General features: G+C 35.9%; 1 protein-coding gene across 7 annotated transcripts; it reads right to left on the bottom strand.

Moving 5' to 3' along the window:
• Positions 1-12,314: 12,314 nt before the first annotated feature.
• LOC145674396 (uncharacterized) lies at positions 12,315-45,727 on the bottom strand. Of its 7 annotated transcripts, none has more exons than XM_081744392.1 (8): positions 42,069-42,218; positions 28,777-28,861; positions 24,969-25,120; positions 22,024-22,257; positions 20,692-21,106; positions 18,279-18,463; positions 15,557-15,722; positions 12,315-13,968 (listed from the first exon to the last, which is right to left on the bottom strand). In XM_081744392.1, the coding sequence occupies exons 1-8, from the start codon at positions 42,135-42,137 to the stop codon at positions 13,478-13,480; spliced, it is 1,797 nt and encodes a 598-aa protein (XP_081600518.1). In that variant the 5' UTR covers positions 42,138-42,218; the 3' UTR covers positions 12,315-13,477. The 7 variants fall into 7 exon arrangements, with proteins under 7 accessions (XP_081600518.1, XP_081600517.1, XP_081600519.1 ...); XM_081744391.1 differs by having other exon boundaries at positions 28,777-28,915; positions 42,069-42,217; XM_081744393.1 differs by lacking the exon at positions 42,069-42,218 and adding an exon at positions 41,942-41,962.
• Positions 45,728-72,089: the final 26,362 nt, after the last annotated feature.

Consider the following 72,089-nt stretch of genomic DNA (forward strand, 5'->3'; position numbering starts at 1 on the left):
CTTTTTCTTTTCTAATAGAAGTTTCAAAGTATACTGAAATGTTTCGAGTTTTACATTAAAAGCTGCAAAGGTATAACTATAAATTGTTATAATCAAAAGTTTATTTGATACTTTCAAACATATCCGAACCAACACATATTTTTAATGTGTGTGCTTATATGTTGGGTGATTGTGCTTGTGTGTGTGCTAATAGGTGGAAAGTAGTAGTGGGCCGGCGAGGGGTTATCCAAAATTATCTTTTATTACTATGATTTGGCATGAAATCGTTACTTTTCAATATAATGTTTAGAAGATAACATGGGCGTCTCTGGCGGGGGGGACGAGGGGGACGCATTCCCCCAATATTTTGAAGTACAAAATATTCAATATTTTATTCTAATTTAATTTATTTACTAACGACAGAATATCATATAAATAATAATAATTATAATTATTTAAAATATAATATTCAGGCTGTGAAACGATTGTAATCGAGTTCTTGATATATCTTAACCTTTATTTTACGGCTTGTCAGTACACTGCCAGAATAGTAAACCCGTTCTTTCCCGCGTGGCACTGTACTGACACAGGCGAAAGGTCTACTTTGACCCGCGAGCACACCGGTTGAGAACCAACGTTTTTGGTTCCTTTCACTATGGACTATCTCTTCATACAATAAGGCACATCAGTTAAAAAAAATATATGTGTGCTCGCGGGTCAAAGTAAACATTTCGCCTGTGTCAGTACAGTGCCACGCGGGAAAGAACGGATTTACTATACTGGCAGTGTACTGACAGCCGTAAAATAAAGGTTAAAGGGTCCGTGATGGTAAGCAGAAAGTAACAGATGGAATCGAAGTCAATAAACAGATTGGGCTTGGTAGTGCCATTTAAATCACTTTCTTTGATGTCTCCTACAAATTTTATATGCCAGAGACGACAGTGGAAGATAATGTTTTAATACTTAAATAAGAAAACTAGCGTAAGCTTACAATATAACCGACTATTCAAAATGATCATAGTTTTAATGAAAGAAACATAGTTTTCTACGTCTGCGTAAAAAAACTGGTTTTCTACATGACGTAAATTACTAGTAAATTACGCGTAATTTATGTAAAATACGTAACATGTAAGTTACTTTGCCAACCCTGATTATACAGTTTATACACTGGGTAAGAAATATACTAATTCTATTTCACTACAATTATGAATAATAACTGTGCAGTCAGAAATAATCCCTGTCATCTGACGAATCCGTAGTAATTTTAACCAAACCGAGTGAGTAGCAGTGCCATCTGTTAAACCGGAAATTGCTAGGATTTTCTTAGTCCTCAATATTTGTTTCTATTTAAATGGCTTAAATTTCAGTTTCGAGAATTAGCTCCCAGAAGTAATTTCTTATTCTGTATTATACAGACTATACTATGCGGAAGAAATATACTAATTCTAATTCCCTACAATAGTGTTTAATAACTGTGCAATCAAAAAATTAATCCCTGAAATCCATTAAACCTCTAGTAATTTTATCCAAACCGAGTCAGTAGCACTGCAATCTCTTAAACCGGAAATTGTTAGGATTTTCTCAGTCCTCAATATTTTTTCTAGTTAAATGGGTTAACCTTCAGTTTTATAATTAGCTCCAAGCAGCAATTTCTGATTCTGTATTATACAGTCTATGCTATGCTGCAGAAATATACTAATTCTATCTCCCTACAATTATGAATAATAACTGTGCCGTCAGAAATAATCTATGTCATCTGGTGAATCCCTAGTAATTTTATAAAAAAACGAGTGTGTAGCACTTCCATGTGTTAAAGCGGAGATTGCTAGGATTTTCTTAGTCCTCAATATTTGTTTCTAGTTAAATGGCTTAACTTTCAGTTTTCAGAATAAGCTCCCAGAAGTGATTTCTTATTCTGTATTATACAAACTATACTATGTGGCAAAAATATAGAAATTCTAATTCCCTACAATACTAATTAATAACTCTGCACTCAGAAATAATCTATGTCATCTGGTAAATCCCTAGTAATTTTATCCAAACCGAGTGAGTACCATTGCTATCTGTTAAACGAGAAATTGCTAGGATTTTCTTAGTCCACAATATTTGTTTCTATTTAAATGGCTTAACATTCAGTCTTGAGAATTAGCTACCACAAGTGATTTGTTATTCTGTATTATACAATCTATAATATGCGGCCGAAATATACTACTTTTAATTCCCTACAATAGTGATCAATAACTGCGCAGTCAAATAAATAAATAAATAAATAAATAAATAATCGCTGTCATCTGGTGAATCCATAGTAATTTTTATCCGAACCGAGTCAGTAGCTCTGACATCTGTCAAACCGGAAATTGCTAGGGTTTTCTTAGTCCTCAATATTTCTTTCCAGTTTAATGGCATAACTTTCAATTTTGAGAAATAGCTCCCAGAAGTGATTTCTTATTCTGTATTGTACAGTCTATACTATGCGGCACAAATATACGAATTAAATTTAACTGCAATTGTGAATAATAACTGTGCAGTAAGAAATAATCCCTCTCATCTTGTGAACTCCTAGTAATTTTATCCAAACCGAGTGAGTAACAGTGCCATCTGTTAAACCAGAAATTGCAAAGATTTTGTTAGTTCTCAATATTTGATTCTAGTTAAATGGCTTAACTTTCAGTTTTGAGAATTAACTCCCAGAATTGATTTCATATTCTGTATTCTAGAGTCTATACTAAGCGGCAGAAATATACTAGTTCTATTTCACTACAATTATGAAGAATAACTGTGCAGTCAGAAATAATCCATGTCTTCTGCTGAATCCGCAATAATTTCATACAAACCGAGTGAGTAGCTCTGCCATCTGTTAAACAAGAAATTGCTAGGATTTTCTTAGTCCTCAATATTTGTTTCTAGTTAAATGGCTTAACTTTCAGTTTTGAGAATTAGCTCCCATAAGTGATTACTTATTCTGTATTATACCGGGTGAGGCATTTAAAACTGTTTTTTTGAATATCTGGAAAACTACAAATCGGATTTTAAAAAAGTTGTTATAAAAGTTGTTCGTCTCGAAGGGGGACATCCAATGATACCACACTAGACCCCCTGCCCCCACCCCTTGGGCGGGAGGGGGGCAGGATTGAAATCTTGAATAGAAACCCCTATTTTTTATTCCATATTCTGATTCTCCGTGAAAAAATACGTAACTTTTGTATTGAAAATTTTTTTCGTTGCGTGATAGATGGCGCTGTAATCGACAGAAATCAAAATGGCTCACAAACACTTGAAAAATGAGGCATTTAAAACTGTTTTTTTTTTAATATCTTGAAAACTACAAATCGGATTTTAAAAAAGTTGTAATAAAAGTTGTTCGCCTCAAAGGGGGACATCCAATGATACCACACTCGACCCCCTGCCCCCACCCTTCGGGGGCGGGAGGGGGGCAACTTTGAAATCTTAAATAGGAACCCCCTTTTTTTATTCCATATTCTGATTCTCCGTGAAAAAATACGTAACTTTTGTATTGAACATTTTTTTTGTTGCGTGATAGATGGCGCTGTAATCGACAAAAATCAAAATGGCTCACAAACATTTGAAAAATGAGGCATTTAAAACTGTTTTTTGAATATCTGGAAAACTACAAATCGGATTTTGAAAAAGTTGTAATAAAAGTTGTTCGCCTCAAAGGCGGACATCCAATGATACCACACTCGACACCCTTCCCCCACCCCTTGGGCGGGAGGGGGCAACTTTGAAATCTTAAATAGGAATCCCCATTTTTTATTGCATATTCTGATTCTATGTGAAAAAATACGTAACTTTTGTATTGAACACTTTTTTCGTTGCGTGATAGATGGCGCTGTAATCGACAAAAATCAAAATGGTTTACAAACATTTGAAAAATGAGGCATTTAAAACTGTTTTTTAAAATATCTGGAAAGCTAAAAATCGGATTTAAAAAAAAACGTAAAAAAATTCACTCATCTCGAAGGGGAACATTCAACAATATCACACTCGACCCCTGCCCAACCTCCCGGGGGCGGGAGGGGGTCAACTTTGAAATATTATACGAGAACCTCCATTTTTTAATAAAGGTTTGGATTCTCTGGGAACAAATACTTAACTTTTGTATTGAACATTTTTTTCGTTTCGTGATAGGTGGCGCTGTAATCGACGAAAATTTGTTACGAACAATTGAAAAATATCCAAGAAATACGCATCAGAAAATTAAAGTAGATAGTTTTGATATCTTTGTAAATGCTATCAAATGACACCATAGTTGACTACCGTAACGCTATCTCAGTTATTCTGAAAGGTGGTTATTCTAAAATCTTTAATGAGAAACTGTAATGTTTTAAGCAAAACACTTGATTCTCCAGAACATAATTCATTACTTTGCCCAAATTTTTGGTGTAATTTCTCTTATGGATGTAGGTGAAATTTACTTCAATTGGACTACGTGGACGTAGTATCTATTAGTTGTTGCCTTTGGTTTGCTGATTCAATGTGAGTCCCCTTGCCTCTCACTAAGGAGGTGCTTGTTTCAGGTAAGTCCCCTTGAGTCTCATAATCGAGGTGTTTGTTTTAGTTGAGCCTCTTGCATCCTACCATTCGGGTGTTTGTTTTAGGGTTGTCTCTTTGCCTCTCACACATCTTCATTGTTTACTGAACAAACGAGCAAACGTTCGGAATGGTCCCCCTTTTCTGCAATAGACTACACATTGCAAGTAGGGATAGGCGCGAGTCGAGCTTAAACTCGACTCGAGTTGAATTCGAGTCGAGTCAAAGGTAATTTTCTCGAGTCGAGTTCCAAGCCGAGTCACTGTTTTGAGCTCGAGTTTCGAGTCGAGTCGAGTTTGATAAATGGCTCGCACATTCAGCTCTTTTTAACTCGTTTTTAAATTATGACCTGTTTAGACTGGAAAGCGAAAGCCATGAGAAATGTAAGCAGTAATGTCGAATACTTTTAATATTTCTCACGACAGAGGTACATCTGGTGGGGGTACGTTTAGTATATGTCATCTCGTCTCGGAAACGAGACAACAATAGATTTTTATAACGAGACAGCTTCAAATTTCGTGAGCACCAATATAAGTATATACTGTAGTTCTTTTACTGTCTATACTGTAGTGCACGGTCGACTTTTTGAGCCCCAGAAGAAGCCCAGTCCGTGCAGTGATGTCAATAGGCTCGGCTGGTTCAACTGAGCGAACAGCTCAAGCCGGCTCGGTTGGGATGGAAAGCCATCGGCTCGGTTCAATTGAGCCGGCTTGGTTGGGACGCGCCAGCGACTCGGCACAATTGAACCGATGGCTCGAGCCGGTTCCATTCGGATCAGCCACCAACTCGACTCATGTGAGCCATCGGCTCGAGCCAGCTCCATTAAAAGCAGCCCATCGACTCGGTTCGACTCAGCTTAACTGAGCCGATGGCTGAGCCGGCTCGCTTGGGTGAGCTGTTGGCTCACTTTTCTGTTTGGCTTGATAGTGAATAAGCTGTGAGCCGACCGCTTGAGCCGATGACAACCCTAAACCCGGACCAAGCAGTTTTGAACATGTTTGACCGACGCCCTATAACTTTTATCAATTTTTGGCTTGCTCCTCCGGAACTCAAACCCAGAACCTTATGACCGATGTCCTTGCCTCCTAAAGACTTGTCGACTACGCAGATAGACAGTCAACTAGTTTTTAGTATTCAGATACAAACCGCCTATCTTTCGTATAGTAATAATAATAATAATAATAATAATAATAATAATAATAATAATAATAATAATAATAATAATAATAATAATAATAAGTTGTAGTAGTGGTAGTATATTACTAGTAATATCATTGATAATTATATTATCTACGTAGGATATTTGAAAAGAGTATTTGGAACTACACACAGGATTTAGCTCGAATTGGCTCGACTCGACTCGAAACTTAACCCGAATTCGAGTAGAATTTCGAGTAGAGTTGGAGGAAGTTTTTCGAGTCGAGTCGAGTTTCAAAGAAAACTTACTCGAACTCGCTCGTGCCCATCCCTAATTGCAAGTGTTACACCTACAGGAAATCTAACCATGGACTGCTACGCGTGATAGCAGTTCTTGCTTCGTAGACGGTAGTTTGAATAATGCAAAATATATCGCAAAAAATAGTCACAATTTCGAACATTTTCTTATCACTTGTCAGCGGTGTTTACTCATTTTGATTGTTGTCTATTAGAGCGCCATCTATTAGACAGCGCCAAGAAAGACAATGTTACATAACGTACTCACAAAGTACGTTCACATGTCATTCAGGGTTATGTCGTTGTTTGTATTGGCGAGAATAACTTGTAGTTTCAAGGATTAGTTTCTTGATGTAATTCTATTGAGTGGAGTTCGATTGTGGATTTCACTTTTAATGGAATGTTAACTGAAAGAAAAGAATATGGGCAACAAGACAATAGTCGGTATCGTATGATGAAGTTGGACGTTGCTATGTAGTTAGAGTTTGTGATCAATAATGATGAAAATAGTTGTTCATTAGTTACAGAAAAATTCTTATTATGGATCAATTGAACATATCAGTAACATTAGGTGACAAAGTTAAGGAGTACTTTGAGTCAAATAGACAGTAGAAGAAGCACGTTTAAGGTATGCTAACCTGTTCCCTGATAGGAATGTTCCTTCTGCAACGACTTTTCGCAGTATTATTCAATTATTTATTGAAACTGGAAGTATTCAACCCAGACAACGAGTCCGATCACGGCCTGTGACGAACGAAAATGCCGCAGTGAATGTTTTAGCTGCAGTTGCTGCAAATCCTCACATCAGTTCTCGGCAAATCGCACGAAGTTCAGGAATGTCGCAAAGAAGTGTTCTGCGCATACTGCATGAACACAGATTCCATCCATATCACGTTTCGTTGCATCAGGAACTACATGGGGACGACTTTCAACACCGCTTGAACTTTTGCAATTGGAAACAACAGCAATTAGCAGTTAATGATGATTTTATTTCACAGATACTTTTCTCTGATGAGGCAACTTTCACGAATACTGGTCAAGTGAATCGGCATAATATGCATTATTGGTCAGTAGATAATCCTCATTGGTTAAGGCAAGCCGAGCCTCAACGTCCATGGAGTGTGAACGTTTGGTGCGGTGTTTTAGGTACTCGAATAATTGGCCTATACTTCATAGACGGGAATTTGAATGGTCAAATGTATGCCGATTTTTTAGATAATATTTTGCCAACACTACTGGAAGATGTCCCACTTCAAACAAGAATGAATATTTGGTTTCAACAAGACGGATGTCCAGCGCATTATTCACGGATATCTCGTGAGGTTTTGAATAGAAAATATCCTGATCGATGGGTTGGACAAGGTGGTCCTCAAAATTGGCCTGCACGATCCCCTGATTTAACTTCTTCCGACTTTTTCCTGTGGGGAATGCTAAAAGCAAAATGTTACACGGAAGAACCAACAACCCTAGAAAATATCAATGCATGTGCAAACATTAGCGAAGAGACACTTAGAGCAGTAGAATTGTCCTTCAGAAACAGAGTTGTAATGTGTATTGCAGAAAACGGACACCATTTTGAACATTTGCTTCGGTAAAATATGGAGCTTCCGATGGTGAGAGGCAAGGGGACTCACCTTAAACAAGCACCCCGATGCACTGAGAAAAAAAATGTAGGTGGCATACTTAAAAACGTAGGTTACATTCGTAATTCCTGTAGTTTCTGGACTTAACGTACAACCGTATATAACATCCTGCAACAAACGTATAGCTGAAAAAGTATGTATTATACGTACTGTCTGCATAAGTGCAATGACGTCATTCGTGTGACGTCATCTACAGTAACAAGTATATACGGAGGTGATATCTAGCTTTGTGACGTCAGGACCATATACAGCATATTAGTTAACAATGATGACACACACTGACTCTCAGGACGAAGCATAATTTCAAGAAGTATGTATTATACGCTGTGTACCTATGTTTCTTGCGTTCAACCCCGAGACAGCATCTATATTGTACTTATGCCCCATACGTACGACTAGATACAGTATACGTATTGTACGTATGTATTATACAGATTTTCCTTATGTCGCACACAGCTTGTTCAGATACAGCATACAGAATATCCGTATGCACCATACAGAGTGCACATATGTAGCTTACAGACTGTCTGCATGCAGCATATAAATGATACGTACGTCGCGTACAGGTTGGCCGTATGTAATGTATGGATTGGGTGTATGTAGCTTATAGGTTGTTTGTATGAAGTATATGGATTTTACGTATGTCGCATACGTATTGCCTTTTTGTAATATACGGATTGGACGTATGCAGTATATAGATTATACGTATGTTTCTTGCGTTCAACCCCGAGACAGCATCTATATTATACTTATGCCCCGTACGCATGACTAGATACAGTATACGTATTGTACGTATGTATTATACAGATTTTCCTTATGTCGCACACAGCTTATCCGTATGCACCATACAGAGTGCACATATGTAGCTTACAGACTGTTTGCATGCAGCATATAGATTATACTTATGTCGCGTACAGGTTGGCCATATGTTATGTATGGATTGGATGTATGTAGCTAATTGGTTGTCTATATGAAATATACGGATTTTACCTGTATCGCATACGTATTGCCTTCTTGTAATATATGGATTGGACATTTTTAGGATCTAGATTGTGCGTATAGTGCACCATTATTAAAGAGCTGCAACATACTGCATGATACATTCTTACTGTAATGTTGTCAAATATTGTTTTACACTGCATGAAAACAAAAATAGCTTAAAATATGGTTGATCTCCTTTGTGCCAATAATAATAAAATTAACAATACTACACTTTTCAAATTTTAGTTTGGAGCAGTGAAACTGTCCAAGGAAATGTATTTGCCTGCAGGGTGTCCTATAAGTATGGACTTCCTGCTAATTCGTTGGAAAGCTACTGCGAAGCCAAGTGTTGAAAAGTGACGAGCGTTAATTTTAGAAATATTCGCAGAAAGGCGGTTAACCATGTTAAACTATTTTAGTTTTCATACAGAGTAAATCAATATGTGACAATATTAGACCTACTGTAAAAATTTATCATACGTTTTGCAGTAAGTTAGTTGCACCACTTCAATAATAATGCAAAATTCACAACAATGTATAATTCTATATTCAAACTCAAACAAGATTTACGTACAATCATTAAGCTGCTGTTATCCATTGCTTATACTATATAGAGACGACTTCCATATCTTCTTTTCCATAATAGTATCTTCCAAAATACAGAAGTTATTGCCACAAGAAGCCTGAATAGAATTTTTCAGAAAACTTCTCTGTACATTTTAACAGATAAGTTATTTTTTTTAAATATAGATATAATTAAAAATATGAGAGCCACATAACGACATCCCACACCTTAACACTGTGCACCTGTTCAACGTGGCGAAGCAAAATACAGGCGTCATCCAGCTTAGTGCCACGGGCGAGAGAAGTGAATGCGGGCATTGTGATACTGCATACAGAAGCAGGATTCTTTTGGAAAGAAAATATCCAATCTCTTCATAATCAACTCCATTCTAGTATCCCATACCTACGCTCTGTAATCACTCACGCCACACCACCTTTCGCTTACCATTTAAATATGACTGACTGGTTTTCACTTGCTGTCACTATATGACATAACTGGTACTTCTTCGTGGCACTTATACTAATGAACTGTAACCTTCCATGCTCCACGCACTGTAAATTTGGACTTCCAACGATGTCGTCTTAGTGTTGCACTTTTAATGGAGAACCGTAACTTTCTCATACATCCTTAAAGAGTGATGATTCTTAAAGTTACGTGTAAGATACAAGTGTACAGCATATATACGCAAGAATTTAAAACTTACATCAAACTGCATCTTCAAAGTACGAAATAAAGTACAGATTTCAGCAGTAAATGCAACATTGAATTCAGCCAAATGATAAATAGAAAACTCATGCACACTCAGCATTGTTCGTTGTGGATACTGCCTATGACTCAGACAATTGTATCTCATTTCGTGTCGTTTTTCTCACTTGTTTAATACCAAGTACCATGCATAACAGAACGCACGTTAGTCATCAGGCTGCATGAGTGAAATCCTTAAACGCTCCTACTGACCTGCGATGATGGCAGCACTAGAAAAGTTACAAAGTTATGAAACGAACATGGAACACCTGATACAAAGTATAGCGATGTGCAAAGTACCCCATTCTCATGACTTGGATAAAGGATAATTCTGGATGTTGATTTGTTCAGAAAGTAAACGATAATTCTTTATTATTTATTTATATTGTATTATACATTTTGTTACAAATCTTTCCAGTTTACACAACTTTACCGTTAAGATTATTACCAATTTTACAAAGAATCTAACAAAATCTCGTTTCCTTGGGACATTTACATTACTTCAAAAATTAGATCTGAACACATTGCCCCTACCTGGAATTCGAAAATAATTCACATCTGGTGCCAACAAAACAAAAATAACTTAGACATTGACAAACTACACAAGCCAAAATACATTTTCAAATATCCTTGTCCTAAAATTCAAGTATTATACCTGCAAAAGAGTTTCCAAAAAAGATAACCAGGTAAAGAACAAATTAAAGAAATTGTTTATTTCCACAATAATCAGTACTGTGAACAAAGTTTTTTTTTTTAATAGGCAGCAAATACAGGGACAATGATTAAAAGGAATCAAAAAACTAAATTAAATCACTGAATAATTTCCAGCAATTGTTCTCTAAATAATGCAAAACTTAATAGATGTTAAAGTAAGAATTCGGTAACCGTAATAAAAATGGTGCTGACTACATATCTAGAGGAAGAATATATTTAACTAAAGTAATATGCAGACACAAGGTAAGCCACTTTTCTTACATATGTGCCCTATAACTTCTACAAGTAGATATGTTTCACTACCTTGTTATTTCTTTTTTCAATAGTTTACCTAATATCGTTGTTTTGGATTCCATCTTAAGTGCGGTCTATTCCAAGTACCATCGTTCCTATTAGTTACTTAAAAATGAACGGTAACTTTATTCGTTTTGTTCATTATGGTATGTAAACTAGTTTATAGGCGATCTAACAGTTACATAGAGACTATGATCGGACATAACTGTAAATGTGTTTGGTATGTACGTCATCAGATCACTATAACGAAGCCAAACAGATTCATTCTTTTTTGAAACTTTATATGCAAAGAAGTGTAGGTCAAAATCATTAGTTTCGAACAAAGAACATAATAAAAATATTCTTTCATCGTCAGTAACCCATATATCCGTTATTTGGGCAAATATAGGTAAACAGTTTTCAGTGCACAGATCAACAGTAACAACAGAAGAAACATCTAATTTAACACCTTTAATTCTTACCCAGGCTACAGAATATATCACAGGATTCGATGTCAGAAAAAAACTTTTGTTTCAGCAAACTAGTGATGATAGTTTCCACTTTTCGCTTTTTTCCACAAATGAAAGAGCACACAGGTTTATTTTTTAAAATCATGTCGTTCAATATTAGTTGGTTTTTCATTGCAATTGTTTTGCATATGTTCACACGGCTCGAAGACGCCCTGGCAGCAATTTTAGAAATTTTATGTTTGGCCTCAAACCTCATTGTCCACACTTGGGTCAAAGGTCCAAACTTAAGAAGCATACTAGGATAGTGTAAAAGAAAATGGAATTTTGGTTTTAGCGAACTTTTAGTAAGGTTGCAATATGTCTCATTAAGATCTGCTATTAAATATGTCAGTTGCTCAGACGTATCATTATAAACCCTCTTATTTAACAATCTATCCAAAATTCTACGTAACGCTGTATACAAATTACACACTTCATTTTTTCTTGGAACATAATAGCCAAAAAGTAAACCAAAATACCTAACTAATGTAACCATTTCAGAAGCAGACGTTCTAAGTTTCAAGTTGGATCCTTCCACTGTTAATGCATTCACAGGTTTGGACGAAGAATCCGGACCGTAATCAAAATTAAACAATCGAGCTTGTACAATATTCAATGGAACTAGTTTCGTCTCTTGAACTAAATAAGTAATAACAAAATTCATTACGTAACGACAACAACCTTCTAAGTAGTCATGTAAAATATCTACTCCTACATTATCAAAAAGTTTAAATCCATTTAAATTAAGGAAAACACATTTCTCCTTGATACCTGTTCTCGACGTATCATTTAAGAGTAAATGTTGCTCATAATTTTCTATGCTCCTCAATGACGTTTTATCTTCATACAACATACTTTGCATCTGCTGTTTGCTACAAGTACAGATTCTACAGTAATAATTTGCCACAAAGTTCTCCACAAAACCCAATATGCCATTTAAGGCTAAATTATCGCCACATAAACACACAACATGAAACTTAATAGCTCCGCTGAAAACATCGGTGGCCACTGATACACCCGTATGGTTTAATTCATTGAGTATTTCAATTATTTTTTGGAAAACTATGTTGTTTCCAAATTTGTTCCTGTCAGATGAATGGAACAATGCGAGAAGGAAAATGTGATTCAAAAGGGAAGCGTAGTGAGTGGGGAGACAGGGCAACGACAAGTAAATTGCACCTAATTTATGAATAGTAGCATGACTACCAAGAGGATTCCCAATCTCAAAATCGTCGAAATACAGTATCATGGGAAGGTGAAGGTAATTTTCTTCACTTGTGTTCAGTACATCTTTCCAAATTTTCGCCTGCACAATGTTTTCTAAACAGATTGCATCATTTTCTAAATACTTTAAATATTGTAAGGTTTCAAATAAGACTTTATTAATTGAAAAAAATTTTTGAAGAACAACATTGATAGGTATAAGCTGCATTGTACAAGGTATAGATACAAAACCGACACCATCTCCTGAACGTTTGGACTCCATACGTTGCCCAATTGTAATTTCTATGGGAGCAATGTACGTTTCCAAACGTTCAAAGAATTGAAGACGTTTATATTCTGAACGAAGATCCGTTACACATGCAGCATGTGATGACAACACTTTTTCGAAGCATTCTTGAATGTATCTTGGAACATTATCTCTACCAACCATATTATAAAATTCGGTTTCAAGAATATTTTTTGAGGCATGTAAAAAATTATTCAAGTTTTCCACAATGAACTGAATTGTAGAACGAGGAATAAGTGGCATTGCATGCAGTGATGATACAAATTGTGCTATAGCGTTTTCTTTGGTTATTTCATGAACAAAATCTTGCGTGGGTGTAGAAGGGGTATCAGAAAGTACAATATTTAGGTTTGATTGGGAATCAATGACTGATGGGGACGAAGTACATGTTGAATGGACTCTAACTAAGTGTCTTTTAAGAGTAACTCCCGATGAAAAGAGGCGAAAGCACCTTCTTTCACCGCAACGGAAATCCCTCGTACCAGTAGTTAACTTCCTGCAGTAAATTCTCATGTGCTTTATTAAGTTAGATACTACAGGGAATTTCTTCGCACATCCGTAACACGTATACCTTTTATGTAATAGTTAAGAGGCAAAGATCCGCTAGTAAGTTCCTCACTGCTTGATTTATACGATCGAATTTTGTTTCTATGTTGTAAAATCCTCTCTGTATGACGAGCCAAATATCTGATGCTTCTTCTGGGTATTGAGCACCAACGGACTGAAAAATTTTGAAAGCAACATCTACAGCTTGGATTACACTGTGCATGGAATAATATGTGTTATCCACTACAACATACACTCCCTTCACTTCCGTAAGATTGTCACCAACAAATAACACAAGGGGCTGGAAAGACCGTCCAAGACGTTGGAGTTTGTTCCTTCGGGATTCAACGCACACCTGTACGTCATCTCCTGATGCAACTTGAGTTATGAATCCATCTCTTATTTCTGAGCGCGATGGTTTCCATGTTGTAAATCCTCTCTTCCGTCTGCAGGGCGGAATTCCAATTATGTAAGGAATTAACAAAAGGACCACTAGACTCCTTGAGTCAGGATCTTGATCTGAAAAGAACAACAGTAGTTATAATCGGGTCGTTCAGTGTGAAAGTAAACTAGAGCTAAATTATAATCGACACTTCTGAGTATTTCAGTTACCGGTAACTGACAAACATTGGTGATAACTAAGAGGGAACTAATTGAAAGAATTAAATAAAATCACTATTGAATGATGCGAAGAATAATTTCAGAAATACGAAGATAAGCGACCAGCCGATATTTACTGATAACACCAGTCATAGTAAAGAAAAATTACACGCTATTATGGTTGGATGTCGAAACATTTTCTCATTCTATTTTTTACCTACTATGACTAATATGGTTTTATTATTCAATGATTTCAAGCCAAGAGTTCCAATGAGTTATCTTAACACTTAATTAACAACTAGCTTCAAAATATATACCAGTGTATTGTTTAGGTCGAACTAAATCCTAGTATTATTTGACAATATTCCTTTGTCTATGAACATGTATGTGAAACTAAGCTATTTTATTGTAAAAGTGAAGGTTCACTAGTTTTCTGTTTAATTTCAGTTCTCAGTCTCTTGATTGCATTACGAATTCAGCACATGCTAAATAGCTCATTATGAACATATGTCATCCCTAGTTTTAGCTTCTAAAATCCATTCAATATCCAAGTTAGTACTTTCTAAATATATATAATTGTCCTTATTTTCTACTCTGCTGATCATGATCGTAAGTTTTCATATATGTTTTATTTACATTTTTGTTTAATGTTACACGGTAATGTTCATTAGGGTAAAAGACAGAACGACGGTAAACTAAAGTGAATGTTAAACTAAACTTTTTTGTGTGCTCTCACTGGGAATTGAACTCGAGACCACGTGCATCAAAGACGCACACACTAGTCACTAGATCAACGGAGAGGCTCTCGCCAAATGGCTTTGTGGTGAACAGTGTGCGTGGGTTTTCTCGACTTCTTAAACAATTTTACCATTTTGTTCACCACCATTAGCACAGTCTCCTTTAGCCTTGGTGCATAACGTCGAAGCCAATATCAACAGTACTGCTTCAATCAACGAAATTTCATCTGGCATCCAAAGCCTTCCTTAGAATAGAAATAATGTGACAACGAATTTAATATAAGTTCCGTAATACAACAGAACGATTAAACAAATGCCATACAAATATGGAGCAGAAACATAAGTGTACATGATAAGGAATAATAACTTTCGCATTTTGTTTTAATTTAAGATGAAACTTCATTCCTTTTCAAAGAATGATAGTTACTGGTCTAGTTGGAAAACTAGTTTATACCGCTGTGGGCCTACCAGTACCTTACCCACTCTGTCTAAGAGAGGAATAATTTTTAAACTCTTGTAAAGTACCCAGAAACAAATATATTTCGTGCTTAGGGAGCCTTTCATGGAAGCCTTTGAACAAAAATAAATAAATAAAAATAAATAAAAATAAAAAATACAAAATATTACCTACTTGTGATATGACCCACTTAAGCTGTATTAGAAATATGTAGTGTTAGGACAGAGTGGGTCCAGGTAACATGATTGTCTATGCTCGAAACGCAACTTTCAGAGATACTTCAAAATTCAAAGTAAAATTGAATTTGCATTACCTCTAATTTGTCCTATGTAATTTGAAATTTGATGCTTTAATTCTGGATCCCTGGAAGTCTTTATGCGTTCTTCAGCGATATTGATTATTCTATCTCGTACTGCCACTATAGTACTGAAGAAACAGTTGTCCTTCTCTGGATAGAGGTACGAAAAATCGTGTAACAGCTGAAAAGAAAATTGTAAACATTAAAACACCAATGGAGCAAAAAAAAAAAAGTACATATGTTCAACCAACAGCGATACATACACGTACCAGTTGGACAGTCTTACGATTAATTTTTGCAGCTATTTCACAAATATTTTTGTTTATTATTGTTAATCAATATGAGATTGAAGGTAATATTTTGCAAGAAATTAATACTGTAAGAAATCCACCCACAGGTGCAATGTTGTAAGCCACAAACTTACCCGGGGATCAAACTAAGAACCCATGCACGAGAGTTAAGTACTACTGAGCCACCTAACCTAGCAACAAAACAAGTTTTAGTCTCAAGACCTGTAAAGTATTACAATCATTGAACATCTTAAAACTATTTTATTTACCTTGATTTGCAATGACTTAATGCACTGACTATGGTTTAATTCACTTATTTCATATGTAATTAGCATAATATTTTCTATCGTTTTATGGTTTTATTGTATTCTATAGGTTTATATTCGTATCATTGAATTACACGACCAAGAGTTGTATTATTGATTTTAGTTCTAAGCACGTTATTAAAGATTATTATTATTATTATTAAAAAAATTGAGTCACACATTTATAAATTATTTATGTCAATTAAAATGTATTAAAATATATTATGGCACAAGTACATGGATTTTAGTTCTGTGTGTATGAAGTTATACTTCAGAACACATAAAATAAATATACTTTTGTTATAATAAGTTAATAAATAATTCTAGTTATACCTCCAATGTGACATTTGTGTTTGTTTCACTGGTTCGTGGAGGAATAGTTGTTAATGCAAGTCATTTCTTCATTGAATGGTTGAAGTCTCCTTTTTTGACGCTTTAATTTCAGGCTACGTCTAAAACTACAACTCTCACAAATACAATGGAATTGGAAATGAACTCTAAGTAATTTCAGTAGAGAAGAATGTTTCAAATTTCACTAATAGCTGAGAGAGGTTATTTTCATAATATCCTTGCAGGAAGCATTAGCAACGTTACGGATATTGTAAATGGGTTCTTGGCCTCTGTGATAATTTGACTACCTTATCACTAAATTCCGGAACACTTTGCGAAAGACATAGTATTACAGTCATGCAAGTTGTTTTAATCCAACAACTTTCGAAAAAAAATTACAGGAAATTAAATACTGTACAAGTATATGAGGAAGCATCAACAAGTTCGTACAATCACCTAGAATGACGAACAACAACCCCCCTTGGACATGCATTTTATAGTTACGTCCACGTATGTGAACCATGAACATGGACTAGTTACAACTTTTTCCAGATAAACCTCTGAATGTGCGATGATTGGCAAGCTTGAAGCATGAAGCGTCATTAAATTCCTCCATCTGCAGGGGAAATCACGAAAGTAGATTCATGAAGAGAAGTCTGAGGATGAAACCCCATCCTATGAAAGGATCCAAGTGGAAACCAATTCCAAACTTACAAATGACCACCGCGGACGTCTGTAGATCTGGAAGAATCTTTCATGAATGATGTCGCCTTGATAGAGAAAGTTGAGATAATGGAAGACAGGAGGATTACCATTGAAAATGTTCTGTGTGCATAGATATGGATATGGGTCTACCTGAAATAATACTCACAACCAGCTGCATTTTCAGGAAGTGTCAATACGATGAGTGCCACGACTGCTCATTCCAGAAGGGATCGCGACGACGCTGCAAAGAAATGTTGCATCGCTGTGAGATGAAGAGGACCTTCTAGGCAGACTAATGACAACTGACGAACGCTAGGTTTATTTTTATGATCCATAAGCAAAGGAAATGAGCAAACAATGGAAACACCCCTCCTTCCAACCCTTAAAAAGACAACACAGAAGTCGGCCGCCAAAGTGATGCTTTTAGTTTTCTGAGACTGAAGGGGTCATCACGAAGATTACCTACGACAGAAACTAACTATTACCTATTATTCCCATCTCCTGACTAAGTCACGAGAGGAATTGAAGAAACGTCGTGGAGTGGCCACACAAGGGGTTCTACTGTTGGCAGACAATGTACGAGCTCGTGTCCATGAAGGCAGTGGAATTAGGATATGAAAGGTTGACCCACCAAAGTGACCTTTCTCTTCTCACAAATGAAGCATCCACTCAGAGAATGTTATTTTGACAGTAGGAAAGACGTTATTTCTGAGGAACTATGGTTTCAAAGCCAAACTGCAGACTTTTACAAAACAGGCTTACGGAAAGTGCAGAACCGCTGGCAAAAATGTGTCGCTAGGCACAGTGACTATGTAGAAAGGTACTAATACCATCCTTGTTGCAGTTCTCCTGAGAACTTTGACACCCCCTCGGCACGCAGAAACAGGGATAAAGAGTTCAATAATGTCTTACAATAGGTAAACGTTTACGTGACAGTTTTCACCTTGACAAGGCACATTGGTGTGCCGCGACACACTAGTTGCTGAACACTGCTCTAGAAGAATTTAGAATCGTACAATCATCGTATTTTGATAAACATCTTAAATGCTGAGAGTTGGGGACACCCAATATTGATTAATTTCTCATATATAAACGTACAACACTTACTAATTGAAATCCTTGAGGTTGTTTTAGAGCAGGATATTTGTTAAAATAGTCCACGACAGTTCCTGCACCATCTTCGACTTCCCGCATGCGATTGAGGACTGTGTCGTTCCAATTTATTTCAACTAGTGCCCATGGATCGATACTGTTCTGAAGCCACTGAACTTTTTCATCCACAATTGGCTCATCTAGAAAAGAAAATACACAGTATAAATGACTAAAATATAAAGATAAGGAACTGTACGGTCTACTGGAGTTGACTTTGGTATTTCAAATATTTCCAGTATTCTGACCGAAAAATGTTTAGAAAACTATGGTGAACCAAAACAACGTGAGTGCCACATACGACTGTATGCTATGGTATTGAATGGCCTGTAAAATGTTACACAAGCAGTCTTCTGTATGCTAATAGAAAAATCAAACTAGTGGACTAAAACAACAACCAGAAGAGTTTTCTGGACCTTTTTTTCCACTCAGAATGCCTTTCAATCCACTTTTTTGGTGTGTTGGTCCTCCACTCCTCACAGCATACTTTTCTCAGCTAGTTCACCGTATTACATATTTTTACAGTCTCATTACATTTGTACAGAAACAGTCAAGACCAACTAATTACAAATATCAGAGTAACGTGTTTAATGTTCACATTTAGGTGTGCTACTGTCTTGATACTGCAAAAATATTACATGAACGTAACTATATATAAAATTTCTATATACTAACTATATACTATTTGCTTTCTCGAACTAGCTAGGTTTCTGATTAGGTTACCAGTTATCTCTATCACTACCTACACCCAGATGAAGGGGCTGCCATCTTGAAGCGTCTCAAAAGGAATTTTCCAATATTACACAATTTTCAATATATTTTCAGTATTTTCGTTATCGATATAAATTTCCAGTTGCTTTCCAGTATTGCAAGTATCAGTTAACACCCTGTATACTGTAGCTCGAAACCTGAAGAGGCCGCAGTGGCTCAGGGGTAGAGCATTCATCTTCTGTGCGTGAGTCCCAAGTTCAACCAAGCTCGCGCCTAGTGGGCTTTGTGTTGAACAAACACTGAAGAGTTCTCCAGCTTCCTGCCACTTTCTTCACTTCATTTCATTCATTCTTATTAGTGCAGTCTCTCTCAGCCTATGACAACTGTGGAACGTAAAAAAAAGATTTCTGTTTTGAAGATTGCAGCCAAAAACTGAGCTGAACAACGAATTCTCTCAACCATCCGAAAAGCCTCATTAAACATCTTAGTACTACTAATTAAGCAGACGTTTATATCAGTTATGTCAAGTTTACAGAAAAGTACTGAAGTTAACATGTTTTCTATCAGGTATGCCGCAAAGCCCAGCGGCATATTATGTTGTACCTCTAAACAATGAACAGGGAAAAACCTATAGCACAAGTGAAGAACTAATCGATACTACTAACTACGTTCTAAATCCTGCCATTTAAATTATAAAAATGATTTTAGTCATTAACACAATGTTTATTGTGTGTGCTGTTATGCTAAAAAACACCATTTCTTACTTTCGAAAAATATTGTTTTTCCTGTAATTGATTAGTAGTGATTAGTTAAAAGTGTAAAGCGAAATCCAGTAACTATTTATTGATCGAGTGATCCATATCTAGTCATATTTTCAGGTAGAGTGACATGCAAAGTTAGATGCCAAATCCGCCTGACATTGCTATTACAAGTTTATCAATCACTGATTAGAGCTGAATTTTAATAAAGCATATTTCCCTACACCTGTAGATAATACGAAGTTTTAAAACTAATTTTATCGCACATCATTAGTTTAGATACGCCAGTAAAAGTAGTTTATGCAATAATTCACCTGAGTAGGCTTCACGGTATAAAAACCAGTAATACTGTACAGTACCCGTGGGTAAGAAGTTTGCGTACGTGCCTCTGGCGTGGGAAATCCGGGTTCGATTTCTGGCGGAAGTTCGGATCCTACTTTAAACTGTAGGTCCAAGTCTCATATAGCCCCGCAGCTTAACGGTACGCTAAACTAAAATAAAACCAAACAGCTCCAACTATACCTGGTTTGCACGTTCTATGATTTATCATAGAAGTCATTTATTCTTTAATATTTTAATGATTGGTGTAATATCATTAAGTACTCACTGCATGCAATTTAATAACATTTAGAATAAGTTCGCGTTTCTAATGTCTTGTTACCATGGGAAGATAATAGCTTAGTCATTTCGTTCAGTATGTATTCGTTGACAGAAAATAAGAGTATGTAAATCTAGTACCCAAAACCCATGCCCTTTTAAACTACAAGCTCTGTATGAGCCCTTTCCAGGACTAATTATTATTTGTCATTATATACTTGCTTTCATGTAACAAATTACTTTACATACTATCTAAACTACATACTAGCATGAAACGAAAGCTAGTAAATGTAAGATCTATATACCTTCATTTTCTTCCTCTACTGTTAGTACTGAAGATAAATTCGAAGACGTAGAACGCCTTGATGGACAACTCTGAGGTGAGGTGGGATCTTTTAACTCCCGAAGTTTCCTTCTCCGTGTAATGTAAGCTTCGTATAATATTCCGCTAGCATTTCTCTTCGTCTGATATCGTGTTGCAGGTAGCGACGCTGTATAATAAAGAGATGCAGCTTCCTTAGGAAATAGGTCTACAATTTGCTTTGCCAAGGTTGTGAAGTCAAACATCTGGATTTTTCTGTATGGGTTTTCAAAAAGGATGTGCTTAATCAAAAGCCGTCCTACTTCTTTTCGTTGACTTCCGCGCAACAATCCATTGTTTTGTGTTGATGAATTTATTATTGCCTTTCCATCAAGTGTTTCGTTCAGAACATTAAAGACCTGAAACAAAAGATCCGAAAACATTTTCAGTGTGCACTCAGTGGATGTGCTTAAGGAAACAAAGTATTTGAGATTAAATAGACAATATGTTCATTTCTTCATATACAGTATGAGAACAGGAAGGTCGTCCTGTTCTTTCCTAATCTCAAGACCACAGACCTTTCTAGCACTTATTATTATTATTATTATTATTATTATTATTATTTTGTTTTTAGCAATGTATCGTCTTTTTCCCTTCAAATGGTGAAGCAACATTTGCACAGAAGGAATGTCTTGACATCCTTCCTCTGTTTTTTCTGTATTTTAAGACGACAGAATGGCAAGATGGTGCACTGCTAAGTTACATGGTTGCTACTCTCAATTTTTCTCCTGATCGTGGTCATATGTGGCACCAATTGAGTGATGCCATTGGGGAGAAGTATGAATGAAATGAACTATGAGTCGTAACATTCACTTGTAAACTCATTACGTTACCTGAAACAAACCCCAGATATCAAGAATATGTATATGAAGGGAGGAAGCAAGTCTCAGAAAATGTCCTAGATACGAAAGCTGTACATTTAAAAAATAAATAAAAGAAGTTAAATGCTCGGCATTGGTAACTGTAATTTATAAGTGTAGAGTGAGGGTAAATAATAGTATACAAAGACAAACCTTTGATAGGATAATGTAACTAAAGTGAACATAATATGAGTGAAGAATGTGGAGGGACACACCATAAACTTACATAATATAAATGAAAAGCATAAAGAATTTAATTACCATTAGTAAAAGTATGAATTAAAATGTGTATCCCAATATCCATTTACTTTTGAAACTTGTAACAGATTTTTTGTTTATCCAATCCTATTTACTATGATAAATATAGCAACAATAAGCAAAATAGTAAGGGAAACATCGATGGTATTGATACTTACATATAAAGGGTCAAAAGGCTTCCAACAATTTCCATATATCTGGGATTGACTTCCATCTAAATTGGAGGGGGCTTTATTTACACCCTCGTTATGTCCTTCTGCTTCGTAAGTATCTTCAATTTGTCGTCTTTCTACAAGGTCGTTGTCTGTTGCACTTTTAGCTCCTGTAGCTCTTAGAACAGCATCAGATATATCCACTAAGCAGTCTCCATCATTATAGGAATGAACAGAAACCTTAAGGAAATTAAACATTTCCATGTTCAATAACAGATCTACGTTAATGAAAAGATTTCATTTATTATTGATTATACTTCAGGTACACACAACTTCAACTCTGATCTTAACATCATACAAGCAACCTAACATTACCTATACAAAACCCTTAGATGTGGGCCTCAGTTCACAATACGCTGCCTGAAGCTGCTGTGACCAGTAACCAGACGAGAAACCTCAGTGTCGTCTGGAATTAAAGTTTCCCTTTATTTCCGAAAATGAACTGAAATCTAAGTTTTACGTCCCACGATTATGCCGGCTAGACTAAAGGAGACTGATGAGAGATGAGTGAAATGGTGGAATGAAGAAGTTGGGAGGAAACTATAGAACCCCGAGAAAACACACGAGCACGATGTTTGTCCACGACAAAGTCCACACGGCGCGAGCTGGGATCGAACCAGGGTCCTCAAGCACCGGAGGTGAACGCTCTACCACTGAGCCACCGCGCCCCCTTTATTTCTGAGATCCGGGAAGCTGCTGTGACTGCCCCAGTTACCTATCGCCTCTGATTACTTATCCATTAATTTGTATGGTTTAGTTTAATTTGATTTTGTTTCCAGTTTAGCGTCTCTTTCAGCAGCGAGGTTATATGAGATGTGGACCTACATCTTAACATGGAATCTGAACCACATACGCTCCTGTCGTTACATCGTCAGTGTGCACAGAAAAACAGAACAAAACTATTTCCTACGGCTTTCATTGATGAAAATAGCAGTCAAATGACTATCTTTATTTTTCTTTTATTGTCTTGCATGGCGGTGTGGACAATCTTACTGATGGTGGATAATAGGGATATTAATAACTGTCCACCCAGAGCGAAGTGTAAATGACGTATATGAAAAATCTAGATTCCGTTTAAGGAAATTATACAAATGTAAGGTATGTTGCAAAATTATGCAGAAGATGCAAACATGTTATGTAACTTTAGAAAACTTATGTCATGGATGGAATACACGATATGTAGAGATGGACAAGGAGAATATATATACAGATAGTTCACTCATTTCACGGCTAGGCAAACTGAAAAAAACAGCCAAAATACGATAATGACTATAGCAAAATGAAACGAACGCAATACAAATGCCAGTTCTATGAGCAATTGCGTAACACCATCTTGAACACCCGATCAAACATGCTGTCTAGCAGCGTTACATCAATTTGATTTCATGCAGCGATGATGGCATCCTGCAATTCGCAAACACTGTTGTACTGGGTACCGTTGGCGTATACTGAGCGACACATTTCCCATAGGTTATCCATCGCTTTTATGTCTGTGGAATTGGAAGGCCAAGCAAGGACAATCACGTCTTTCTCACGAAACCAATCCCTGGTGGTTCCAGCAACGTGGGCAGTAGCATTGTCCTGTTGGAAGATCCACTCGGGACCAGCAATTCGCGCGACAAATGGCAACAAATTGTCTGCAAGTACTGTTTGGTACGTGGTTGATGTCAGAATTTTAGAATATGCGAAGTTTGTAGTACCATAATAACCAAAGTCCTCCCATATTACAGACTCATCCGTACTGTCGCTTAGAGAACATTTGTTCCTCCTTCCGCAGTAGTACAGTCAGCCATCGGAACAACCCAAATTACATTTATTTTTGTCACTGAAGATGACACGACGCCAATTCTGCTTCCAGGTCACATGTGTTTTGGTCCAGACCAGCAGTCGCTCCTTGTGATGCACCGTGGGTCGTGGCTGACGCTTGTGTTTCTTATATCAGAGATGATTGCAGCATTTCACAGCTCTTGATAGGGCAGATTTATGTACATGAATGTTAGGGTCTCTTGCCAACTGTGTAAGAGATATTCCACCACAACTTAGCTTTCAAACAACTTGTCTTTCCTGTTGTGGAGTTAGTGTATGCGGCCTTCCTGATTAGTTCCTTACTCCATACCGCATCCCAAGTTTAAGAAAATTGTTCACGACACAAGCAGTCCGTCCACTTCGACATGCAATTTCATTAACATACCTTCTTTATATGCCACTATTTGCCCCTTTTCGCACTCAGACAATACTTTGTTACGGTCCATTACGCTTCTTACTCGCCACCTCACACAAGCGTCCTCGTCGTAGCACTCACTACCTTAACTTCTATCACTCGTTTGCTAAACATCTCGCATTCTCGTCCAACGCCCTCTATGTTCCGTAGCAGCGACCAAACTACGTGATATGCTAAACATGTCTGCGTTCGTATCATTTTACAACATTTCTCTTGGGCTATTATTCATTTTCGTTTCGCCCTGTCGTCTATACGTATCTATTCCTGCAATACCTGTTTTCGTGTAACAAATACAACAGTGTCACTTATTATACCTCTCATTTTCAGTTTCCTTTATGATCATATAATATGACGATATCTTGTACGGATCGTGTCATTTTGCAACGCACCTTACAATATACAAAATATAAATCTAAAGATGGTATAAGATTTAATCCTAATTACTATTGTTAGTATCATTGAAATTATAATTATATAGTACTAATATTACGTCAACTTAGTATACTGACCATAGATCCGGTTGTTAAACTATTTGAATGGCTCCACTGTGCAAAAGTTTGAGAAAGCTTAAACTAAGTCTAAATGGCTGTTAAGATGTTATTTAAAGTGTTAGGTCCTCTTTTCAAGTAAAATTGCTAACGTTTTTCAATCACTTATTCAAAATACATACACTTCCCACCGAAGAGTTATCAGTAGCATTCGATGGGTTAACCCACGCCTTCCACTTCTCCCGAAACTTAGCTCTCAATCCAACAAGGGGTATCAACTGATTCAAATCACTTTCTGTTAACAGCCGCAAAGCGGGTACATCGACGAGATTTTCTATTTAAAAAAATGAAATTAAATTTACATTTAGTCATACATACAATCAAAACAAACTAAAGTACACACACACACACATCTATTTATCTTTTATATATATATATATATATATATATATATATATATATATATATATATATATATATATATATATATATATATATATCGGGTGTTCTAAAAATAGAGCCCACGGAACACAGAGCATTACTCTACAAGTCAAAGTAAAGCACAAAATATATATATTTGTATACTTTTGGAGTTATCGTCTGGAGTCACACATTGCACTATGTGCCAACGTCGCAAATAAAAAAAAACTAATTAGATCTATCCAGGGGCGGATCCAGGGGGCGATCGCCCCCCCCCCAGAAGAGGAAAATTTCTTATTTTATATATATAAATAAAAATCATCCCAAAGTTTGGAGCCCTTAAAAGTAGCAGTATGACAATCCACCGCCCTCCTCAGAAGTCGGTCCTGGATCCGCCCCTGGATCTATCAATCTATCAAATAGTTATATCGATTCTTTCCAGATGGCAGCTAAAGTCGATATTGACACTAGTATCACTTATTAGTGTAGTAATCGATTCAACTGCTTGTATTCATAGTGTAATGCTAATGGCTCCAAGTTAATCTGCGACGTTGCCACATTGTGAAATTTTGATCCCCATAGCGGCTGAAGGAGGCCCCGCAGGGCATTTCATCATACAACATTTTCGCTTTATTTTGATCTGTAGGAGAGTGATCTGTGGTCCGTTGGCGCCATGTTTAGAACACCCGAGATCTTATATTACATATATATATATATATATATATATATATATATATATATATATATATATATATATATATATATATATATATAACCTTCTTTTTATACTGTTATTGCTATTTCACTTTTTTGAACATTCAGTTTGTTTCCTGCAAGTTCAAAACAATTTGTAATTTATCTTTAGATATTACCTACAAGTTAATAGCGCAGAACATGTTTAGTAATATACTCACAAGCAGCAAAATTAATCCTGTTCATTTAATCACAAAAATAACCAATATAAAGGACGAATAGAAAACTGGAAGCAAGGTACCAGTGAGCAGAAAATTAGTTTTTTTTTTTTTTTTTTTTTTTTTGGTATAACGTTCCAAGATTGTGCTCTTTAGACTAAAGGAGGCGGATGATTAATTGTAAAGTCAAAGTAGTGAATGATCAAGGAGTGAATTATTGTGAAATAAAATTATTTGCTTTCCCAACAAAAATAGATTCTACATTGCCCACGTACACTAAAGGGAAACGCACTGGCCAGTAGACCAGAACGGGGGGTGTGGTTCAGTGAATATTGACATTATTCCTACGAATTCCTCAGTATTTGACATTCCTACGAATACAGCGTTTTGTGCACAACAATTGTCCCGGAACTCATATAAAGCGTATCACTTTTATTAGGGTGTCTGCATGCAACGATTTGATTGTTTAACTTCATTGGCGTAGTCCTTAAAGTAAAATGTATGAACATTTATGTTAATAGGATACAATGATGCATTCTATTTCAGAAAGAAAATAGCCAAATATTAAAAGCGGAAAGGCAAAAAAAGGTTAATCCAAGTCGGAGTAAACGAAACTAACGCTCTATGACGTAACATGGGAATCCTGAAATTCTTCACACCACACTTTCAACAATTTTAAAACAAATATATAAGGTACCATCTCTACTTCTAATTTACATGTTAAAAATTAAACAAAAATCAAAAACTCAGAATACTCTACATAAATCCGGAAAACCCTCATGCTACACATGCGCACTGAAAATGCTCTGAAGCAATGACAAATGAGGTGTACGTGAGTGGTTTATGCTTACGCCACCACCACAGAAAACACGTATCATACATTAATATTACGTCAATCAACTGCAATAAAAAAATCTCATTACACAAGATAGGTTAGTTTGCAGTTTAGCATCCCTTTCAGCACAGACGGCATATGAGACGAACTTAACTGCTTAACGTCAGATCCTAACCATAAGACTTTCCACCGATAATTGAACTCAGGTCTTCTACAGCTAAGGTGCGGGCACTAATAGTATGGTGACGAGGAAGTTATACACAAGCGTGTTAACTCTACAATACCAATCAAAACCAGCCGTACTGTAAGTATGCGCTATCTGAAGAGCAAACGTTTAGTGGAGCAGAAGAAATAATACAAATATATTATGTAAAGCAGGGCAAAGAGTTTTCTGGCCGTTTCTGATTTGTTAGTTGTATATTTCTTCGAGACATCTGGAACAAAGTTATAAAGAAACACCACTCAAAGTAATAGAACACAAAGAACCATTGTGGTTTCAGACTGCTTAAACTATCATTTATTAACACCATAACTAATTAATGTTGAATATCTTCACAAGAGTAAGTTCACAAAAGAGACTAATAAAACGTAAGATTATCAGTTTAACGTCTCACAGTTATACCAGGTAGGCTAAAGAAAACTGACGCTGACAACAAATGAAATAGTGAAAAAGAAAGTGGGAGGAAACTGAGAAAACCTACTCAAATGATGTTTGTCCAACACAAAGCCCACTTGACGTGAGCTGGGATCAAGCCAAGAATCCAAGCGTCAGAGAGCGCTCTACTACAGCTCCGCGGCACCCAAAACTGAAAACACAGGACAGTACATTTACTTAGAGTAACTGCTAGTCTATTTACTAATTATCTACACTAATGAAATTCACACATATCATGGAACTACTTATTTCACATCCCTCCAAAACCATCCCAATTACAAATTAGGCTTGCTTTGTCCACATGTTCGAAGTGTAGGCGGCTGAGCACGAAAGTAGGTAAGCAGCATACAGATCTACGAACTTATTTTATAACTACAGAGAAAATTCATGGAAACAAAAAGAAAATTGTTTTACGTACTGCTATTCTATGTAGGCTGAAGTTCACAAATGATTAATGAAAACCTCGAGGAACTCCACGGACAATATTGTCCACAACAAACTCGTGACGTTGGATAGAACCAGAATCACTCGCAACAGAGGTAAAAGCACTACCACTAAATAGGTAAGATAAGCTAGTGAATTATAAATAAGCCTTTATAGTGATCAAAGAAAGGCTGCGTTGTTTTTCTTGAGGTAACTCCCGTTTCCTCTCCCTTCATTATTCCCCTATTATCCATCTCACCATTCATTCATTAACATCGATCCTAATCGCAGGATATCAAACTCCCTGCAAATAATTAAAAACAATATTCTCGGGCAAATATTCTGGTAAAAGTAGCTATCAGTTTTCTAGAATATACGAAACGAATTTCATACAGAATTTCCCCACTTTCTTAGCTAGGATGGTAAGGAAGTCCTGTACTAAAACTCCGAGGAATGGACTGTCGCATGTACAGTACAATGTTCGAAAGTAATAACATTCGATTTTGTGCGAAGGTGTGTGAACAACTTTTATATTAGTAGCTGTATTATTATTCTGCACCGACTGTCTTACCAGCAGGAAGTTAATTCTACAATGGTATTCCTTACCCAAATGACATAGCTATGTTTCTTAATATTCTGTGCTAATTTTCATAGTGTACAAAATCATGAGATTAGGGATTGATTTTAAACACAATAGTAATAAATAATGATAGTAATTAATAAAACAAAATATCTAATTTGCGTACCTTGAAACGTGGAAAGTAACGATTGTAATCCCCAGCTTTCCAATAGAGCTTTGATTTCTCCACAGGAAGATTTGTCCATCTCTTTCTTCTCAAGCAATAATGGGATTATAATAATCAGTTGCAGTATAATACAAACCCACTAAGTTAATCATGAAGATAAAAGAATTTGTATTAAATATTAAATTGAATAAAATAGAATTCATTAGTTACAGACAAAGTTGTATCGAAAATCCCGTAAGTCAGAATCTGCTTGTATTAAATGGTAAATTTAAACGAACTACATTATACTACAGTAATAGTGACATCAAATATGTCATAAGATAACGAGTTCAGTAAAAGTATATATAGGGGGATAGGGGTATAACTGGAATTAGAGAAATCCATCTGTACATTTTAAAAATATATACAGGGTGTATCAGAAGCCCTCTACCACTCTAACCTACATGGATGAAGGTTTATTGAATGTGAGTTGGGCGATACACTCTAGACCCAGTGAAATACTTGAGAGTACAGGGTGAGGCATAAGTCTTAACACCCCTGTAGCACAGGAACGACTTGGCGTTCACACTTGATTCATGGTATTGTTCGTGTGGGAAATGGACCATAGTGCATGACATGTTGCCCTGGCGGCCATCTTGAAAGCCGCTATCTTGGATCCAACTGGATTTTTAAATGGGAAAGGGGACATGGGTATTGGCACGATCTCAATCTCAGCGAAACAGTGGTGCAGTCCATTTTCACTTACCGTTATTGATTAAGAAGTTATTGCGTCACAAAGGGTGCAAATTTGGCATTACAGCATATTTTTATCTGTTGTTCCAGGTGATGGAAGATGTCGCTAACAATTCCAGAACGAATCGAGACCGTGGAGAAGAGTTGTGGACGATCTGCCAGGGTGAATGTGGCTGAGTTTAATGCATCCCACCGAAAGGGGATAACATCTCATACGTAACAGTATTCAAGTTGTTTAAGTTCCATGAGACGGGCTCTGTGATCGACAAGGATCGTCGTATGGCATCTATAACAGGAATCAGTGATCCGTGCTACGATTGCTGCGTGTGAACAAGTGGCACCCATACAAGCAACAATTCCAGCAGCGGTTAACAGAGGGATCCGAACAGACTGATGCCGTTTGCTGAATGGGCCACAGAAAGGTATGATGAGGACCCCATGTTCCCACAACGTGTTCTTTTCAGTGATGCATTATTTTTCGTTCAAGAAGAGGTCAATGAACAAAAGCATAGATACTAGAGTGACCCAGATTGACACCAAGACAGCAAAGAGATTGGTGGGGAAATGGCTATGGTGTGATGTGGAATCTGGGGGACGCATTATTGGACCGTACTTCATCCACGACACCCTGACTAGTGAGAAATATCGTGATCTGCTCGAGAATGAGGTTTTCCCTGCTCTCTTGAAGGAGGATTGATTTCCCCTCCTTTTCCCAGCAAGACGGGGCTACACCTCGCTATGCGTTATGTTCACGCCAATTGTTCGATAGACATTTTTCGGGACATTGGATAGGGCGACGGGAACCGATAGAGCGGCCACCACGATCTCCAGATCTTGCGCCGCTAGACTTCTTCCTTTGGGACCATCTGAAGAACCTGGTTTACCAAGAACCCATCCGTGATATCCACTATGTGATGCAGCGCCTTCTGTAATGTTGTGAAACCGTCGATCCGGACATGCTGTTGCGAGTCAATAAGGATTGGCAGATGCGTCTTGCAGTGCCTTGCTCAAGAAGGACAGCACATAGAGCACATGTTGTAATGCCAAATTTTCCCCCTTTGTGACGCAATAACTTCAAGAACGATAGGTGAAAATAAACTACACGACTGTTTTCCTGAGATCGAGCTCGTATCAAATGATACCCCACATGCCCCCTTCCCATTTAAAAATCCAAAATTGGATCCAAGATGGCCGCCAGGGCAACAATGTCATGCAATATGGTCAATTACCCACCCGAACAACGTATACCATGAACCAAGTGTGAACGCCAACCGTTCGTGTGCTACAGCGGTGTTACCGCCTTATGTCTCGCCCTGTATATCATGCAGACGATCGCCATCTTGGATTCGCTACTTGAATTCCATAGAACATGAATTGATCAACGTAGGCCAGTTGAATGGCCTGCCCAATTATCAGACCTAACGCCACTTCATTTCTACCTTTGGGGATATGTTAAGTCTATGGTTTGTGCTGTAGACATTTGCAATCTTTGTCATCTGGAACAACGTATCGCAAATTTTACTCGATATTCTGCTTCGTGTCCCAGCAATTGCTCAGCGTGGACATGTGGAACAGGTAAACATATCTTTCAGTTGTCAATAACTTTTCACCAAATTAAGTTATATGAAATTTGATTGCATACTTGAGAATCCATACACAATTCTAACTCATGGTCATGTACAGTATCACATTATCCACCTATTGTTAATAATAACACTTTTGAAATCTGGATAGCGGAACAAGATAGCGGCCGCGGCCGTCCGCATGACATACTTCTAAAAGTGTTCCCCTGGACTTAATGTGTATCGCCCATTCCACATTCAATGAAATTATATCCTTATAGATTTTAAAAAGGATGGTAAACTTTTAATACATCCTGTATATTATACAAAATAGTTCTATCAATAGTAAAGTCAAAAACACGTCATATGATTCGATGTTTCGAAGTAAACCTAATTGGTCCTTCTGAGAAGGACACTTCACTTTTTAAAGTTTAGTATCTTCTTCAGTAGCAAGGGTATATGAGACATGAACCTAGGAATGATAGAACCCGAATCACAATTTTATGTATACTCTACCAGCGAGAATCAAAGCTGTCACCAAGTGTACATACGCGGGCGCAATAGCCGTTAAACCAGTAGATAGTGCTATGTGAGGTACCAAAGCCTCAGATGCATATCCGCAGTGATTTACAGTTCATTTTGAATAACGGAAATGGTCTATTAAACGCCATCTTTACACGAGGCTGGATCGAGCCATAGATGGAGTGGGTCAGTGAGTCGTCGGTCAAGTGGGTGAAGATTTGTGAGTAGATTAGTAGGTCGTGGGTCATCAGGACGTGACCCACTGTGACCCACCACCCACCGTGACCCACCATTATCTTCCTTTTTCATTAGTTTCTATTTATTACCTGAGGTAAGTATATCTAAGTGAAAATGAACTTCAGCCACGTTTGGATATTGATATTTGTAATTGTAATAATAGCAATAGGACTTACTACTTGACATTCGAGACTAGCTGTGCGATTTTAGAAGAGCTGACTATTGGAATAAATATATTTTTAATCACCTGTAATATATGAATTATATACAAATTGAACATCTCAGGAGCCGTTGAACTTACTGAGAGCTGAAATTCAGTATATTAACTATTAAACAGAGCGTGTCCTAGCATCTATTGAAATTCTCTTTTAATGGGGATCGGCTACTATAGGTAGGAAATTCGTAGTGGGTTGATATGTAAAAATAATCGAAAACGATCGATATTAGTTGAGAAATAAATTGAGAAACTATTGAAAAACAAAAACTGCAGCGCTCCGCAATCGATATCCATTGCTTTCTATTATACTAATTGCTGAAGCTTATGTTTATTATATTGAGCGTTCAGAGCACTAGGCAATCGAACCATAAAATTGAGAAAACTAGACAATTTTTTTACTTTAAGCTTAATTACATGGAAATTTTAAATTTGTACGGCATGCTTAATTATATGGAAAATTTTACTCTGTTTCGTATTTTCCTTTACGTTGGTTTACTTTACCTTGATTTAAGATAACTTTCATTCTATTTTTCACTGAAAAGTATCTAATTCAACAAAGAAATAATTGTATATGATAAATTGAAATTCACCGTATGACCAACACTTCACAATTTTATATCATAAAGGTCTGGTCCATCGGTATTGTAACAGAGCGATACTTCAACGATTGACCAAACAAACTCGTAGAAATTCAAACTTCGATTAGTGAATTTCAAAGGCTTATTTTATTACAAGTGTAATCTTAGTAAAGTCTATGGAAACGAGACTGTGGATTATGAGGCAGAGTTGATGACAATGGGTTTTGGTGAGTGGTTGATCAGAGTGGGTCACGATGGGTGGTGGGTCAACTTTTCATTGACGCACACAATCTCTGGATCGAGCCACTCTTACCACGCACCAACGAGTTCTGTCAGTTTTCGAACGCCTTAATACTCGTATAAGAAAATTTCTATTTTCAAACAGGGTATTGGTAAACTTGACAGGCGAATAGCCTGGCTAACTATAAATTAGATAGCTATGTTGGAATGAATTTGAGCGTGAATTAAAACATGTGTATTTTCACTTTAGGGCGCAACAATGGGCAAGTTAAGCAAGAAGCATGGTATTGTATTTTCTTTTTACATACATTTAGCACTGTATTCTAATGCATCTGAAGTGGACAGATCTTTATATATAGGCTAAACATAAAAGTAAAAGAAATAGCAATAATGTAAATTACACACACAAGGTTAAATTTAGTTACATTTTGCATATTATATCTTAAATTTTGTATGATACCGTCATTAAAATAGTTAAGAGTAATTTTTATTACTTTGCAGTGTACGTAGAAACCATTTTATTATATATATATATATATATATATATATATATATATATATATATATATATATATACAGATGGTGATCAGAAAAATGGAAACACCTGTAGTTGGCAACACGTCAGGCGCAGTGGAACAGCAGTGTCCAGTGGCTGCAGCAGACGGAGGTAGTGTAAAATGGGAGACCTCTCAGATTTTCAAAGAAGGCAAATTGTTGGTGCGCGGTTATGTGGAGTGAGAGTGACGGCAGTGGCTACTGTGTTAGGTGTGTCGCGTGGGACAGTGTCGAAGGTGATAACGGCCTACACAACACGGAAAAACCACATCGGGGAAGCGGAACAGTGGGCGGAAGAAAATCATGAGTGACAGGTCACGCCGGGTATTAAAGCGCATTGTCACGCAGAACTGTCTTGTGACTGCGGAGCAAGTGACGGAGGAACTCAATCAGCACCTCCCCCACCCTGTTTCGACAATCCCAGTCCGCGGCGAATTACATGACATGAACTTACGGGGTCGTGTTGCACGGGCCAAACCGCTCATCAGGGACCATAACGCTTTCGCACGCCGCAAATGGTGCAGTGACCATGCAACTTGGACCGTTGAGGACTGCAAACGTGTGATATAGTCGGATGAGTCATCCTTCACCCTATTCCCAACCATGGGCCGTGTTTGTGTGTGGAGAACGCCCAAAGAAGCTTATGATCTGCAGTGTCTCCGCCCAACTGTGAAACATGGCGGCGGCTCGGTGATACTGTGGGCCGCCATATCATGGTTTTCATTGGGCCACTGGTCACACTTAGCGGACGAATCACTGCCAACTATCATGTCGCAATTTTAGGAGACCACTTGCATCCTATGGTCCGGATGTTGTTCCCGGACAATGACGCCATCTTCCAGGATGATAATGCACCCATTCACACAGCTGGCGTTGTTGCAGCGTGGTTTGAGGAACATCGGGATGAAGTTCAACGCCTCCCCTGGCCCGCCCAATCCCCAGATCTCAACATAATTGAACATCTGTGGTCCGTCTTGGAAACACGACTCCGGCGACGATTTCCACCTCCATCTCCTATCACAGAACTGGCCGACGCCCTGCACGAGGAATGGTGTAAAATTCCACTTGCTATCATTCACGACCTCTGCCTCCATCCCACGTCGCATCAAGGCTGTTCTGAAGGTGAAAGGTGGCCCGACACCATTTTAATCTGGTAAGTTGCAATTTCGTTGAGGTGTTTCAATTTTTCTGATCACCATCTGTATATTGTAGTGCTAAAGAAAAGTAATGGCACTGATTTACTGTAGATCATGTACAATCTTAATGTAATTAGCAATTCATATTCCCTTACCGACCCACCAATATTCGCTGTTCATTTGTTTTCCCTGGTTTTCGAAGTCGTGAGCTGATATAGGACTTACAAATAGGTGTATTTCATTTGATTTATAAATATTATAATCAGAAAGGATCGGAATATATGATTAAGTTGTTGAAAAGGGAAACTCAAATAGCAAATAAAGATAAGAGAGAATCTTAGTTACATGAAAAGTGAAACATACACCAACCTATGCTTTATCTAGCGTAGGTATTGTTCGGAACCAAAAATGTGGATTTCATATCCATGCAATTAGGTTGAGAGTGGAAGCGATGAAATTACTTGACGCATCCATTAAGATTTCGGAAAGTGCACACTCCTGCGCCGTAGGCGCAAACTCCACGAGCTAATTTTCTGCCTTCGCTCTCTACAATGACCGAAGAGTAACTAAGCTAATCCTCATCCCAACATACCTACTATTTAGTGAGAGGTTACTAATTAGTAAGATTTAAGACATTAAGTGGTGATTTATGCTGAGAAAATTTTATAGTCATATCTCGCATGCCTTCCCTCAGCTTCATCTACACACATATTGCAAACGGAATACAGTAGACTCAAGAATATCCGGGCTAATGTGGCGGAAGGGCAGGCCGGATAACAAAAAAAGCCGGATAGGCCGGAGTACAGTCTACATGAAGCATACCCCAAGAACAATTGACGTATACAGTACCGTACAGTTATAAGCAGGTATAACTGAAGCGTACTGTATTGAGGTCCGTTACATATTGACGAAACAATGAACAAGGAGCAGAACGCTACTCTTTTCCTGTCACAACTTGTATTTTGCACATGACACGTAGGAGGATCGTAGCAAACGCCTGCTTCCAATGCCTTGGCAATGTTGCCAATGCAACGCCTTGCCTTCCTCAATTACGATACAAGAAAACTAGGCTGGATAGTACGGAAGTCGAATAGTCGTGAGCCGGATACTTATGAGTCTACTGCACATGTGAACTTCCTTAATTGGCATAGTTCGTTAAGTCAGTGGTTTTAACCAGTGTATCCCGAAACTTTAGACATCACGAAGCATTTAGTTAAAATCTATTTGGAGACATTACCAGTTAACGCCTCCAGAAGCATCAACACTTAAGATTTTAGTACTACATAGTCGGTACTTTATAGAAACTTATAGGCTTACACTAATATAGTCTATATTATTAATACAAAATATGCATTTATTCCGTTAACTCCGTGCCGTGTTTCTGACAATGAATTACGGATAGGTTAGGCTAGTTCAAGTTTGGTTTGGTTTAGTTTACTTAGTATGCCTACCTTGGTTTGATGAGACTGGGCTTATCGGAAATTAACCTAAAAACAAATATATCGTGATGTCGTTGGAGTTTAGTCAAGAAGGTTGCGAACCATTACCTTAAGTAAGCAAAACTTGTAATCGGTTGTGGGAATAGGACACGGTGACGAATTAATTAGATTTCGGAACGAAAATAATCAAAATTAAAAACTGAAAGAAAAAAATCTCAAAGTCGCGAAGTAAATAAATACACAAGATTGTTGCATCTTGATGATGTAATCCCTCACATTCAGGGACGTAATGAATCTCACACTCAGGGTGGAGTGTATACCTACTAAAAAATTTTTAGCATTGCGTCACTGATTACGATTTCATTTCAACGATTTCCTACAAAACATACTTTATACTCTATTATCTCAATATTCAAAAAAAATTTTTTAATCTGCCTTTTAAAACTAAAATACGTAAATATTAAAAACTCAATTCTGTAAATATATAAGGTAAGTTGGCGAGGGAGATCGGGGTTCGCTTTCTGGTGGGAACAAATGTGATTCAGATTTCATGTTAAAACTGTAGGTCCATATTTCATATAGCCTCGCTGCTAGAACGGACGCTAAACTAAATAAATTCAGAAAATTCTTCTACTACTTTGTGGCATAAAAAAGAGAAAACTATGCTCGTAACATAACCTTAAATGAAATATAAGGGAATGATTTATACTAGCGTCATCACAGAGAAAACGCAACCTTCCCAGATGACCTAATGGGTAGCACATGTGACGTTGCACGTGATCCCTGTTTCGATCACTTTCACAATCACTCACTTTCATTAATCATCCGTCACCTTTAGTCTAAAGTGCATAATCCTGGGACATTAAGATAAAAATGATTTAACAAAATACATATAGTGTACATTATAATTACATTACATTACCAATCTTTCGCAATTAATAAACCACAAGTCATTACACAAGCGTTGTTAGTAGTAAGTTTAGCGTCCAATTCAGGTCCGAGGCTATCTGAGACTTGGTTCTAGAGCTTTAACGTGGAATACGCATCACATGAGCTTCCACAAGATCCGAATGAACGGAGAGGGATGAGGAAGATTTCCCCTCTCCAAGTAATTTAATATTGTTCACTCTAAAGATAAACCGTATATAACTCTCAATCTTTGCCGTTACAGGGTACTAGTTTGAAGTGAGGTGATCCTGAACAAAAATTGACCTGATAGAGCATTTTCGTATTATGATTTATTACGATATTCGGCAAGGGTAAACACAGCAACAATGTGTTCGTCAGATAACTGCTACTTTTCCTGATGAAACCCCATCTCAGACAATTTACAGGTGGTTTCAGGAATTCACGTGTGGCCAGCTCAGCCTGACTGATCGGGATTGTGCAGGTCATTGTGCCAAAAAACGTTGCTGCTGTTCGTGAAATTATGAACACTGATCGGCATGTGACTTATCGCGAAATTCAGGAAATCTTAGGCATTGTTATGAGCCAAATACAAATAATATTGCACTATTATTTACGTGTGAAAAAACTTTGCACTCGTTGGATTCCACACAATTTAAGTCGCGCACAAAAGACGCCCGTGTGAAGTGGTGCAAAGTTATAACGAAACGGTTCAAGTCTGGATCATCTCGGTGTTTAACATTGGAGCAGGTGATGAAATTTGGATTTATACGTAAGAACCGGAAACAAAGCTGTGTGGGTGTTCCGCGAGAACCTAAACCAATCAAACTTGTTCAAGCACACTGTGCCTCCAAACAAACGATTGCATAAATTTCTGATAAATCAGGGCATATCGCAACTGTCCCACTGGAGAATCGCAGAACAGTCAATGCAGAATGGTACACAACCATATGCCTATCAGAAGTACTGAATGTGAGCAAACAGTTCAACCGCCGTATCATTCTGCATCACAACTATACCAGCTCGCGCACAGCAGCTACCACAAGTGATTTTCTGGACCAGGAAAGCGAAGTCATGACATCCGGCTTATTTCCCTGATTTAGTTCCCAGTGATTTCTTTTTGTTCCCAACAATAAAGAACATGTTGCGTGAGAAGCGCTTTTGCACCTCCAGAAGAAGCCATCGAGGCATACAAACTGCAGGTTTCACAGATACCAACCTCGGAGTGGCATACCTGTTTCAAGATTTGGTTTTATTGCATAAAAATGCACTGCTACTCAGGGGGAATACTTTCATAAAAAAAAAAAAAAATTGCACTTTTATGTTCTTGTGTTCTATCATTTTCCCGAAACTTTCAGTGCAACCCTCGTATTGCATCACAGATATAAATAGCTTTGATTGTATATCTAGAAAAGTCACTCTCGTAAGAAGCTTCATTTGAACCCTTCGAGTTACTGCACCTCCCACCTGGATACAGCAGGGTAAACGTACAGTCTCAAGCAGGCCCGAAACCAGCCAAATATGTTTGGAGGGACCATGAATATATGGGGGGGGGGTAAGTCATCAAAACTTACCTTACAAATATCTAAATTGTGTTTTCCGTATTGAGGTCTGGAGGGGCCACGAAAAGTTTAGGGGGCCAGTTGCCCGCTAGCCCCCCTCTAGTTGCGGGCCTGGTCTAAAAACAAAACACTAGAATGTGCGCAACTGGGGATCAAAACACATTAAACGGAATAGGAGAAATAATTCAAGTGAATCAACGCTTAGCATAGCGAGTTTTTGCATATTAGTTGCTTTGTTAACACCTAATTCCTTCTAGAAATTGTGAAACAAAACTATGAAGAAAAAATAACCGAATGAATCTCAAGGAACCGGAATAATTTTCGACTGATTAAACTAGTTATAAATTCTATAACTTACTGTTCCGTTGAAGTTCTCAACTCCAGCAAGTAGCCCTACACAAAAGCCAAACTAGGGAATTAAAAATTAGTTTTCTTTTTTCATGTCGCACAGCTACGACTTTAGGCCAAAAGAGACTGATGATTGATAGAAGTAAACGCGTTTGTGGAAGTAACTTAATTTGTTTCCACCCTCCCACCGAGAATTGAACGAGGGGCCACGTTCCCCAAGGCCACACGGAAATCACTAGACCAGCGGGGAAGACTACTAAAAATACAATGTAACAATATATTTAATGTAAAGTAGAAATCAAATTAGTGTAAAGAATTGAGAAGGAATATTATTCTAAATGCCAACAGGGTATATAATTAGTATGCTATTTAACGCAGTTCATCTGAAGTGGTGAGCTGTACACACCAATATCACGGAACGATTTTTATGACAGTGCCCTTAAACTATACCAACTAGAGAATTAGACCCAATTATCTTCGTGACATTAGGGAATGCAGGCAGGCGCATTAGCCCAGGTTGGGCATAGCTATAAAGAAAACACATGGAAACAAAGTAAAACATCTTTCAGTTTTACGTCCCGCTTGTAACCAGAGTGTTCTAGAAGGTAAAAACTGGGGGGATGCCCCGGGCTAGATCCGCCACTGCTTGTAACGTAATAAAATGTAATAATACAAGTAGTTGATTGATCAGATCTGGTTATACCGTGAACCACCACTCGTAAAACAACGAAAATACAGTTACCAACTGCAACTATGTGGTCTTCACGTTGCTGTTAGTAACCACATTATATCTTTACTATTACTTATCGATAATAACTGAATGTAACATGCTCTGTCTCATAACATCTATAGCATCTGTCCAAGTTAAAATTCAGTTGTTTTAAGTTTTTACCAGCCACAGAATATGAACCCAGTCCAATCCTACAAATGAAATCTTTAAGTTTTACGTCCCACGGTTATGCCGGTTAGGCTAAAGGAGACGGTGATAATGAGAGATGAGTGAAATGGTGGAATGAAGAAAGTGGGAGGAAACGGGAGAACCCCGAGAAAATCCACGAGCACGGTGTTTGTCCACCACAAGGTTCACTTGGCGGGGGGTGGGATCGAACCCGGGACCCCAAGCACCAGAGGTGAACGCTCTACCACTGAGCCACCGCGCCCCCTCCAATCCTACGAGTCTCACTGTGAAAGGTGAAATTAAAACTGCCTGGCATTCGAACCCACGTCAGGCATTTGTTTTAATGTCCGTTGCAGACTCTCGTGGCGGCTTGCGTGCATACCCATGGCTTTCAACTATGGTTTAATAATCAAATCAAGTGCGAAGACAAATACAAATCGCAAACACGCCAACTCTCCATATCAAGTTAACGCAGATGGGAAGGGAGGAATGTATACCTAAATTCCAAATTTCTGTATCCAAAATGATGAAAACATGTTTTAATTTTGAAAATTACGTTTTCTAGACCAAATATGAACTAACCAGAGATTTCAAGGAACCAGTTCGTCATAAGCTAGAACCATCGCACATCACTAACTATTCAAAATTATATTACTAATTTCTAGTATTTCAAACTACTAAGGCAAGGGAATGAGTTAATTTTTGTGGAAGCTAATTTGAGCTCACTTTACTTTCATATATACATACCAATAAGCTAAAAGTTTCAAGAAGGCCTGAAGATGGTCGAAAAGGGTTCTCAAGCCCTCCCCCCTGGCCTACATCTTAGCTACGGACATGACCGTGTTATACTACTCTATGTGAAGATACGTTCCTCTAACATAGGACATTTTTTTCGATTACTTACGTAAAGAAAAAATATTTTATGCAACCTATATACACCTTTGAGTAATTTCAAAATGCTCCAAGATTTCAAATGACTTAATCCAAGAAGTTATGAAATGAGAGCTCGGACCACGGTGACTCAGTGGTAGAGTGGTCACTTCTGACGTCAGGGATTCCTCCCTGTTCAATCCTTGTTCCAAGGTTAAGTTCCATAAACTACGTCGGTCCAGACCTACTATGTAAGTGAACGGGCAAAAATGCACTTTAAACAGAACATACATTGGAACCAATACTAAACAAAGCCCTGCGGGGTGTGTAACCCCGTTCGCTTGCTGTCACTCGCTTAGTTATATTTTGCTTAGTAACACTGGAGATCTTATATTTGCAGGATTGGGGTAGAAACTAAAAGATACCCAAAATCACTTGTTCTGCTCAAAGTGCACTCTTACCAGTGAACGAAAATTAAGCAAACCTAACCAAAATATATTTATACGTAATTATGCCAGTTTTTTTTTTTTTTTTTCATTTTTAATAGAACCACTGAATCGTAATAAAATAATCACCCTGGCTACTACTAACTAATCTTGACTCGCTATCGCTCACTTGGCATTACTATGTGAATTCGAATATTGAGCTTTGATAAAGAAAGTAACCATCCTGGGTACCAACTCTCGTTACTTATATGTGCGGACCAGCATTCTAGAACCTTCCCCGTAATTACTGTCAAAGTTGAAAAGCTGTTGGGGCTTAACGGAATAAATACACTATCCCCAAGTGCTTTGTGATGAACAAACACCATGCCCCTTTTTTCCTCAGAGTTCTCTCGTTTCCTCCCACTTTCGTTATTCCATCATAATCATTCATTTCATAATCAGTCTCCCTCAGCCCCAGTGCATAATCGTGGGACATTAAACGGATATAGTATACATGAAGCTGCATCAGTTCCCGAAGGAGCAGGACGCTCATACTTTTAGGGATTATTCATTATGTACGAACTCACAAAGGGGGTAACAAAGCGACTTTTATTTACTTATCGACTGATACGAAAATAAAAATGAACGTACCTGTACTTTATATCTGCATGTGTAGTGCCCTTATACTTTATCTATGACTATGTGTGTGGGGGGGAGGGGGGCGTTTAACGCATATCGTATGTCTTGCGCACATGGACACTTCTCACTATTGCACTACGAAGAAAATTTATGATATTTCATGTAGAAGTGGTAATAGAACACAGAAGAAACGCAGATAAGGGGGTTCTCATGTATACTATTACCCATTAAACTTTTTTTTTTTTTTTTAAATGAAAGATTAACATAGTCTACACAAACTGCTACTTCTACAAACATACCTTCATACATTTACGTAAATAAAAAAACAAACGAGCTTACGGAATCTCGCAGCACTGAGGTGAAAGTAAAACAAAACTAATTGAAATGTAAAATAGTAGATCTTCTAGTGCAGGAAAACCAACTTACTTGAAATCCTAGGTGAGTGACCACGATCAAAAACGCTTCCACTCTCCTTCTTATACTAATTTTGCACATCAAATGTCAAGCCAAGACGAAGCTAAGTCACTTCTATGCTACTGAATTCTGGGTAATACAAACATAATGACAACCCGCCCGCTAATGCTACCAATGAAAAAGATCCACCAGTTAGTAACCCCTACGGGCAATTTTACTATTGGGCAATGGAAATAAAAAAAATGCTTTTTACGTCAAGCAACTGATAGCAGACACTGATATATTATTTGTTTTTTCTGTTGTTTTTTTTAAACCTTTCAATACCCACGTATTTTTTCTGTAGTGGGACTGGGTTGTCAGTACACAAGATATACATGGAAAGATACAACACCGAGACTACATTAGACGTAGATCCCTAGCTTTAATTCAAACCACATTAGAGAGCACGGTGGCTTAGTGGTAGATCGCTTGTCTCTGTGGCGTGAGGTCCCTTGTTCGATCCTCGACCAAGTAAGTTTGTGGTGGGCAACATCGTGTGCGTGGGTTTTCTCGGGGTACTCCTTTTCCTCCAACATTCTCATTCCATCAATTCTTCCATCATTCACTTGCTTTGTTCATCGTCTCCCTTACCTTAGCGGACATAAGTACGGGACGTTAAACTGAAAGATTTCATTTCAATTCATTTCATTTCATTTTTCAAACCACAGTACCTACCATCGAGAATCAAACCTGGTCCTCTGCATAGGCAGCGAAGTTCTAACTACTTGGCCACGAGGAATCCCATCGATGTATGTTTGGTTTGGTCAACAACATATTTTCCTCTTTTACTTCTTTCTTTAGTGGTTGAATAATAATAATAATAATAATAATAATAATAATAATAATAATAATAATAATAATAATAATAATAATAATAATAATGAGTTCCTTCGTGGTTAAGCGGTTAGCGTACGCGCCTTTGGCGTGAGAAACCCGGATTCGATTCCTGCCGGGAGCTCATGTGGTTCGGATTCCACGATAATCAGTAGGTCCCGTCTCATATAGTCTCGCTGCTAAAAGGGACGTTAAACTCAAAATCAACTCAACTCAATAATAGTAATAACATACATCCAGAAATGCTTTAACGGTGGCTGCAAATCGGATGATTAATATGTATGCTTCATGTGCATAAAACAAAACCTAATAGATGACTAGTTAGCTTCCATGGGCACGTTGTACGTTACAGAAGGATCAATATTATAAACGTAATTTGGAAGATGGTATAAATATAAAGAAGAAGGCAACAATGTAAGCCTGGTATCTTATGCGTTCATCACAGGGATGATACTGCATTGTAATATACATGGAATATAGGAATAGTCTATAGTTGTTTTGAGACATCGGAGAACACCAGTATGTGACGTAAAATAAAGTGATAAACAATTCCGCTTTTTTCGCCTGTGATCAGTACTCCAACTAAGATTTTTTTAAAGAAAAAAAGATACATTGGTACGATGGCGTCAACTGCCGTGTCCCCGTACGAATCCTTCCATTTAACACAATGCTTCTTAACGAGTGCCGGGTACTAAGAGTTGTTCGAGACAGTTGTTCCAAAGCTAACGGTGGCGGCGACTGTTTTAGAGGAAGCAACTACAGTTGCCCCGTACAAAAGCTCCAATTTAAGCAATACTTCACAAGCAGTGACATAGCTCGGTGGTTGCGTGTTAAAAGGACATTAGAAGAACTAAAACGCTAAAATGACGTAATCGAATTTTCCGAAGAAATAAAATAAATTTCGATGATTTTTTCCAAACCAAACTTTGACTTTCCGCTGAATAAAATGAAATCTTTAAGTTTAACGCCCCACGGATATGCCGGTTAGGCTAAAGGAGACGGTAATAATGAGAAATGAGTGAAATGGTGAAATGAAGAAAGTGGGAGGAAACGGGAGAACAACGAGAAAACCCAAGAGCACGGTGTTTGTCCACCACAAAGTCCACACGGCGCGAGCTGAGATCGAACCAGGGTCCCCAAGCACCGGAGGTGAACACTCTACCACTGATCCCTCCTCCCCGCTGAATAAAGTCGAAGTCACTACTCCAAAAATGAAATTAAATGAAATCTCTAAGTTTTACATCCCACGGTTATGCTGGCTAGGCTAAAGGAGACAGTGATGATGAGAGATGAGTGAAATGGTGGAATGAAGAAAGTGGGAGGAAACGGGAGAACCCCGAGAAAAAACATGAACACATTTGTCCACCACAAAGCTCACTTGGCGCGAGTTGGGATCGAACCAAAGACCCCATGCACCAGAGGTAAACGCCCTACCACTAACCCATCATGGCCTCTATTAATAAAATTGCAAACCTTTATTCATGTTATAAGTGTACAGCATACAGTACATATATACATTGTATTATTTATACCTTTTATAAACCATGAGTTGTGAATAATGCCACGGACCTTCTAACGTCGTAAATATATTTCACGTGAATTACTTTTCTATATTGAAAGTATTTATGACGAAAACCTATCAACATAATATTTTCAGATTTGAAACGTCCAAAACTGGAATGTTACGCGCTTAAAAGTAGGTCAGATAAGCTAGCAAATTTGCATGCATAGTAAAACTAAGTAAAGTTGACTGATAATAATTTCCGCCCCATCACATTTGGTGCTTTAACTCTCTGTGCTACTCGCCTGTTTTCACAAATTGATTCCCTCTCTTCACAGTGTTTCACGAAACAAATCTTGGACTCGGTAGAATTCTCACCTCTGACGCGTTGGGTCCATGGGTCGATTCCAGCTACTGTCAAGTGAGCTTATGGTGGGCAAACACTGTGTGCGTGATTACTCTTTAAGATTCTCCCGTTCCATCCCACTTTCTTTTTGCAACCAATATCACCTATCTCATCATCACCTTGGTGGATAATCGCAGGACGTTAAAAAAAGCTTTTGTGAAAATATTCTAGCAAAAATGGCTAACAGTCTTTTAGACTACACGAAGTCGCTATTCGCGCTGAAAGCGGTTTCTAAGCAAACATGTTATGAAGTTATGAGATTTACTGTGTTATGTTATAGTAAATCTCCTCCGAGGAAGGGACCGTCTAAAAAGAAATAAATAAACACAACATTTACTTTGTGCACCTTGAAATGTAGAAAAAGTTTATACGCGCCAATGTTCAAAGAATTCTCAAAATTCAGATTCGCCCATTCCTTTCTTCTTAACTAACGGGTTACAATAGGAAGATTTGCAACCAGAAGTCACGTTAACATGTTAGTAATTTATTAAGCTTAAAGCGAGTTATACTAAAGTAATCGGTAATTAAAGTAATATTTAAGTAATGTTATACTTAACTATTGTACTTACTCAGGCTCTTGTTTCCTTCCTTTGTTCTTTTTACCTGTAAACAAATCTCGTTCAGTAAATGACTCTTCTTCTTCTTCTTGTTCTTCTTCACCAATTTAATGCCCGAGGCAACAAATATCGTTGGATAGTTAGTAAATATATGAAGCGTATAATAAATTAATAAGATCGTGTTACGTAGTAAAGTATTAAAAGTATAAGGTAGAAGATATAAAATGAGGGGTGTTACAACCTCCACACCGTGACACGATATGCATAAACCGACTCGCAAGAAAACGACAGTTGTTCTTTGTTCAATGACGTCACTCATGATGAAAGAAAGAACTGTCCATGGGTGGTCAGAATCTCACATACAGATGGATGTATGAAATATATAGCTGACGTATATAATATACGTATACATATGTAATATACGGAAGTTTGTTCGATGTCAGACATCCTGCAGCGACATGATGTAATATCTAAGTGAGAAAAAGGCAGTAGTTATGTAGTATATGGATAACGTATGCTCCATACAGATTTCCGTACTAAACGTAAGGATTCCATATATTTGTACAACATACCGCTGTCCGGATAACGGATTTTTCTCAGTGTGGTGAGAGGCAAGAGGACTCACCTAAAACAAGCACCCCGATGGTGAGAGGCAAGGGGACTCACCTAAAACAAGCAGCCCCATGGTGAGAGGCAAGGGAACTCACATTAAAAAAGCACCCCGAAGGGAACAAATTACTACTACGTCCACGTCGTTGTTCCTGGGTAACGCTAAAAGTAGTTTTAATTGTCGAGTTTATTTTCAAAACGGATCTTGTCCATTTTTTCTTTTTTAAATTGAGATATCAGTAGCTTTGAAATCTTTGAGGTCGTATCTTTCTGTTTATGAATTGGTTTCTTGCCAAAACTGTCTAAAACATTTTTTAAAAAAAAGTAATTTGAAAAGTAGGTTATTGTTCATAAGTGATATTGTCCACAACAACATGGCGCACTGATAAGGAAAGGGTTTTTTAATTCCAAAACGGCTCTTTCTATAACCATTGAATGACTAGTTGCCATTTTCGGTTCAAATTGTCTTTTGTCCCAATGCTATGCATTGCATCAGCAAGCAAGATAATAGTGATAAACAATTAAATTTCACGGGATTTACATTCATTTCTCCTTCAAGAAAGAATATTGTGTTATCACCGGCTATAACTGAAAATTTGATAAGGTTTTAACGATAAGGTTGGTTTTATTTACTACGACGCCATTGTTGGAGAAGCAAAAGTAGCTTGAAGAGTGTAATGAAATCACTCTGTCCTATTAAAAAGAAGCTTTCCGGCGTAAATGTCCACGGAGATGGAAAGATTAAAAGATTTGAAAGAGGAGAATGTTATTATTACACCAAGTCCACCTGGAAACGGCAGGAAGAAAATGCGTAATCCTGACAAGTGGAAAAGCAAAACGTAAAAAGAGTCAACCTATTCACCCAAATGTTTGCACGAAACACTTTAACTGTAACCATGTAGGAGGAAAGACTTAGATGTACAGAAATGTGTATGCAAGATATTTGCAAATTTCACCAATGCTCCTATTTGGTTAAAAATAAAATAATCCAAGACAATTTCATATTAAAGCATACGAAACCTTCAACACCACAACGAAAAAGACCAAAGAACAACAGGGAAGAAGCAACACAGCTTTGGATTCGATATTACGATCCGAAATGTGATAGTGACATCAAAACACTGCTGATAGTGTGTAAGATTTTTTTTGTTGTGTGTTAGGAGTATCTGAGAAACGGTTTAAGCTAATATGTAAACGGAATTTTGAAAGTGGATAGCTGGCATCAGAAAACAGAGGAGGAGACCATAAGTCCCATATGTTTGAAGCCAAGAAGAAAACTGTTAAAACATTTATTGAAAGACCAGGCCCGTATTTAGGTAAGTGCTATTCTATGCTCGAGCACAGGGCGGCAGAATTTATTGGGCGGCAAAATTTTGGAATTTCTCTAAGATTCACAATAAAGTAATATTTAAAACTAGCAATCTGCAGAGTCCCGCGCAAGGGCGAGAAAATATGTTAAAAAAGTCATCCTTTCCCACCCCATTCCAAGCGGTGAGGATGAACTTAAAACATCATGAAAAATGATACCGTTAAACTTAGTGACCTCGAAAACTATGAATTCAACACTAATATCTGTCGTTTTCGATTACTTTTAAAATCTCGCCCCCTTCCTGGGGAGTGGAATATGACCTTGAAGTTGAAATGTATTAAAGCTGCCGTTATACATCTCAGCGACTCCCCACCCAAATAACTGAATTCAACTATAATAATATTGGTCGTTTTTGAGGGGGCGGCAAAATTGTGCGTAAAGGCAGCAAAAGGGCACATAGGCGCACAATATTATAAAAACGGGCCTGTGAAAGACTAATTCCTGTACAGAAACATTATTGCAGACGAGAAAATGGAAAGAAGCATTAGCTGCCAAGTTACTTGTCTGTAGCAAAACTTCACCAACTGTACAATAACGATGTGGAAAACGATCTTCGGGTTCCATACTCTTATTTGTAACTGAATACAATATAAGTTTTGGAAGTCCTGTTATAAATAAATGTTCGAAATGTATGCAGTTTGAGTTGAGACTTCAATCAGGGAATACCTCTTGTGAAACTGAATTTTTGATACATAAGAGAAAGGTGAAGCCTTTCATTCCTTATTGAAAAGTAGAAACAATGATGCAATCACTTTATTATTCGACTCGCAAAAGAATCATGTTCTTCCTCGAGTTCCAGATCAAACCGCCTATTACAGCAGCACAATTTTAGTTGTTTAATTTTACGATTTACGAAGGAAAGTCAACCGATAGGCAAACAAAGAAGAAATTGTTTACACAGTATATTATTGGACAGAAGCACACGTAGCCAAAGGATCATCGGAAATTGCATCAGTAGTGTTTCATCGTCTGCAAAACACGTCATGTGAAGGCGTATCAGAAATTCGACACTTTGTATATGGATATGCAAGGCAGAATAAGAACTCTGCTAAGATTTGCATCTTGTTCCATTGGCTGAATGAATGCACTATATCTAACTTCTCCAGGACACTCCTATCTCACTTCTCATCGTGTTTTATAATAGGATTGAGCTTGAGCTTAAGGGTCGTGATACAATGATACAGCCTAAAGGATATGCTAAAGTGTTCCGTAATCATAAATAGTAATCGAGATGTTTGACGAAACTGCCTTGTACAACTGGAAATAAGTATAGTAAGAAAATATGAAAAATCCAAATGAATGGCACTTCAAATTCCACAACTGTTAAAATAAAAGTTATGTTCTTGCAACAGTACCAACTTCACCCATTGCAGTAAGGGGTTCGTATTTAAGATTTCAAAGTTGCCCTCCTCCCACCCCAGGGGGTGGGGGCAGGGACTCCAGTGTGGTATCATTGGATGTCCCCCTTTGAGGTGAACAACTTTTATTACAACTTTTTCAAAATCCGATTTTTAGTTTTCCAGATATTCAAAAAAACAGTTTTAAATGCCTCATTTTTCAAATGTTTGTGAGTCATTTTGATTTTTGTCGATTACAGCGCCATCTATCACGCAACGAAAAAAATTTTCAATACAAAAGTTACGTATTTTTTCACGGAGAATCAGAATATGGAATAAAAAATGGGGGTTCGTATTTAAGATTTCAAAGTTGGCCCCCATACCGTCCCCCCGGGGTGGGGGCAGGGATTGAGTGTGGTATCATTGGATGTCACCCTTCGAGGCGAACAACTTTTATTACAACTTTTTTAAAATCCGATTTGTAGTTTTCCAGATATTCAAAAAACAGTTTTAAATGCCTCATTTTTCAAATGTTTGTGAGCCATTTTGATTTTTGTCGATTACAGCGCCATCTATCACGCAACGAAAAAAATGTTCAACACAAAAGTTACGTATTTTTTTACGGAGAATCAGAATATGGAATAAAAAATGGGGGTTGCTATTTAAGATTTCAAAGTTGCCCCCCTCCAGCCCCCGGGGGTTGGAGGCAGGAGGTCGAGTGTGGTATCATTGGATGCCCCCTTCGAGACGAACAACTTTTATTACAACTTTTTCAAAATCCGATTTGTAGTTTTCCAAATATTACAAAAAAAACAGTTTTAAATGCCTCACCCGGTACAGTTTATACTATGCGCCATAAATGGACTAATTCTATTTCACTAGAATTATGAATAATAAATCTACAGTCAGAAATAATCTCTGTCATCTGGCAAATCCATAGTAATTTTGTGCAAACAAATTAAGTAGCACTGCAATCTTTTAAACCGGAAATTGCTAGAATTTTCTTAGTCCTCAATATTTGTTTTAAGTTTAATGTCTTAACTTTCAATTTCGAGAATTACATCCCGGAAGTGATTTCTTATTCTGTATTGTACAGTCTATACTATGCGGCACAAATATACTAATTCTATTTCAAAATATTTATAAATAATAACTATGTAGTCAGAAATAATTCCTGTCATCTTGTGAATCCGTGGTAATTTCATGCAAACCGAGTGAGTAGCACTGCCATATTTTAAACCGGAAATTGCTAGAATTTTCTTAGTCCTCATTATTTCTTCCTAGTTAAATGGCTTAACTTTCAGTTTTCAGAATTAGCTCCGAGAAGTGATTTCTTATTCTGTATTATAGAGTCTAAACTGTACGGCACAAATATATTTATACTAATTCTATTTCACTACAATTATGAATAATAAAAGTGCAGTTACAAAAAAAAAAAAAAAACTGTCATCTGGTAAAACCATAGTAATCTTATCCAAACCGAATGGGTAGCACTGCCATCTTTTAAACCGTAAATTCTTAGGATTTTCTTAGTCCTTAATATTAGTTTCTAGTTAAATGGCTTAACTTTCAGTTTTGGGAATTAACTCCCAGAAGCGATTTCTTATTCTGTATTCTACAGTCTTTACTAAGCGGCAGAAATATACTAATTCTATTTCACTACAATTATGAAGAATAACTGTGCAATCAGAAATAATCCATGTCTTCTGCTGAATGCCCAGTAATTTTTTTCGAAACCGAGTGAGTAGCTCTGCCATCTTTTAGCTATTATGAATAATAACTGTGCAGTGAGAAAAAAATCCCTGTCATCTTGCGAATCCCTAGTAATTTTATCCAAACCGAGTAAGTAACACTGCCATGTTTTAAACCGGAAGTTGTTAGGATTTTCTTAGTCCTCAATATTAGTTTCTAGTTAAATGGCTTAACTTTCAGTTTTGGGAATTAACTCCCAGAAGCGATTTCTTATTCTGTATTCTACAGTCTTTACTAAGCGGCAGAAATATACTAATTCTATTTCACTACAATTATGAAGAATAACTGTGCAATCAGAAATAATCCATGTCTTCTGCTGAATGCCCAGTAATTTTATACAAACCGAGTGAGTAGCTCTGCCATCTTTTAAACAGGAAATTGGTAGGATTTTGTTAGTTTTCAATATTTGTTTCCAGTTTAATGGCTTAACTTTCAATTTTGAGAATTAGCTCCTAGAATTGATTTCTAATTCTGTATTGTACAGTCTATACTATCCGGCACAAATATACTAATTCTATTTCACTATAATTATGAATAATAACTGTGGAGTAAGAAATAATCTCTGTCATCTGCTAAATCCATTGTAATATTATCCAAACCGAGTGAGTAGAACTGCCTTCTTTTAAACCGGAAATTGTTAGGATCTTCATAGTCCTAAATATTTGTTTCTAGTTAAATTGCTTAATTTTCAGTTTTGAGAATTAGCTCCAGGAAATATTTTCTTTATTCTGTACTGTGCAGTACATACTATGCGGCCGAAATATCCTAAGTCTATTTCGCTACAATTATGAAGAATAACTTCGCAGTCAGAAATAATCCATGTCTTCTGCTAAATCCATTGTAATTTTATACAAACCGAGTAAGTTGCAGTGCCATCTGTTAAACCGGAAATTGCTTGGATTTTCTTAGTCCTCGATATTTGTTTCTAGATAAAGGGCTTAACTTTCAAGTTTTTAGAACTAGCTTCCAGAAGTGATTTCTTATTCTGTATTATAGAGTCTATACTATGCGGAAGAAATACACCAATTCTATTTCACTACAATTATGAATAATAACTGTGCAGTCACAAATAATCCCTGTAATCAGGTAAATCCATTGTAATTTTATCCAAACCGAGTGAGTAACACTGCCATCTTTTATGCCGGAAATTGCTAGGATTCTCTTAGTCCTCGATATTTGTTTCTACTTAAAGGGCTTAACTTTCAAGTTTTTAGAATTAACTTCTAGAAGTGATTTCTTATTCTGTATTATAGAGTCTATACTATGCGGAAGAAATACACCAATTCTATTTCACTACAATTATGAATAATAACTGTGCAGTCAGAAATAATCCATGTCTTCTGCTAAATCCATTGTAATTTTATACAAACCGAGTAAGTTGCAGTGCCATCTGTTAAACCGGAAATTGCTTGGATTTTCTTAGTCCTCGATATTTGTTTCTAGATAAAGGGCTTAACTTTCAAGTTTTTAGAACTAGCTTCCAGAAGTGATTTCTTATTCTGTATTATAGAGTCTATACTATGCGGAAGAAATACACCAATTCTATTTCACTACAATTATGAATAATAACTGTGCAGTCACAAATAATCCCTGTAATCAGGTAAATCCATTGTAATTTTATCCAAACCGAGTGAGTAACACTGCCATCTTTTATGCCGGAAATTGCTAGGATTCTCTTAGTCCTCGATATTTGTTTCTACTTAAAGGGCTTAACTTTCAAGTTTTTAGAATTAACTTCTAGAAGTGATTTCTTATTCTGTATTATAGAGTCTATACTATGCGGAAGAAATACACCAATTCTATTTCACTACAATTATGAATAATAACTGTGCAGTCAGAAATAATCCATGTCTTCTGCTAAATCCATTGTAATTTTATACAAACCGAGTAATTTGCAGTGCCATCTGTTAAACCGGAAATTGCTAGGATTTTCTTAGTCCTCGATATTTGTTTCTAGATAAAGGGCTTAACTTTCAAGTTTTTAGAACTAGCTTCCAGAAGTGATTTCTTATTCTGTATTATAGAGTCTATACTATGCGGAAGAAATACACCAATTCTGTTTCACTACAATTATGAATAATAACTGTGCAGTCACAAATAATCCCTGTAATCAGGTAAATCCATTGTAATTTTATCCAAACCGAGTGAGTAACACTGCCATCTTTTATGCTGGAAATTGCTAGGATTCTCTTAGTCCTCGATATTTGTTTCTACTTAAAGGGCTTAACTTTCAAGTTTTTAGAATTAACTTCTAGAAGTGATTTCTTATTCTGTATTATAGAGTCTATACTATGCGGAAGAAATACACCAATTCTATTTCACTACAATTATGAATAATAACTGTGCAGTCAGAAATAATCCATGTCTTCTGCTAAATCCATTGTAATTTTATCCAAACCGAGTAAGTTGCAGTGCCATCTGTTAAACCGGAAATTGCTAGGATTTTCTTAGTCCTCGATATTTGTTTCTAGATAAAGGGCTTAACTTTCAAGTTTTTAGAACTAGCTTTCAGAAGTGATTTCTTATTCTGTATTATAGAGTCTATACTATGCGGAAGAAATACACCAATTCTATTTCACTACAATTATTAATAATAACTGTGCAGTCACAAATAATCCCTGTAATCAGGTAAATCCATAGTAATTTTATCCAAACCGAGTGAGTAACACTGCCATCTTTTATGCCAGAAATTGCTAGGATTCTCTTAGTCCTCGATATTTGTTTCTAGATAAAGGGCTTAACTTTCAAGTTTTTAGAATTAACTTCTAGAAGTGATTTCTTATTCTGTATTATAGAGTCTATACTATGCGGAAGAAATACACCAATTCTATTTCACTACAATTATGAATAATAACTGTGCAGTCAGAAATAATCCATGTCTTCTGCTAAATCCATTGTAATTTTATCCAAACCGAGTAAATTGCAGTGCCATCTGTTAAACCGGAAATTGCTAAGATTTTCTTAGTCCTCGATATTTGTTTCTAGATAAAGGGCTTAACTTTCAAGTTTTTAGAACTAGCTTTCAGAAGTGATTTCTTATTCTGTATTATAGAGTCTATACTATGCGGAAGAAATACACCAATTCTATTTCACTACAATTATGAATAATAACTGTGCAGTCAGAAATAATCCATGTCTTCTGCTAAATCCATTGTAATTTTATACAAACCGAGTAAGTTGCAGTGCCATCTGTTAAACCGGAAATTGCTAGGATTTTCTTAGTCCTCGATATTTGTTTCTAGATAAAGGGCTTAACTTTCAAGTTTTTAGAACTAGCTTCCAGAAGTGATTTCTTATTCTGTATTATAGAGTCTATACTATGCGGAAGAAATACACCAATTCTATTTCACTACAATTATGAATAATAACTGTGCAGTCAGAAATAATCCCTGTAATCAGGTAAATCCATTGTAATTTTATCCAAACCGAGTGAGTAACACTGCCATCTTTTATGCCGGAAATTGCTAGGATTCTCTTAGTCCTCGATATTTGTTTCTACTTAAAGGGCTTAACTTTAAAGTTTTTAGAATTAACTTCTAGAAGTGATTTCTTATTCTGTATTATAGAGTCTATACTATGCGGAAGAAATACACCAATTCTATTTCACTACAATTATGAATAATAACTGTGCAGTCAGAAATAATCCATGTCTTCTGCTAAATCCATTGTAATTTTATACAAACCGAGTAATTTGCAGTGCCATCTGTTAAACCGGAAATTGCTAGGATTTTCTTAGTCCTCGATATTTGTTTCTAGATAAAGGGCTTAACTTTCAAGTTTTTAGAACTAGCTTCCAGAAGTGATTTCTTATTCTGTATTATAGAGTCTATACTATGCGGAAGAAATACACCAATTCTGTTTCACTACAATTATGAATAATAACTGTGCAGTCACAAATAATCCCTGTAATCAGGTAAATCCATTGTAATTTTATCCAAACCGAGTGAGTAACACTGCCATCTTTTATGCTGGAAATTGCTAGGATTCTCTTAGTCCTCGATATTTGTTTCTACTTAAAGGGCTTAACTTTCAAGTTTTTAGAATTAACTTCTAGAAGTGATTTCTTATTCTGTATTATAGAGTCTATACTATGCGGAAGAAATACACCAATTCTATTTCACTACAATTATGAATAATAACTGTGCAGTCAGAAATAATCCATGTCTTCTGCTAAATCCATTGTAATTTTATCCAAACCGAGTAAGTTGCAGTGCCATCTGTTAAACCGGAAATTGCTAGGATTTTCTTAGTCCTCGATATTTGTTTCTAGATAAAGGGCTTAACTTTCAAGTTTTTAGAACTAGCTTTCAGAAGTGATTTCTTATTCTGTATTATAGAAGTCTATACTATGCGGAAGAAATACACCAATTCTATTTCACTACAATTATTAATAATAACTGTGCAGTCACAAATAATCCCTGTAATCAGGTAAATCCATAGTAATTTTATCCAAACCGAGTGAGTAACACTGCCATCTTTTATGCCAGAAATTGCTAGGATTCTCTTAGTCCTCGATATTTGTTTCTAGATAAAGGGCTTAACTTTCAAGTTTTTAGAATTAACTTCTAGAAGTGATTTCTTATTCTGTATTATAGAGTCTATACTATGCGGAAGAAATACACCAATTCTATTTCACTACAATTATGAATAATAACTGTGCAGTCAGAAATAATCCATGTCTTCTGCTAAATCCATTGTAATTTTATTAAAACCGAGTAAGTTGCAGTGCCATCTGTTAAACCGGAAATTGCTAGGATTTTCTTAGTCCTCGATATTTGTTTCTAGATAAAGGGCTTAACTTTCAAGTTTTTAGAACTAGCTTCCAGAAGTGATTTCTTATTCTGTATTATAGAGTCTATACTATGCGGAAGAAATACACCAATTCTATTTCACTACAATTATGAATAATAACTGTGCAGTCACAAATAATCCCTGTAATCAGGTAAATCCATTGTAATTTTATCCAAACCGAGTGAGTAACACTGCCATCTTTTATGCCGGAAATTGCTAGGATTCTCTTAGTCCTCGACATTTGTTTCTACTTAAAGGGCTTAACTTTGAAGTTTTTAGAATTAACTTCTAGAAGCGATTTCTTATTCTGTATTATAGAGTCTATACTATGCGGAAGAAATACACCAATTCTATTTCACTACAATTATGAATAATAACTGTGCAGTCAGAAATAATCCATGTCTTCTGCTAAATCCATTGTAATTTTATCCAAACCGAGTAAGTTGCAGTGCCATCTGTTAAACCGGAAATTGCTAGGATTTTCTTAGTCCTCGATATTTGTTTCTAGATAAAGGGCTTAACTTTCAAGTTTTTAGAACTAGCTTTCAGAAGTGATTTCTTATTCTGTATTATAGAGTCTATACTATGCGGAAGAAATACACCAATTCTATTTCACTACAATTATTAATAATAACTGTGCAGTCACAAATAATCCCTGTAATCAGGTAAATCCATAGTAACTTTATCCAAACCGAGTGAGTAACACTGCCATCTTTTATGCCGGAAATTGCTAGGATTCTCTTAGTCCTCGATATTTGTTTCTACTTAAAGGGCTTAACTTTCAACTTTTTAGAATTAACTTCTAGAAGTGATTTCTTATTCTGTATTATAGAGTCTATACTATGCGGAAGAAATACACAAATTCTATTTCACTACAATTATGAATAATAACTGTGCAGTCAGAAATAATCCATGTCTTCTGCTAAATCCATTGTAATTTTATCCAAACCGAGTGAGTAACACTGCCATCTTTTATGCCGGAAATTGCTAGGATTCTCTTAGTCCTCGATATTTGTTTCTACTTAAAGGGCTTAACTTTCAAGTTTTTAGAACTAGCTTCCAGAAGTGATTTCTTATTCTGTATTATAGAGTCTATGCTATGCGGAAGAAATACACCAATTCTATTTCACTACAATTATTAATAATAACTGTGCAGTCACAAATAATCCCTGTAATCAGGTAAATCCATAGTAATTTTATCCAAACCGAGTGAGTAACACTGCCATCTTTTATGCCGGAAATTGTTAGGATTCTCTTAGTCCTCGATATTTGTTTCTACTTAAAGGGCTTAACTTTCAAGATTTTAGAATTAACTTCTAGAAGTGATTTCTTATTCTGTATTATAGAGTCTATACTATGCGGAAGAAATACAACAATTCTATTTCATTACAATTCTTAATAATAACTGTGCAGTCACAAATAATCCCTGTAATCAGGTAAATCCATAGTAATTTTATCCAAACCAAGTAAGTTGCAGTGCCATCTGTTAAACCGGAAATTGATCGGATATTCTTACTCCTCAATATTTGTTTCTAGTTAAATAGCTTAACTTTCAAGTTTTTGGAACTAGCTTTCAGAAGTGATTTCTTATTCTGTATTATAGAGTCTATACTATACGGAAGAAATACACCAATTCTATTTCACTACAATTATGAATAATAACTGTGCAGTCACAAATAATCCATGTCTTCTGCTAAATCCATTGTAATTTTATCCAAACCGAGTAAGTTGCAGTGCCATCTGTTAAACCGGAAATTCCTAGGATGTTCTTAGTCCTCGATATTTGTTTCTAGATAAAGGGCTTAACTTTCAAGTTTTTAGAACTAGCTTACAGAAGTGATTTCTTATTCTGTATTATAGAGTCTATACTATGCGGAAGAAATACACCAATTCTATTTCACTACAATTATTAATAATAACTGTGCATTCACAAATAATCCCTGTAATCAGGTAAATCCATAGTAATTTTATCCAAACCGAGTGAGTAACACTGCCATCTTTTATGCCGGAAATTGCTAGGATTCTCTTAGTCCTCGATATTTGTTTCTACTTAAAGGGCTTAACTTTCAAGTTTTTAGAATTAACTTCTAGAAGTGATTTCTTATTCTGTATTATAGAGTCTATACTATGCGGAAGAAATACACCAATTCTATTTCACTACAATTATGAATAATAACTGTGCAGTCACAAATAATCCCTGTAATCAGGTAAATCCATTGTAATTTTATCCAAACCGAGTGAGTAACACTGCCATCTTTTATGCCGGAAATTGCTAGGATTCTCTTAGTCCTCGATATTTGTTTCTAAATAAAGGGCTTAACTTTCAAGTTTTTAGAACTAGCTTACAGAAGTGATTTCTTATTCTGTATTATAGAATCTATACTATGCGGAAGAAATACACCAATTCTATTTCACTACAATTATTAATAATAACTGTGCAGTCACAAATAATCCCTGTAATCAGGTAAATCCATAGTAACTTTATCCAAACCGAGTGAGTAACACTGCCATCTTTTATGCCGGAAATTGCTAGGATTCTCTTAGTCCTCGATATTTGTTTCTACTTAAAGGGCTTAACTTTCAAGTTTTTAGAATTAACTTCTAGAAGTGATTTCTTATTCTGTATTATAGAGTCTATACTATGCGGAAGAAATACACCAATTCTATTTCACTACAATTATGAATAATAACTGTGCAGTCAGAAATAATCCATGTCTTCTGCTAAATCCATTGTAATTTTATTAAAACCGAGTAAGTTGCAGTGCCATCTGTTAAACCGGAAATTGCTAGGATTTTCTTAGTCCTCGATATTTGTTTCTAGATAAAGGGCTTAACTTTCAAGTTTTTAGAACTAGCTTTCAGAAGTGATTTCTTATTCTGTATTATAGAGTCTATACTATGCGGGAGGAATACACCAATTCTATTTCACTACAATTATTAATAATAACTGTGTAGTCACAAATAATCCCTGTAATCAGGTAAATCCATAGTAATTTTATCCAAACCGAGTGAGTAACACTGCCATCTTTTATGCCGGAAATTGCTAGGATTCTCTTAGTCCTCGATATTTGTTTCTACTTAAAGGGCTTAACTTTCAAGTTTTTAGAATTAACTTCTAGAAGTGATTTCTTATTCTGTATTATAGAGTTTATACTATGCGGAACAAATACACCAATTCTATTTCACTACAATTATTAATAATAACTGTGCAGTCACAAATAATCCCTGTAATCAGGTAAATCCATAGTAATTTTATCCAAACCAAGTAAGTTGCAGTGCCATCTGTTAAACCGGAAATTGCTCGGATATTCTTAGTCGTCAATCTTGTTTCTAGTTAAATAGCTTAACTTTCAAGTTTTTAGAATTAACTTCTAGAAGTGATTTCTTATTCTGTATTATAGAGTCTATACTATGCGGAAGAAATACACCAATTCTATTTCACTACAATTATGAACAATAACTGTGCAGTCACAAATAATCCCTTTAATCAGGTAAATCCATAGTAATTTTATCCAAACCGAGTGAGTAACACTGCCATCTTTTATGCCGGAAATTGCTAGGATTCTCTTAGTCCTCGATATTTGTTTCTACTTAAAGGGCTTAACTTTCAAGTTTTTAGAATTTACTTCTAGAAGTGATTTCTTATTCTGTATTATAGAGTCTATACTATGCGGAAGAAATACACCAATTCTATTTCACTACAATTATGAATAATAACTGTGCAGTCAGAAATAATCCATGTCTTCTGCTAAATCCATTGTAATTTTATCCAAACCGAGTAAGTTGCAGTGCCATCTGTTAAACCGGAAATTGCTAGGATTTTCTTAGTCCTCGATATTTGTTTCTAGATAAAGGGCTTAACTTTCAAGTTTTTAGAACTAGCTTTCAGAAGTGATTTCTTATTCTGTATTATAGAGTCTATACTATGCGGAAGAAATACACCAATTCTATTTCACTACAATTATGAATAATAACTGTGCAGTCAGAAATAATCCATGTCTTCTGCTAAATCCATAGTAATTTTATCCAAACCGAGTGAGTAACACTGCCATCTTTTATGCGGGAAATTGCTAGGATTCTCTTAGTCCTCGATATTTGTTTCTAGTTAAAAGGCTTAACTTTCAAGTTTTTAGAATTAACTTCTAGAAGTGATTTCTTATTCTGTATTATAGAGTCTATACTATGCGGAAGAAATACACCAATTCTATTTCACTACAATTATTAATAATAACTGTGCAGTCAGAAATAATCCATGTCTTCTGCTAAATCCATTGTAATTTTATCCAAACCGAGTAAGTTGCAGTGCCATCTGTTAAACCGGAAATTGCTAGGATTTTCTTAGTCCTCGATATTTGTTTCTAGATAAAGGGCTAACTTTCAAGTTTTTAGAACTAGCTTCCAGAAGTGATTTCTTATTCTGTATTATAGAGTCTATACTATGCGGAAGAAATACACCAATTCTATTTCACTACAATTATGAATAATAACTGTGCAGTCAGAAATAATCCATGTCTTCTGCTAAATCCATTGTAATTTTATCCAAACCGAGTAAGTTGCAGTGCCATCTGTTAAACCGGAAATTGCTAGGATTTTCTTAGTCCTCGATATTTGTTTCTAGATAAAGGGCTTAACTTTCAAGTTTTTAGAACTAGCTTTCAGAAGTGATTTCTTATTCTGTATTATAGAGTCTATACTATGCGGAAGAAATACACCAATTCTATTTCACTACAATTATTAATAATAACTGTGCAGTCACAAATAATCCCCGTAATCAGGTAAATCCATAGTAATTTTATCCAAACCGAGTGAGTAACACTGCCATCTTTTATGCCGGAAATTGCTAGGATTCTCTTAGTCCTCGATATTTGTTTCTAGTTAAAAGGCTTAACTTTCAAGTTTTTAGAATTAACTTCTAGAAGTGATTTCTTATTCTGTATTATAGAGTCTATACTATGCGGAAGAAATACACCAATTCTATTTCACTACAATTTTGAATAATAACTGTGCAGTCACAAATAATCCCTGTAATCAGGTAAATCCATAGTAATTTAATCCAAACCAAGTAAGTTGCAGTGCCATCTGTTAAACCGGAAATTGCTCGGATATTCTTAATCCTCAATATTTGTTTCTAGTTAAATAGCTTAACTTTCAAGTTTTTAGAATTAACTTCTAGAAGTGATTTCTTATTCTGTATTATAGAGTCTATACTATGCGGAAGAAATACACCAATTCTATTTCACTACAATTATTAATAATAACTGTGCAGTCACAAATAATCCCTGTAATCAGGTAAGTCCATAGTAATTTTATCCAAACCGAGTGAGTAACACTGCCATCTTTTATGCCGGAAATTGCTAGTATTCTCTTAGTCCTCGATATTTGTTTCTACTTAAAGGGCTTAACTTTCAAGTTTTTAGAATTAACTTCTAGAAGTGATTTCTTATTCTGTATTATAGAGTCTATACTATGCGGAAGAAATACACCAATTCTATTTCACTACAATTATGAATAATAACTGTGCAGTCAGAAATAATCCATGTCTTCTGCTAAATCCATAGTAATTTTATCCAAACCGAGTAAGTTGCAGTGCCATCTTTTAAACCGGAAATTGCAAGGATTTTCTTAGTCCTCGATATTTGTTTCTAGATAAAGGGCTTAACTTTCAAGTTTTTAGAACTAGCTTCCAGAAGTGATTTCTTATTCTGTATTATAGAGTCTATACTATGCGGAAGAAATACACCAATTCTATTTCACTACAATTATGAATAATAACTGTGCAGTCACAAATAATCCCTGTAATCAGGTAAATCCATTGTAATTTTATCCAAACCGAGTGAGTAACACTGCCATCTTTTATGCCAGAAATCGCTAGGATTCTCTTAGTCCTCGATATTTGTTTCTACTTAAAGGGCTCAACTTTCAAGTTTTTAGAATTAACTTCTAGAAGTGATTTCTTATTCTGTATTATAGAGTCTATACTATGCGGAAGAAATACACCAATTCTATTTCACTACAATTATGAATAATAACTGTGCAGTCAGAAATAATCCATGTCTTCTGCTAAATCCATTGTAATTTTATCCAAACCGAGTAAGTTGCAGTGCCATCTGTTAAACCGGAAATTGCTAGGATTTTCTTAGTCCTCGATATTTGTTTCTACTTACAGGGCTCAACTTTCAAGTTTTTAGAATTAACTTCTAGAAGTGATTTCTTATTCTGTATTATAGAGTCTATACTATGCGGAAGAAATACACCAATTCTATTTCACTACAATTATGAATAATAACTGTGCAGTCACAAATAATCCCTGTAATCAGGTAAATCCATTGTAATTTTATCCAAACCGAGTGAGTAACACTGCCATCTTTTATGCCGGAAATTGCTAGGATTCTCTTAGTCCTCGATATTTGTTTCTACTTAAAGGGCTCAACTTTCAAGTTTTTAGAATTAACTTCTAGAAGTGATTTCTTATTCTGTATTATAGAGTCTATACTATGCGGAAGAAATACACCAATTCTATTTCACTACAATTATGAATAATAACTGTGCAGTCACAAATAATCCATGTCTTCTGCTAAATCCATTGTAATTTTATCCAAACCGAGTAAGTTGCAGTGCCATCTGTTAAACCGGAAATTGCTCGGATATTCTTAGTCCTCAATATTTGCTTCTAGTTAAAGGACTTAACTTTCAAGTTTTTAGAACTACCTTCCAGAAGTGATTTCTTATTCTGTATTATAGAGTCTATACTATGCGGAAGAAATACACCAATTCTATTTCACTACAATTATGAATAATAACTGTGCAGTCAGAAATAATCCATGTCTTCTGCTAAATCCATTGGAATTTTATCCAAACCGAGTAAGTTGCAGTGCCATCTGTTAAACCGGAAATTGCTCGGATATTCTTAGTCCTCAATATTTCTTTCTAGTTAAAGGGCTTAACTTTCAAGTTTTTAGAACTAGCTTCCAGAAGTGATTTCTTATTCTGTATTATAGAGTCTATACTATGCGGAACAAATACACCAATTCTATTTCACTACAATTATGAATAATAACTGTGCAGTCAGAAATAATCCATGTCTTCTGCTAAATCCATTGTAATTTTATCCAAACCGAGTAAGTTGCAGTGCCATCTGTTAAACCGGAAATTGCTAGGATTTTCTTAGTCCTCGATATTTGTTTCTAGATAAAGGGCTTAACTTTCAAGTTTTTAGAACTAGCTTCCAGAAGTGATTTCTTATTCTGTATTATAGAGTCTATACTATGCGGAAGAAATACACCAATTCTATTTCACTACAATTATGAATAATAACTGTGCAGTCACAAATAATCCCTGTAATCAGGTAAATCCATTGTAATTTTATCCAAACCGAGTGAGTAACACTGCCATCTTTTATGCCGGAAATTGCTAGGATTCTCTTAGTCCTCGATATTTGTTTCTACTTAAAGGGCTTAACTTTCAAGTTTTTAGAATTAACTTCTAGAAGTGATTTCTTATTCTGTATTATAGAGTCTATACTATGCGGAAGAAATACACCAATTCTATTTCACTACAATTATGAATAATAACTGTGCAGTCAGAAATAATCCATGTCTTCTGCTAAATCCATTGTAATTTTATCCAAACCGAGTAAGTTGCAGTGCCATCTGTTAAACCGGAAATTGCTAGGATTTTCTTAGTCCTCAATATTTGTTTCTAGATAAAGGGCTTAAGTTTCAAGTTTTTAGAACTAGCTTTCAGAAGTGATTTCTTATTCTGTATTATAGAGTCTATACTATGCGGAAGAAATACACCAATTCTATTTCACTACAATTATTAATAATAACTGTGCAGTCACAAATAATCCCTGTAATCAGGTAAATCCATAGTAACTTTATCCAAACCGAGTGAGTAACACTGCCATCTGTTAAAGCGGAAATTGCTAGGATTCTCTTAGTCCTCGATATTTGTTTCTACTTAAAGGGCTTAACTTTCAAGTTTTTAGAATTAACTTCTAGAAGTGATTTCTTATTCTGTATTATAGAGTCTATACTATGCGGAAGAAATACACCAATTTTATTTCACTACAATTATGAATAATAACTGTGCAGTCACAAATAATCCCTGTAATCAGGTAAATCCATTGTAATTTTATCCAAACCGAGTGAGTAACACTGCCATCTTTTATGCCGGAAATTGCTAGGATTCTCTTTGTCCTCGATATTTGTTTCTACTTAAAGGGCTTAACTTTCAAGTTTTTAGAATTAACTTCTAGAAGTGATTTCTTATTCTGTATTATAGAGTCTATACTATGCGGAAGAAATACACCAATTCTATTTCACTACAATTATGAATAATAACTGTGCAGTCAGAAATAATCCATGTCTTCTGCTAAATCCATTGTAATTTTATCCAAACCGAGTAAGTTGCAGTGCCATCTGTTAAACCGGAAATTGCTAGGATTTTCTTAGTCCTCAATATTTGTTTCTAGATAAAGGGCTTAAGTTTCAAGTTTTTAGAACTAGCTTTCAGAAGTGATTTCTTATTCTGTATTATAGAGTCTATACTATGCGGAAGAAATACACCAATTCTATTTCACTACAATTATTAATAATAACTGTGCAGTCACAAATAATCCCTGTAATCAGGTAAATCCATAGTAACTTTATCCAAACCGAGTGAGTAACACTGCCATCTGTTAAAGCGGAAATTGCTAGGATTCTCTTAGTCCTCGATATTTGTTTCTACTTAAAGGGCTTAACTTTCAAGTTTTTAGAATTAACTTCTAGAAGTGATTTCTTATTCTGTATTATAGAGTCTATACTATGCGGAAGAAATACACCAATTTTATTTCACTACAATTATTAATAATAACTGTGCAGTCACAAATAATCCATGTCTTCTGCTAAATCCATTGTAATTTTATCCAAACCGAGTAAGTTGCAGTGCCATCTGTTAAACCGGAAATTGCTAGGATTTTCTTAGTCCTCGATATTTGTTTCTAGATAAAGGGCTTAACTTTCAAGTTTTTAGAACTAGCTTCCAGAAGTGATTTCTTATTCTGTATTATAGAGTCTATGCTATGCGGAAGAAATACACCAATTCTATTTCACTACAATTATTAATAATAACTGTGCAGTCACAAATAATCCCTGTAATCAGGTAAATCCATAGTAATTTTATCCAAACCGAGTGAGTAACACTGCCATCTTTTATGCCGGAAATTGCTAGGATTCTCTTAGTCCTCGATATTAGTTTCTAGTTAAAAGGCTTAACTTTCAAGTTTTTAGAATTAACTTCTAGAAGTGATTTCTTATTCTGTATTATAGAGTCTATACTATGCTGAAGAAATACACCAATTCTATTTCACTACAATTATGAATAATAACTGTGCAGTCACAAATAATCCCTGTAATCAGGTAAATCCATTGTAATTTTATCCAAACCGAGTAAGTTGCAGTGCCATCTGTTAAACCGGAAATTGTTAGGATTTTCTTAGTCCTCGATATTTGTTTCTAGATAAAGGGCTTAACTTTCAAGTTTTTAGAACTAGCTTTCAGAAGTGATTTCTTATTCTGTATTATAGAGTCTATACTATGCGGAAGAAATACACCAGTTCTATTTCACTACAATTATTAATAATAACTGTGCAGTCACAAATAATCCCTGTAATCAGGTAAATCCATAGTAATTTTATCCAAACCGAGTGAGTAACACTGCCATCTTTTATGCCGGAAATTGCTAGGATTCTCTTAGTCGTCGATATTTGTTTCTACTTAAAGGGCTTAACTTTCAAGATTTTAGAATTAACTTCTAGAAGTGATTTCTTATTCTGTATTATAGAGTCTATACTATGCGGAAGAAATACAACAATTCTATTTCACTACAATTCTTAATAATAACTGTGCAGTCACAAATAATCCCTGTAATCAGGTAAATCCATAGTAATTTTATCCAAACCAAGTAAGTTGCAGTGCCATCTGTTAAACCGGAAATTGATCGGATATTCTTAGTCCTCAATATTTGTTTCTAGTTAAATTGCTTAACTTTCAAGTTTTTAGAAGTAGCTTTCAGAAGTGATTTCTTATTCTGTATTATAGAGTCTATACTATACGGAAGAAATACACCAATTCTATTTCACTACAATTATGAATAATAACTGTGCAGTCACAAATAATCCATGTCTTCTGCTAAATCCATTGTAATTTTATCCAAACCGAGTGAGTAACACTGCCATCTTTTATGCCGGAAATTGCTAGGATTCTCTTAGTCCTCGATATTTGTTTCTACTTAAAGGGCTTAACTTTCAAGTTTTTAGAATTAACTTCTAGAAGTGATTTCTTATTCTGTATTATAGAGTCTATACTATGCGGAAGAAATACACCAATTCTATTTCACTACAATTATGAATAATAACTGTGCAGTCAGAAATAATCCATGTCTTCTGCTAAATCCATTGTAATTTTATTAAAACCGAGTAAGTTGCAGTGCCATCTGTTAAACCGGAAATTGCTAGGATTTTCTTAGTCCTCGATATTTGTTTCTAGATAAAGGGCTTAACTTTCAAGTTTTTAGGACTAGCTTTCAGAAGTGATTTCTTATTCTGTATTATAGAGTCTATACTATGCGGGAGGAATACACCAATTCTATTTCACTACAATTATTAATAATAACTGTGTAGTCACAAATAATCCCTGTAATCAGGTAAATCCATAGTAATTTTATCCAAACCGAGTGAGTAACACTGCCATCTTTTATGCCGGAAATTGCTAGGATTCTCTTAGTCCTCGATATTTGTTTCTACTTAAAGGGCTTAACTTTCAAGTTTTTAGAATTAACTTCTAGAAGTGATTTCTTATTCTGTATTATAGAGTCTATACTATGCGGAAGAAATACACCAATTCTATTTCACTACAATTATTAATAATAACTGTGCAGTCACAAATAATCCCTGTAATCAGGTAAATCCATAGTAATTTAATCCAAACCAAGTAAGTTGCAGTGCCATCTGTTAAACCGGAAATTGCTCGGATATTCTTAGTCCTCAATCTTGTTTCTAGTTAAATAGCTTAACTTTCAAGTTTTTAGAATTAACTTCTAGAAGTGATTTCTTATTCTGTATTATAGAGTCTATACTATGCGGAAGAAATACACCAATTCTATTTCACTACAATTATTAATAATAACTGTGCAGTCAGAAATAATCCATGTCTTCTGCTAAATCCATTGTAATTTTATCCAAACCGAGTAAGTTGCAGTGCCATCTGTTAAACCGGAAATTGCTAGGATTTTCTTAGTCCTCGATATTTGTTTCTAGATAAAGGGCTTAACTTTCAAGTTTTTAGAACTAGCTTCCAGAAGTGATTTCTTATTCTGTATTATAGAGTCTATACTATGCGGAAGAAATACACCAATTCTATTTCACTACAATTATGAATAATAACTGTGCAGTCAGAAATAATCCATGAATTCTGCTAAATCCATTGTAATTTTATCCAAACCGAGTAAGTTGCAGTGCCATCTGTTAAACCGGAAATTGCTAGGATTTTCTTAGTCCTCGATATTTGTTTCTAGATAAAGGGCTTAACTTTCAAGTTTTTAGAACTAGCTTTCAGAAGTGATTTCTTATTCTGTATTATAGAGTCTATACTATGCGGAAGAAAATACACCAATTCTATTTCACTACAATTATTAATAATAACTGTGCAGTCAGAAATAATCCATGTCTTCTGCTAAATCCATTGTAATTTTATCCAAACCGAGTAAGTTGCAGTGCCATCTGTTAAACCGGAAATTGTTAGGATTTTCTTAGTCCTCGATATTTGTTTCTAGATAAAGGGCTAAACTTTCAAGTTTTTAGAACTAGCTTTCAGAAGTGATTTCTTATTCTGTATTATAGAGTCTATACTATGCGGAAGAAATACACCAATTCTACTTCACTACAATTATTAATAATAACTGTGCAGTCACAAATAATCCCTGTAATCAGGTAAATCCATAGTAATTTTATCCAAACCGAGTGAGTAACACTGCCATCTTTTATGCCGGAAATTGCTAGGATTCTCTTAGTCCTCGATATTTGTTTCTACTTAAAGGGCTTAACTTTCAAGTTTTTAGAATTAACTTCTAGAAGTGATTTCTTATTCTGTATTATAGAGTCTATACTATGCGGAAGAAATACACCAATTCTATTTCACTACAATTATGAATAATAACTGTGCAGTCAGAAATAATCCATGTCTTCTGCTAAATCCATTGTAATTTTATTAAAACCGAGTAAGTTGCAGTGCCATCTGTTAAACCGGAAATTGCTAGGATTTTCTTAGTCCTCGATATTTGTTTCTAGATAAAGGGCTTAACTTTCAAGTTTTTAGGACTAGCTTTCAGAAGTGATTTCTTATTCTGTATTATAGAGTCTATACTATGCGGGAGGAATACACCAATTCTATTTCACTACAATTATTAATAATAACTGTGTAGTCACAAATAATCCCTGTAATCAGGTAAATCCATAGTAATTTTATCCAAACCGAGTGAGTAACACTGCCATCTTTTATGCCGGAAATTGCTAGGATTCTCTTAGTCCTCGATATTTGTTTCTACTTAAAGGGCTTAACTTTCAAGTTTTTAGAATTAACTTCTAGAAGTGATTTCTTATTCTGTATTATAGAGTCTATACTATGCGGAAGAAATACACCAATTCTATTTCACTACAATTATTAATAATAACTGTGCAGTCACAAATAATCCCTGTAATCAGGTAAATCCATAGTAATTTAATCCAAACCAAGTAAGTTGCAGTGCCATCTGTTAAACCGGAAATTGCTCGGATATTCTTAGTCCTCAATCATGTTTCTAGTTAAATAGCTTAACTTTCAAGTTTTTAGAATTAACTTCTAGAAGTGATTTCTTATTCTGTATTATAGAGTCTATACTATGCGGAAGAAATACACCAATTCTATTTCACTACAATTATTAATAATAACTGTGCAGTCAGAAATAATCCATGTCTTCTGCTAAATCCATTGTAATTTTATCCAAACCGAGTAAGTTGCAGTGCCATCTGTTAAACCGGAAATTGCTAGGATTTTCTTAGTCCTCGATATTTGTTTCTAGATAAAGGGCTTAACTTTCAAGTTTTTAGAACTAGCTTCCAGAAGTGATTTCTTATTCTGTATTATAGAGTCTATACTATGCGGAAGAAATACACCAATTCTATTTCACTACAATTATGAATAATAACTGTGCAGTCAGAAATAATCCATGTCTTCTGCTAAATCCATTGTAATTTTATCCAAACCGAGTAAGTTGCAGTGCCATCTGTTAAACCGGAAATTGCTAGGATTTTCTTAGTCCTCGATATTTGTTTCTAGATAAAGGGCTTAACTTTCAAGTTTTTAGAACTAGCTTTCAGAAGTGATTTCTTATTCTGTATTATAGAGTCTATACTATGCGGAAGAAATACACCAATTCTATTTCACTACAATTATTAATAATAACTGTGCAGTCAGAAATAATCCATGTCTTCTGCTAAATCCATTGTAATTTTATCCAAACCGAGTAAGTTGCAGTGCCATCTGTTAAACCGGAAATTGTTAGGATTTTCTTAGTCCTCGATATTTGTTTCTAGATAAAGGGCTTAACTTTCAAGTTTTTAGAACTAGCTTTCAGAAGTGATTTCTTATTCTGTATTATAGAGTCTATACTATGCGGAAGAAATACACCAATTCTACTTCACTACAATTCTTAATAATAACTGTGCAGTCACAAATAATCCCTGTAATCAGGTAAATCCATAGTAATTTTATCCAAACCGAGTGAGTAACACTGCCATCTTTTATGCCGGAAATTGCTAGGATTCTCTTAGTCCTCGATATTTGTTTCTACTTAAAGGGCTTAACTTTCAAGTTTTTAGAATTAACTTCTAGAAGTGATTTCTTATTCTGTATTATAGAGTCTATACTATGCGGAAGAAATACACCAATTCTATTTCACTACAATTATGAATAATAACTGTGCAGTCAGAAATAATCCATGTCTTCTGCTAAATCCATTGTAATTTTATTAAAACCGAGTAAGTTGCAGTGCCATCTGTTAAACCGGAAATTGCTAGGATTTTCTTAGTCCTCGATATTTGTTTCTAGATAAAGGGCTTAACTTTCAAGTTTTTAGGACTAGCTTTCAGAAGTGATTTCTTATTCTGTATTATAGAGTCTATACTATGCGGGAGGAATACACCAATTCTATTTCACTACAATTATTAATAATAACTGTGTAGTCACAAATAATCCCTGTAATCAGGTAAATCCATAGTAATTTTATCCAAACCGAGTGAGTAACACTGCCATCTTTTATGCCGGAAATTGCTAGGATTCTCTAAGTCCTCGATATTTGTTTCTACTTAAAGGGCTTAACTTTCAAGTTTTTAGAATTAACTTCTAGAAGTGATTTCTTAATCTGTATTATAGAGTCTATACTATGCGGAAGAAATACACCAATTCTATTTCACTACAATTATTAATAATAACTGTGCAGTCACAAATAATCCCTGTAATCAGGTAAATCCATAGTAATTTAATCCAAACCAAGTAAGTTGCAGTGCCATCTGTTAAACCGGAAATTGCTCGGATATTCTTAGTCCTCAATCTTGTTTCTAGTTAAATAGCTTAACTTTCAAGTTTTTAGAATTAACTTTTAGAAGTGATTTCTTATTCTGTATTATAGAGTCTATACTATGCGGAAGAAATACACCAATTCTATTTCACTACAATTATTAATAATAACTGTGCAGTCAGAAATAATCCATGTCTTCTGCTAAATCCATTGTAATTTTATCCAAACCGAGTAAGTTGCAGTGCCATCTGTTAAACCGGAAATTGCTAGGATTTTCTTAGTCCTCGATATTTGTTTCTAGATAAAGGGCTTAACTTTCAAGTTTTTAGAACTAGCTTCCAGAAGTGATTTCTTATTCTGTATTATAGAGTCTATACTATGCGGAAGAAATACACCAATTCTATTTCACTACAATTATGAATAATAACTGTGCAGTCAGAAATAATCCATGTCTTCTGCTAAATCCATTGTAATTTTATCCAAACCGAGTAAGTTGCAGTGCCATCTGTTAAACCGGAAATTGCTAGGATTTTCTTAGTCCTCGATATTTGTTTCTAGATAAAGGGCTTAACTTTCAAGTTTTTAGAACTAGCTTTCAGAAGTGATTTCTTATTCTGTATTATAGAGTCTATACTATGCGGAAGAAATACACCAATTCTATTTCACTACAATTATTAATAATAACTGTGCAGTCAGAAATAATCCATGTCTTCTGCTAAATCCATTGTAATTTTATCCAAACCGAGTAAGTTGCAGTGCCATCTGTTAAACCGGAAATTGTTAGGATTTTCTTAGTCCTCGATATTTGTTTCTAGATAAAGGGCTTAACTTTCAAGTTTTTAGAACTAGCTTTCAGAAGTGATTTCTTATTCTGTATTATAGAGTCTATACTATGCGGAAGAAATACACCAATTCTACTTCACTACAATTATTAATAATAACTGTGCAGTCACAAATAATCCCTGTAATCAGGTAAATCCATAGTAATTTTATCCAAACCGAGTGAGTAACACTGCCATCTTTTATGCCGGAAATTGCTAGGATTTTCTTAGTCCTCGATATTTGTTTCTAGATAAAGGGCTTAACTTTCAAGTTTTTAGAATTAACTTCTAGAAGTGATTTCTTATTCTGTATTATAGAGTCTATACTATGCGGAAGAAATACACCAATTCTATTTCACTACAATTATGAATAATAACTGTGCAGTCAGAAATAATCCATGTCTTCTGCTAAATCCATTGTAATTTTATCCAAACCGAGTGAGTAACACTGCCATCTTATATGCCGGAAACTGCTAGGATATTCTTAGTCCTCAATATTTGTTTCTAGTTAAAGGGCTTAACTTTCAAGTTTTTAGAACTACCTTCCAGAAGTGATTTCTTATTCTGTATTATAGAGTCTATACTATGCGGAAGAAATACACCAATTCTATTTCACTACAATTATTAATAATAACTGTGCAGTCAGAAATAATCCATGTCTTCTGCTAAATCCATTGTAATTTTATCCAAACCGAGTAAGTTGCAGTGCCATCTGTTAAACCGGAAATTGTTAGGATTTTCTTAGTCCTCGATATTTGTTTCTAGATAAAGGGCTTAACTTTCAAGTTTTTAGGACTAGCTTTCAGAAGTGATTTCTTATTCTGTATTATAGAGTCTATACTATGCGGGAGGAATACACCAATTCTATTTCACTACAATTATTAATAATAACTGTGTGGTTACAAATAATCCCTGTAATCAGGTAAATCCATAGTAATTTTATCCAAACCGAGTGAGTAACACTGCCATCTTTTATGCCGGAAACTGCTAGGATTCTCTTAGTCCTCGATATTTGTTTCTACTTAAAGGGCTTAACTTTCAAGTTTTTAGAATTAACTTCTAGAAGTGATTTCTTATTCTGTATTATAGAGTCTATACTATGCGGAAGAAATACACCAATTCTATTTCACTACAATTATTAATAATAACTGTGCAGTCACAAATAATCCCTGTAATCAGGTAAATCCATAGTAATTTTATCCAAACCAAGTAAGTTGCAGTACCATCTGTTAAACCGGAAATTGCTCGGATATTCTTAGTCCTCAATCTTGTTTCTAGTTAAATAGCTTAACTTTCAAGTTTTTAGAATTAACTTCTAGAAGTGATTTCTTATTCTGTATTATAGAGTCTATACTATGCGGAAGAAATACACAAATTCTATTTCACTACAATTATGAATAATAACTGTGCAGTCACAAATAA

This window comes from Thermobia domestica, chromosome 17 (assembly GCF_964235325.1).
Source record: "Thermobia domestica chromosome 17, izTheDome1.hap1.1, whole genome shotgun sequence".
NCBI lineage: Eukaryota > Metazoa > Arthropoda > Insecta > Zygentoma > Lepismatidae > Thermobia > Thermobia domestica.

Excerpts from the sequence above, each read along its gene's own strand:
- LOC145674396 (XM_081744390.1), bottom strand. The coding sequence starts at position 45,712 with ATGAGTGACGTCATTGAACAAAGAACAACTGTCGTTTTCTTGCGAGTC. Across the intron at positions 21,107-22,023 it reads AGCCTTTTGACCCTTTATAT|GTCTTTAATGTTCTGAACGA; the intron begins GTAAGTATCAAT and ends CTTTTGTTTCAG. Across the intron at positions 18,464-20,691 it reads AGTAGAGGAAGAAAATGAAG|ATGAGCCAATTGTGGATGAA; the intron begins GTATATAGATCT and ends TTTCTTTTCTAG.